Consider the following 50541-nt stretch of genomic DNA (forward strand, 5'->3'; position numbering starts at 1 on the left):
TTTAACAGCAAACTGGTGTCTATAACTTCACTGACACACTGAAACAAAATTTTAATGGAGGCCAGAAATGGCAGAATTTTCAGCAAACTTATATGTGATCCGTGTGACGGACAAACCATAACTATTTTTAACAGCAAACTGGTGTCAATTTCTTCACTGACACACTGCAACAAAATTTCAATGGAGGCCAGAAATGGCAGAATTTCCAGCAAAATTATATGTGATCCATGTGACGAACAAACCACAGTTTAAAATAGCTGGCCGGTAGGTAACTATTTTTAACAGCGACCTCGTGTCAAAAAGTTAGCTGACACACTGCAACAAAATTTCAATGGAGACCAGAAATTTCAGCGCTATTATATATGATCTGTGTGACGGACAAATCACAGTTTTAAATATCTGGCCTTTTAGCGCTGTAATATGGAAAGGACCTGGCTGTATTCTGCAGTGCCAACAAGCAAATGGCGCAGAAAAACGGTGTTCTCTGGATTGCTTTTTAAGCAAATAATCAGGATTAAGATAAAAAAAATTATTCCTGGCCCCTGATTCCTGGGGCTACTCCTACAAATATCTGTAAAAGCACCAGCAGACAGAACTGGAATGGACCCTCTTGCGATATGCACTGCAGTCAGCAATATAATAATATAATAATAATAATAATAGTTTATTTTTATAGCGCCAACATATTCCGCAGCACTTTACAAATTTTAGGGGGGACTTATACAGACAATACAGAATAAGCATATCTCATATCGAACGGAGTGAGGGCCCTGCTCGCGAGCTTACAGTCTATGAGGAAGTGGGGGAGACACAAAAGGTAAAAAGTACATATATTGTATAATGCAGCCTTGATATACTGAATAGGATAAATAATACATGGACTGGTCGCCAGCCAGTATGTGTGCAGTCCTGACAGAGGCTTTTATGTGCATGGTTGGTTTGAACCCGAAGTTGAAGAAGATTTTAATATGGGGGAAAGCTGGGATGGACAGAGTGTGTTTAGGTGATACGCCAGTCTAAAGAAATGTGTTTTTAGGGTTCGCTTGAAACTGTGGGTATTGGGAATTAATCGAACTGTCCTGGGTAGTGCATTCCAGAGAATTGGCGCAGCACGCGAGAAATCTTGGAGACGGGAGTGGGAAGTTCGGATTATGGAGGATTTTAGTTTCAAGTCATTTGCAGAACGGAGGGCACGTGTAGGGTGGTAGACTGAGACAAGGGAGGAGATGTAGGGGGGTACTGAAGCATGGAGCGCTTTGTGGGTAAGCGTGATAAGTTTAAAACGAACTCTATATTGGATGGGCAACCAATGCAATGACTGGCACAGGGAAGAGGCATCTGAGTAGCGGTTGGCGAGGAATATGATCCTGGCTGCTGCGTTCAGGACGGATTGGAGAGGGGAGAGTTTAGTAAGAGGGAGACCGATTAGTAGAGCGTTGCAATAGTCAAGACGAGAATGAATAAGAGCGACAGTAAGAGTTTTTGCCGAGTCAAAGGTGAGAAAAGTCCTGATTCTTGAGATGTTTTTGAGGTGTAGATGACATGAACGAGCGAGTGATTTGATGTGAGGAGTGAAGGAAAGATCTGAATCAAAAATGACCCCAAGACAGCGGGCTTGTAGCTGGGGAGTAATGGTTGAGCCACAAACGGAGATGGCAATATCGGGAACAGGTAGATTAATGGAGGGAGGAAAGACGAGTAGTTCAGTTTTTGACAGATTCAGTTTTAGGTAGAGGGAGGACATAATGTTAGACACAGCAGAAAGACAATCACTGGTCTTTTGTAGTAATGCAGGGGTGATGTCCGGAGCAGAGGTGTATAATTGGGTGTCATCAGCATAGAGATGATACTGAAAACCGAATCTACTGATTGTTTGTCCAATAGGAGCGGTGTATAAGGAGAAAAGAAGGGGGCCTAGGACTGATCCTTGAGGAACCCCGACAGTAAGGGGAAGGAGAGAGGAGGAGGAGGATCCGGCGAAAGACACAGAGAAGGAGCGGTCAGAGAGATAAGAGGAGAACCAGGAGAGAACCGTGTCCTTGAGGCCAATAGTGCGGAGCATAGTGAGGAGGAGCTGGTGATCCACAGTGTCAAATGCTGCAGAGAGATCCAGGAGAATCAGCAGGGAGTAGTGACCATTAGATTTAGCTGTTAGTAGATCATTAGAGACTTTAGTGAGGGCAGTTTCAGTAGAATGTAAAGAGCGGAAACCAGATTGTAAAGGGTCAAGAAGAGAGTTGTCTGAGAGATAGCGGATTAGACGGGAGTGGACCAGGCGTTCCAGGAGTTTAGAGATAAAGGGAAGATTGGAAACAGGTCTGTAGTTGGCCGTGCAGTTCTGGTCGAGGGATGGTTTTTTAAGTAATGGTTGTATGCTGGCGTGTTTAAAAGAAGAGGGAAAGATACCAGATGAGAGGGAAAGGTTGAAAATTTTAGTTAGGTGAGAGGTGACAGCTGGAGCAAGGGACTGAAGGAGATGTGAGGGAATAGGGTCGCTGGTGCAGGTGGTAGGGCGAGAAGATGCAAGGAGCCTGATCACTTCATCTTCCGTGACTGGTTCGAAGTCAGAAAATGAGCAAGATACAATGTGGCGGGGGGGAGCATGCATAACATTTGGGGATTGGGAGAAAATTTCCTGTCGGATATGGTCAATTTTTTCTTTGAAATAGTTAGCCAGATCGTCAGCGCTGAGGTCGGTGGTCGGGGCCTGTGCTGTTTGATTGAGGAGAGAATGAAACGTGTCAAAGAGTCGTTTAGGATTATTGGAAAGTGAGATGATGAGGTTGTTAAAGTAGGTTTGTTTGGAGAGGTGAAGGGCAGAGTTATATGTTTTCAGCATAAATTTATAGTGGAGGAAATCTTCGGGCAGATTTGATTTTCTCCACAGCCGTTCAGCGCACCTGGAGTACCTCTGGAGAAGACGTGTTTGAGGCGTGTGCCAGGGTTGTCGCCGTCTATGCCGAATTGTTCTTTGTGTAGGAGGTGCGGCTTCATCCAGGGCGCATAGCATTATTTTGTTATACTGCTTCAATGCAGATTCGGGACATGAGAGGGAGGAGATTGGGGCCAATGATGATTGCAACCTTTTTATAAATTTCTGGGTGTTAATGGCGCGTAAATTTCTATAAGTGTGGACGGTGGGAGTGTCTTAAGTAGAGTCACAGTTCTTGACAGAGAATGAAAGAAGATTATGGTCAGAGAGTGGAAGGGGAGAGTTAGTAAAGTCATGTACTGAGCAAAGCCGGGAGAAGATCAGGTCCAATGTGTTCCCGTCCTCATGTGTAGGAGAATTAGCAAGCTGTGAAAGGCCAAAGGAGAAGGTTAATGATAAAAGATGCGTGGCAGATGGGGAAAGAGGATCGCCAATTGGGATGTTAAAGTCTCCCATGATTATCGTGGGGATGTCGCAGGATAGAAAATTTGTAAGCCAGGCAGCAAAGTGATCCAGGAATTGACGGGGGGGACCTGGGGGGCGATAGACCACCGCCACTCGCAGGGAGAAGGACCGGTAGAGTCTGACTGTGTGGGCCTCAAAGGACGGGAAGATAAGGGAGGGTACAGGGGGGATAACCTGAAAAGTACATTTTGTTGAAAGAAGCAGACCAACACCTCCACCTGATCTGTTGTCAGGTCGCGGGGTATGAGAGAAATGTAGGCCACCATAGGAGAGAGCTGCAGCGGCGGTGGTGTCCGACTGCTGGATCCAGGTTTCAGTGAGAGCCAGAAGGTTGAGGGAATTAGAGAGGAAAAAGTCATGGATGTAAGAGAGTTTATTACAAGCTGAGCGTGCATTCCAAAGGGCACAGTTGAATGAGACAGAAGATATGCAGGGAATATTAATGAGATTAGCAGGGTTTCTGAATGTAACAGGGAAAGAGTTAGTGTTATTATTACTGGAGGGTCCTGGGTTGGGAGAAATATCACCTGCGACTAATAGAAGGAAGATACAGAGAGTGAGCAGATGATTGAGTGATTTGTGAGAGCGTTTCCTGCGTTGTATGGTGGGAATGAATGGATCTGCGTGGTATAACATTGTGAAGAGAGCATGACAACTGTACATAGGAGAAGAGAGGAGTGAGGGATTAATATGGATGAAGTGTGCCGCATTTGTGGGTGAACGGTGAATGTGGATGATTGTAGCAACCAGAGTATAAATGGCACAGATACAAATGGTGAATACTGTTTGCCAAAAAGATGACCTGGAAGCAAGTTTGTTTAATTGTCTTGCATGTCTTACCTGTCTCCTGCCCTGTCCAACTGCCATTTTCTAACTGCCAGGGCACTTTGCTAAATTATGGCACTTCGATAAAGTATGCATAAATGCTATATGCATAAATGCCCCCGCATAAATGCCTCCCCTTAACTAAGTCTCAATATATAGGGACGTATCTGCTTAGATCTGCACAGATTTAACTCATTAACAATCAATCACTAGCTTAAAAGACAACAGGAGACCATAAAGTGCAGGGAAAAAAAAAACAGACTAGTAAACTCGGCATGGATCATAAACTCTTAAAGTAAGTGTGATGACCTTTAAGTATCATGGAATAAAAAAGCTAGAGGAGTGAAAAAATATATACCAGAAATTGATAGGCTGCAGAGCATTGCATGGAGATATAATGCAGTTTTCAGGACAGATCACACAAGCAGTGAAAAATATATACCTGTAAGAAGAGAAGAAAGATGAATATTAGCAATGCCATTTTCTAACTGCCAATATACCCTGCCTGCCTGCCTAGTACTGATATCTCTGCAGCTGGATTAGTTCTCAGAAGGACTGTTAGTTGAGATGGATATGTGCGTAATACCTACACTAACTAATAAATAACCAATCTCTCCCTAGCTCAGCAGCACGTCTCCCTACACTGCCTGATTACGTCTAGACCTGATGACGCTGTGCGGCCAGCCAATCACTGTAATGCCACAACCAACATGGCTGCGGCATTACAGTGTGTGGCAGACAATCCCTGCATGTTGATTGGCGCCCTAAAGAGCGCCAAACATGCAGGGAGGGGACTCGAGCATTCGCCCGAGCATCTCAGAAGTACTCGGCGAGCTCCGAGCATCTTGAGTACTGAGATGCTCGGGAGAGTACCGAGTACTTGCGAGTGTGCTCGCTCATCACTAATTACCAGTGTACTAGCAGGATGGAGCAGGCCCCCATGATAAAGGTGGGGGCAGCACAGGTGCAAAATACTGATGCAAACAGACACTAGACACTCACAAATGCACCATTCATGGAGGGGGTGGCTGTGTAGTATTAGGCCATGGCCCCACTATCAGTATTTGGTCAGTATTTTTTCTAGGGAGTGGTAGACAAAACCAGGAGTGGATGATTAATGCAGAATTGGTGACTTGTTTCTATTATACCTTTTCTCTGATTGTTCCTCACTTGATTTTGGCTCCCACTCCTGAGAAAAAATACTGACCGAATACTGACCAAATACTGATAGTGGTGCTGTGGCCTTAAACATGCATACAGATGGGGCTTGCATAGGGCGCACGTCACACACGTACATGTGATGCACAGTGTCTGGTTTACAGCCTACTGATAAGGCCAATGCTATTAGATCAGGCTGTTAGTGTTGCTTGGGTGAATTGGGGTGTCTGTCTTGTTGGTGCACTTATATGGTGCTAGACAGCCCTCCTGATCTAGTAGTATGCTTGTGTCCATGTATAATACTACACATCCACCCCCTCCATGAATTGGTAGGTTTGTGAGTGGCTGTTTGCATCAGTATTTTGCACCTGTGCTGCACCTGCCTTTATCATGGCGGTCTGCTGCTTTCTTCTAGTGCATTGGTAATCTGACCTTGTGTTGGTAAGACTGTATCTTGTTCTGTGATGTTTTTAATAAATTTTCTTGATGCAAATCTAATAAATATATAATGTGTATTAAAAAAAACAGTTTTCATAGGGGTTAAGGCAAGATCCAGATTAAAGATTCATTGGCACTCCTGTCCTTTTACAATCACACATTTTCCCTGTAAACAAAGGCATGTCCTATTGTAAAAAAAAAAGTCTTTCTTAGTAAACTTTCTGCTCTAGTTAATATTTGAGGAACTGAGCTGGGGGATTCCCCTTTTCTTTCACATCCAACCTGGAGGGGTCAATATGGCTGAATTGCTGAATCCAGCCCTGCGTATGGGAGTGATCACTGTATTTATAAGGTCATTTACATAAGGTTATAATGTACCATACCTACACAGCAGGTGGAGTTTAAGTTCTTGATATAGCTTTTCCTTTCCCTTGGACTTTATTTCATCTTACAATTCTCCACAGTTAGACCTCGGTGAGTACATATCTTTATGCTCTTTAAGATACTTTAATTTTAATTACAATTCACAAGTTGAGGTCACTTCTGCAGTTTTTCTGCAAGCTAGCACACATCGAAATGACATTGTGTGACTCATTTTTCAATATGTATTCCTATGGGTTATTCATTATAATAAGTAGAATATGTTAAAAATCTCTTATTAAACTATAATTTGTACTTTTAATGGCTGAGATTTGTGCTTCTAAGGGCAGGTGCAGATGAGACTATTTTTAGTCCTAGTGCAACCCAACAAAATATCGGATTGCAGTCGGACCAATGTTATTCTATAGGGCCATCCACATGTCTGACTTTTTTGTCTGGGGCAGAGCCTGTCCGAAGAAAAAATGCTGTATGCCCAAGTTTGATCAGATATTTGGATCGCACTCGGCCATGCAAGTCATTGAGTCTGTGGAAACCATCAGACTGCATTTGGATGACATCCGAGTACAGTTCAGTTTTTGCGCACTCACAGAATGGAGAAGACATTTTTTTCTCCATCTTCTCCTCATCCAAGAGAATCAGATCACACTATGCTGAGGATCAGAGTTTGATCAGATTGCCATTTGCATATTCGACCCGATTTTCTCAGATGAGAGAATCGACAGCCGCGTTCACCTGCCCCAATGAGCGTTCATGTCTTTGTCTCCAATTACTGTCCCGATTGCCTAGAATTTGCCTTATAAAACATGTTGACATTATTTGCACCTACCCTATAAAACACACCTTCAGGTTATACAGTGATGTTGTTTCTGGCAATGTTGCCTTGAACTACTAAACTTCTGGCTTGGAATCTGACTACAGAAAAAATCTGCATTGAGTTTGTATGATTGTACCGATCTGTAATATGAGTTTTATTCTAATGGATTCACAATGGCCTCCTTTATTCTAATAGATTCATATTTAATATGTAAGAAACAAAAGTTTCATCACCTGCCATAATATTGAGGTATTCTTCTCTTATAGTATTGCTTGTCATGGAGTCACGCACATTACAACTGCACACAAAATGCCTTCAGTTCCATAATATGGACTCATAGAAAATCTTGTCTTTCTAAACAGAACCTGTGCACCCAGCTTCGCTGTGCGCGAGCCCATAAAATAATGATTCATGCATGTTAGCAGAGCAGTAGATAGGATTACCTTTACCCAAGTCAAAGATTCAGCTTTACAATCCCACACCCTGCATCAGCATTCATACACATCACCAGAACTTAAAGGGGTGGTCCGATACCTAAAATGTTACATAGTTACATAGTTTATAAGGCCGAAAAAAGACAAGCGTCCATCCAGTTCAGCCTATTTCTTGTGCACTGCAGCTATTCCGCAGCGTTGATCCAGGGGAAGGCAAAAAAAAAAACATGCGGTATAGGCCAATTTACATCATTGAGGAAAAATTCACTTCCCGACACCAATCTGGCAGTCAGATTAAATCCCTGGATTAATTAACTATCACTAAGCATAAGATGTAATTTTATTGTTCTCAAGAAAGGCTTCCAGGCCTCTCTTGAACTCATTAAGTGAGTTGGACATCACCACTTCCTCTCCCAGAGAGTTCCAGAGTCTCACGGCTCTGACCGTAAAGAATCCCCTTCTATGCTGGTGCAGGAACCTCCTTTCCTCCAGACGCATAGTGTGCCCCCTCGTCTTTGTCACCATCCTTGGTATAAACAGGTCATGGGAGAGATCTCTGTACTGCCCCCTGATGTATTTATACATGTTTATGAGGTCTCCCCTAAGCCTTCTCTTTTCCAACGTAAATAGGCCTAATTTTGACAACCTCTCTGGGTATTCTAGTCCCTCCATTCCCTTTATTACCTTAGTCGCCCTCCTTTGTACCCTCTCTAGCTCCAATATGTCTTTCCTGAGCCCCGGAGCCCAGAACTGTGCACAATATTCTAAGTGCGGCCTTACCAGCGCTTTATACAGAGGAAGAACAATGTTCTCATCATATGCCCCTATTCCTCTTCTGATGCATGCCATGACTCTATTTGCCTTCGCAGCTGCTGCCTGACACTGGGCACTCCAATTTAATTTGCTATTAACCAAGACGCCCAGGTCCTTCTCCATGTCAGATTTCCCTAACGGTTTCCCATTTAATATGTATGGGTGACTGCTGTTTTTCTTTCCCATGTGCATGACCTTACATTTATCGGCATTGAACCCCATTTGCCATTTTTTGGCCCAACTCCCCAATTTATCTAAATCCTCCTGTAGCTGTGCCCTATCCTCACCTGTATTAACTACTTTACAAAGTTTAGTATCATCTGCAAATATTGCTATGTTACTATGCAACCCTTCCACTAGATCATTAATAAATATATTAAATAATATAGGGCCCAAGACAGACCCTTGAGGCACCCCGCTAGTAACCCTGACACACCCTGAGCTTACTCCATTGATAACCACCCTCTGCTTTCTATCACTCAGCCAGCTATTTACCCACTTGCACACATTATCCCCCAGACCAAGCATTCTCATTTTATATACCAACCTTTTGTGTGGCACGGTATCAAATGCTTTGGAGAAGTCAAGGTATACAACATCCACTGACTCTCCCCGGTCCAGCTGTGAGCTCACCTCCTCGGAGAAGGCGATCCGGTTTGTTTGGCAGGAGCGATCCCTCATGAATCCATGTTGATATGGAGTTAGACAGTTATTATCATTAAGATATTCTACAATAGCATCTCTAAGAAATCCTTCAAACAATTTACCCACAACAGACGTTAAGCTTACTGGTCTATAGTTCCCAGGGTCACTTTTAGACCCCTTTTTGAATATTGGTACCACATTTGCTTGGCGCCAGTCTAGTGGGACAGTCCCTGTCCATAAAGAGTGCTTGAATATAAGATACAGCGGTCTGTCTATCACATTACTTAATTCTTTTAGTACCCTGGGGTGTATGTCATCTGGGCCTGGTGACTTGTCTATTTTGATATTATTTAGGCGTTTATGAACTTCCTCCTGGGTTAGGTGGGTGATATTTAGCGGAGGGTTTACTTTATCACTCTGCATTTCCTCCGATAAATTGTTTTCCTTTGTGAAAACAGTGGAGAAGAAGCTATTGAGTAGGTTTGCTTTACCCTCATCACCCTCTATGATTTTACCCAGGTTATTTTTCAATGGGCCAACTCCCATCAGTTTTAATCCTTTTACTGTTTATATAGTTAAAGAACAGTTTGGGATTCGTTTTACTTTTCTTGGCAATTAGTCTCTCTGTCTCCTCTTTTGCTATTCTTATTTGTTTCTTACAGATTTTGTTTTTTTCCCTATAAGATATTAGCGCTTCCTCGCTGCCTTCTTGTTTAAGTTTACCGAAAGCCCTTTTTTTGTTTTTCATTGCCCTCTTGACTTCCTTATTTAGCCACATTGGCTTCCTCCTATTCCTAGCCCTTTTATTCCCATAAGGTATGTACCTTCTACAGTGACTATGTAGGACTGTTTTGAAAATTTCCCATTTTCTATCCGTGCTCCTATTACTAAAGATACTATCCCAGTCTATAAGGTGAAGGGCATCTCTTAGCTGATCAAACTTTGCCCTCCTGAAGTTCAGTGTTTTTGTGACTCCCTTGCTGGGCACCCTACTGAAGCACATGTGGAATTGTATAATGTTGTGGTCACTATTTCCCAGGTGCCCCCCGACCTGCACCTCAGTTATTCTGTCTGACCTGTTAGTTAATATTAAGTCTAAAAGGGCCATCCCTCTAGTTGGTTCCTGCACAAGTTGTGACAAATAATTGTCTTTGATAATTGACAGAAACCTGTTTCCTTTCTGAGATCTACAGCTTTCGGTTTCCCAGTCTATATCGGGGTAGTTGAAGTCCCCCATAATAATCACCTCGTTATTTTTTCCTACTTCGTCTATTTGTCTCATTAATAGACTTTCCGTGGCTTCTGCTATATTTGGTAGTTTATAACAGACTCCTATAAATATAAATATAAATATCATTATAAATATCTATCTTTAACCCCTAAGCACTTTTGTCATCTGCTTTATAACAATATATCCTACATGTGATTTTTTAGTTCATTTATTGTGAGGTTTAAATTGAGGGGAGTCCCAAATTGGATGTCGCAGGAGGCTGGGGCTATACTCACTTCCCCGTGGCTTCTGTCACCCCTCATCAGGGGGTCACCCCTTATCAGAACATCATCAGGGGGTGGCGCCGCTGTCACTTACCACATTTTCTTTCATCGCCGCCCTCTGAACATGTCCTAAATACAGGGCGCTGATGACAGCTGTGGGAGAGGTGACGGCAGCTCTGGCATTCTCCTTCTGTCCTTGCTGGCTACAGCATCTTACTGTGAAAAGAGATATAATCAGGGGTGGCGATAGAAGCAGGAAAAGTGACAATTCATTTGAGTGTGGTGATAGAAGCTGTGGGTAGCACTGGTGTCACTTACCCTGCTTCTATTGCCACTCCCTGGTAAAGTCTCACTTCACAGTACCCCTTTAATTAAATTTTTCTTTTCTTAAATCATAAAATGCAATTTAATTTGGATTGACAGAAACACATAAATTGAATTGCTACAATGTACACAATTATTCCACTATACTGTACACATAAATAGTACTGCAATGCTGTACACGTAAATAACACAGTTGACTATGCTGCATTGCATCCTTCAAAAGCATCGTTTGGATGCATCATTTGTGGTAAACACATTAAGCATATGCCTGAATATTATGTAAATATACCCTTATTATGTCTCTAAGGCAACAGTATATGCACATGGCATTTCTTGGACGCCGGCACACCTCGCTGAGTTTTCCAAGACGAAGCCACTCTAGGAAAATGAACGCCTGCAGTTTTGTTATTGCTCTTCCTGCCTCTTTTAATTTATACTTTCAAGTATAGAGATTAGGCACCTTCCAAACCCTGAAATGGTTAAAAGATGTAATGCAAAACTGAACGTGTGCACAGCTATATCGATTTGACATTGAACATTATAATCATTTTTTTGCATGCTTCTGCTGTGGTTTTTCAGGCAGATTCCAGGCTTAATCCTTGTGAAAAAAGGTGCTTTGTGCACATAGCCGCAGTACAGAAAAGAGAGAGCTGCAACCTGTTTTCATCCACATTTCTTTACCAAACTTATTGCAAGATACCACCAGTCCCATGCCCCCATTTAATGCAAATCTCAGTATTGTGTTAGTAATATTCTCAAAGTTCTGATAGTATTATGTTGATATTACTAAATACCAAAGTCAACAGTTAAAGAGTAACCGCCATTTTAATTCTATATTTCACAAATCCATTGTACATATGGAAATAAGAAACCTAGTAATATATATTATCAGAGAAACCTGCTTCTCCGCCAGGACTGATAGTTCATTTTAAAAATTCTGAATTCCCAGATAAAATCTGCATTTAGTGAAGACAGATTGTTCCATTACAGAGATAGGAGATGGCAGTTGCTGCCGATAAGACTCTACGTAGAAGCAAATTGTCTCTTCAGAGAGGAAGAGGTCAGAACTCTAGCGCCACCTACAGGAAGCAGCAATCCTAAAAGTCAATAGTGACCCTTTATCGAGCCTTATCAAATGACTTAGGATATAAGCCAGAACCAGAAACTCAATTTTCAGACACTGTGTTTCGGGGTACTGCCCCTCATCAGTGCAAAGTGTGAGTTCTGGTTTGGCTGGGTGAGAGGCGTCAGACTGGTATCTAAGAGGTAACATTTCTCCTTGCGGAGAGCGACATGTTAAGCATGTCAAGGTGAGAAGACTTTTAAAGCCGCAATGCTCCTCTGGGAAATAAATAAATTGTCTCTTCAGAGAGGAAGAGGACTAGAACTCTAGTGCCACCTACAAGAAGTAGCAATCCTAAATCTATGTAGAAGGGCACAGGACGAGGGAGATACATAGAATTTTATCAGCAGTCATCTCCTATCTCAGTTATTTCTTCACTAAACAGTAGAGATGAGCAGATCGATCTGTTTGAGTTCTAGTTGAATTTCCTGAAATGTGCAGTTCCGTGCGTATTTGAACAATTTGATTTTTGATTTTATAAAGTTCACATAAAAAGAAAAAAAAAAAGCTTGCTGGCCACCATTTTCCACACATTTCCTGCAGTAGCATCAGAGAGCTGGCTAATGATGCTTTGTGTGGGCTTCTACATAATGCCTTGCAACTACAACATCACCTCCTAGTTAATTAAATGGATTATTATACCTTGTACAGTGGTGGTCAGTACCTGAGTCATCAGGGATCAAGGGTTCCCATTAGAGCATGTTCGGGTTCAGGACTGGCAGCTTTTGTGGCATAGTTGGATTCCATCTCCAGATTCAGGTAATTGAATTAAACGGATCAGATTGAAACAAAGATTTCAGCATGACAAATGCGATCTGAAGATATGATGAGGAGCGAAGGGGTCAGAGAGGTGAGAAGTAAGGGGAGTATAAGGATTTTTTTTATATACCGTATATTCCGGCGTATAAGACGACTTTTGAAGACTGAAAAATCTTCTGTCTAGTCTGGGGTCGTCTTATACGCCGGTAATGTTTTTGAACTTTCAGAAATTGACATGCGGGGATACTCTGGGGATGTTAATAAGCTGCCGTGGCCGTATCCCTGCCATGTGGGAGTTAATATAAGGTGGAGGGAGTTAAAATACGGCGGCGGTAGGTCCAGACAGTCAGCGCTTCTGTGCTGAAACTGACACATCGCTGCGTATTCCCAGCAGCAGAGACAGACAGAACCTAGCGAACTTTTCTGACACATCGCAGTGTCTTCCCAGCTCCGGACACAGCGCAGGGCTTCTGTGCCGACAGCTTTCACTTGTCACAGAAGCGCTGCGCTGTGTCCGGAGCTGGGAAGTTCGCATCGCTTCTGTGACAATATATGAAAAGCCGGCAATTCAGCAGCGGCATAAGCCGGCACCCGACAATTTAGAATAGAAAGAATAGAGCATCACACATAGATTAGATAGATAGAAACATGTCAGCCACAAATATAATAAGTGCAGTGACAGTGTTGCTTACTGTACTTGTCATTTAGTGTTAAAGGATTTATTAAAACAAATAATAGTGTTTTCATGCACTGTGTCTTTAAAAAAGCCGTCCGGCAATTCAGCAGCGGTACCCGACAATTTAGAATAGAAAGAATAGAGCATCACACATAGATTAGATAGATAGAAACATGTCAGTCACAAATATAATAAGTGCAGTGATAGTGTTGCTTACTGTACTTGTCATCTAGTGTTAAAATAAAGGATTTATTAAAAAAAAAATTGGCGTGGGGTTCCCTGTAATTTTAGTCTCTAGCGGAGGTTAAGCAGACGGCTGGGGCAGATGTTTGAAGCCTGGGAAGGGGTTAATACCCACGGAGCTTCCCAGGCTACTAATATCAGCCCCCAGATGAATACCTAGGCTTTACTAGCTATTAAAATGGGGGATCCCAAAAAAATGACGTGGGGTCCCCCCTATTTTAATAGCTAGCAAAGGCTAGGCAAACAGCTGGGGGCTGATATTAATAGCCCAGGAAGGGTGCCATGAATATTGGCCCCCTCCCAGGCTAGAAATGTGGCACCCCAGGGGTCTGGTTTCCACAGTAATAGCAGTATTACGTCTGTGAGCAGGTGGGAGGTCTCCTGGGCAGGAATCCTAAGCATGCCACACCTCCTGCCCATTCCTGGGAGGGGAAGAACTTCCCCTATATAAAACTGGGGCTGAAGCAGGGTTAGAGAGAGGAGTTCCAGACAGAGACGGAGTCTGGTCTGGACACGCAGAAACAGGGACAGATAAACATCAGGAGCTCTGTAGGAGCCAAGGAGAAGCGCCAGGGGCTGGAGCTGAGCAGAGTTCGCCCTGGGAGAAGGTACAAAAAACGGACACAGGAGTCCGAGGCTGTGGGGACTAAGATATACCCAGCAGCAGAATCCATCCGGCAGGGGATTCCAGGTCCTCTGGCCATAAAAGCCCGGAGGCTCAGTCACAACGAAGGGACCAGCACCGCCATCCCGGAGCGGAGGCTAACAGGAGGCCCCAGGTCACCAGCCATACGGGTGAGCACCACACGGTATACCCAGGGACGTGGGCTACTTGTAACCGCTGAAAGCAGGGTAGCCAGGAAGGGTACAGACTAACGGGAAGGCCTACAACTCCACCTGGCCAGGGGGACTCCGGCTTACTCGCAGACTAACCAGGCCCCAACTACTAGCCAGTACTCCCGGGGGAATTTGCCTTGTACCATCAGTAAAGACCCTGAACTGTACCCTCGCGTTTCCGTGCTTCCTTGTCGCACCGTTAGTGCTGGGACATCCACACCATCACTCCCAACATCATCCACATCCGCTGCCCTGAGGCCATACCTCTCCCGTTGGGGGTTATATCAACATTGCTGCACACCTATACCACCGGCCTCAGCGGTCTGCCCTGCAGCGGCGGTTTCATAACCGCATTCAACGGGTGGCGTAGTCGGACACTAATACCATCATACCAATAACCGCCACTTAGTTTGACCACCCTGGGCGCGGACCGGGTCACTGCCACACGAAGACTACTACCCCCATCGGATCCGGCTCCGGGTATCCCCCGCGCGCACGCGCGCCGCACTACAGCACTGGCCCAGGGGGTGAGTCAACTTTGGCGTAGTCGGCAGGATTTCGTGCCCGCAACCACCGGGTACTGCGTGCCTGAAAAAGAGACTTTTATACTTACCTGTGGTGAAGTTTCCCGCCGTCCGGAGTCGTTTCCCGCCATCTGGACCGATTCCCGCCATCTGACGCCATCTTCTGCCTTCTTCCCGCCATCCGTGGAGTTTTCCCGCCATTGGACGCCATCTTGAGGGCGCCGCGCGGGAAGAAGAGGGGCGTGGACTCCGAAAGCCCGCGAGAACTGAAGCCCCGCCTCACGTCCGGACGTTGCGTAAGGTCCTGGAAGGAGCCCAGCAGACGCCGACGTCACAGGAGCGCGACGGAAGGTCCTCAACCCTGACGATCCACTGCGGAGCCGCGGCCTACGGAAGAGGATCATCGCAAGGTAGGCCACGGTCCACTAGGGGGGAGGAGAATGTCGGATACGGAGGAGAGCTTCACCGCCACAGCCGCCGCCAGCGCCACCGCTGCTGCGGTCATGCCTTTCACCATGCCCTATATCCCGGGGGCAGCCTGGCTACCCCAGTACTCAGGGGAGTCACATACCCTAAATGACTTCAGAGAAAGGCTGGATAGCCTCTTCCAGGTGTACCCCCTCACAGAAGAGCAAAAAGTGAGCATCCTGGTGGCTCAATTAACAGGGGCAGCCCAAAGGGAGGTAAAGTCCTGGCCACTTGGGACGAGGAGGACTGTCAGAGACATACTAACCCGGCTGAAAGACACATTTGACACCCGCACCTCAGCCGAAATAAAACTAAGATTTTATGGGTGCAAACAACGGGCACATGAGAGTATAAGAGACTATGCTCTAAACCTACAAGAGGCCCTGAGAGCCATTAAGCAGGCAGACCCTGACAGCGTGGGAAATGAAGATAAGCTGTTGACTGAACAATTTATTGAGGGTCTACTGTGCAATGCCCACCGGACCCAGTTGCGGGCAATGGCCTTACAGGACCCTGACCTGGACTTTGCACAATTCAAGGACAGAGCCATCCGGGTGCTCCAAGAACCGGCACCAGGTGGCGCTGTGACCCACAGGCACCCTGCTATCACTTACCACCAGGGGACGGCGCCCTTGTCTGCAGAGCCTGTGGGAGCTGATGCGCAGGCTTTAAACAGTGACCCGGCTACAGACCTGCACCATCAGGTCCAAGAGCTGACTAAGAGCGTTGCCGCGCTAACCAGAACTGTGCAGTCTTTACAGGTCTCTTCTCCAGGAAAGATCCAGCTGGCATCCGGACCGGAGGACGTCCCGTGGCGCCGACTGAGGAGGACCCCACCGGCCAGAGGAAGACCCAGCGGCAGATACAACGAGGATGGACGACCCATCTGCCGCCGCTGCAATCAACCCGGACATGTGGCAAGGTACTGTCATTTAAACGGGCACAACCTGGGGTAGAGGGCCAACCCCCAGGCATAAGACCATCAGGCCCATCAAACTGGCGTGATAAATATGTAGGGGGACGTCCAATCTTGCCTGTGGTACTGGATGGCATTCCTATGAGTGCCCTACTAGACACCGGGTCACAGGTCACCACCATCCCGTACGTGCTCTTCAAGCAATACTGGAATGATTCGGACATAACCCGCTACCCAGACGACGACCTGAGTATCATCGCCAGCAATGGTCAGCCCGTGCCGCAGGTGGGATTCAAGGAGGTGACCATTAAAATCGGTAAAGTCGAACTGGCGGCACAAGGACTGATTATAGTGGACATAGACCGTCATGAGAGTCACCCTAGAATCACCCTGGGAACCAATGTAATTAAAAATTGTCTTGCAGAGGTGATTCTCATTTTACAGCAGGTTGCCAAGAACGCCAGTTCCGGCCAGCAGCGTGTGCTCCAAAAAGAGATCCGGGCACTGATGAAGCGGCAACAGGTGGAACTATCTGGTGGTGAGATAGGTAGCGTGAGAATGTGTGACCCGTTCCCTATTGCCATGCCCCCAAAAAGTGAGATGATGATTTGGTGCCGGGCAGCTATTGGTCTAAGAGGTAGAGACTACCAAGCAATGGTAGAACCCGTCTACTCAGACAGTAGGCCCACCATTTTGACAGCACGGGGGGTGGTCGATGTACGCCATGGGAGGGTGCCCGTTCGCATCATAAATATCGGTGAGAGAGAAGTACACCTGCCCCGGTATGCCACGCTAGCTAAATTGTTCACCATAAACCAGAATTCTGTACAGGCCGTGGAACCCTTGCCTCCATCTCAACCAGAGGAAGGTAACGGCTCTAAGAAACCAGTGGGGGACTGGTGTCAGCAACTACATCTGGGTACCGACTCCACTCCCTCACACCAGAAACAAGGAGTCTATCGGGTGGTTCAAGAGTACGAGAGAGTGTTTAATAAACACCCGTTAGACTTCGGGCGAGTAAAGGGGGTAGAACACCACATCCCCACGGGAGACCATCCTCCCATAAAGGAGAGATACCGACCCGTACCCCCTGCACACTACCAACACGCCAAGGGGATGCTTAGAGACATGAAGGAGGCTGGGGTAATCAGAGACATCTGTAGCCCCTGGGCAGCTCCACTAGTCTTAGTGAAAAAGAAGGACAACACTATGAGAATGTGTGTAGACTACAGGAAGGTCAGCCGTATCACACACAAAGATGCGTACCCGTTACCAAGGATAGAAGAGTCCTTAGCTGCATTAAAATCTGCTAACTTCTTCTCTACTTTGGATCTCACTAGCGGGTACTGGCAGGTTCCTGTAGCAGAGGCAGACCGGGAGAAGACCGCATTCACCACCCCGATGGGTCTCAGCGAATTTAACTGCATGCCGTTCGGGCTCTGCAACGCACCAGGAACCTTCCAACGGTTGATGGAATGCTGTCTGGGACACCGGAACTTCGAGACGGTCCTGTTATACCTGGAAGATGTCATCGTCTATTCCAAGACCTACGAGGACCACCTGAAACACCTGGCAGAAGTGTTCGAAGCCCTGGCAAACTACGGCCTAAAGGTGAAACCCTCCAAGTGTCACCTCCTGAAACCAAAGGTGCAATACCTGGGACACGTGGTGAGTGCTGACGGAGTGGCTCCTGACCCTGATAAGATCACCGTGATTAAGGACTGGCCAAGACCCTCCAGCATAAAGGAAGTGCAGCAGTTCCTCGGGTTGGTAGGCTACTACCGAAGATTCATTCCCGGTTTCACCAAAATGGCAGCCCCTATGCAGGACCTCCTGATAGGTCAATCTCGAAAAGCCAAAAACCAGAAGCCGCCCTTCAGGTGGGAAAAGCTGGAAGAGGAGTCCTTTTGCCAGCTGAAGATGGCCCTCACTGGGGAAGAAATCCTGGCATATCCAGACTACAGCCAGCCCTTTATCCTCCACACGGACGCAAGTAACATCGGGCTAGGAGCCGTGCTGTCCCAGATCCAGCAAGGAAAAGAACGGGTAATCGCTTACGCTAGCCGAAAGCTACGACCCACCGAGAGGAACCCTGAGAATTATAGCTCATTCAAGCTGGAGTTCCTGGCAGTAGTGTGGGCAGTGACCGAACGTTTCAAGCATTACCTTGCCTCCTCCAAATTCATCGTGTACACGGATAACAACCCGTTGACACACCTGGACACTGCAAGGCTCGGTGCTCTGGAACAGAGATGGATGGCTCGCCTGTCCAACTTTGAATTCACCATCAAATACCGGGCAGGACACTCAAATGCCAACGCGGATGCCCTGTCTAGAATGCCGAACTTACCGGACGTAGGGGAAGATCCAGAAGATCTGGAAGAAGTTGAGCTCCCTGCGTTCCACCGTCATGGGATTACCCTGTATTCCCACCGTGTGAAGGACAGGCGCTCCGCGACGTTCAATCCCTTGCCCCACTACAACTGGGCGGAGACGCAAGACAGTGATCCTGCAGTCCGTCTGGTGAAGGAAATGCTGACCCAAGCCGATGCCAGTCTGGACCCAGACGCCCCAGAGGAGACTAAGCAACTGTGGAAGGAGAAAAGTAGGCTGTTCCTCTACAGGGAGAAGTTGTGCCGGAGAATGGTTAACTCTCGAACGCATGAGTTGACCTGGCAGGTAGTGGTCCCCAGATGAGACGCGGCTATGATTCTGGAGGCGTACCACAACGGAGCAGGACATTTCGGGTGGAAGAAGCTGGAGTTCTTGTTGCGTGAACGGTTCTACTGGGTAGGCATGAGAGGAGCCATCGAGAGGTGGTGCAGAGACTGTGGACCGTGCCACCTAAGAAGGAAGGACCGTGCCAGCCAGAAGACTCCCTTGCAGCCCATCATCACCCGACAGCCACTGGAACTGGTAGCCCTGGACCATGTGAAACTGGCTCCAAGCAGATCTGGGTATGTCTACGCCCTCACAATCGTAGATCATTACTCCCGGTTCCTGGTGGTGGTCCCGGTCAAGGACTTAACGGCTCAAACAGCAGCTAGAGCCTTCCAGCAGCACTTCTGCCGTCCACACGGGTACCCGGACCAAGTGCTGACAGACCAAGGGCCAGCCTTCGAAGCGGAAGTCTTCCAGGAGTTCTGCAACCTGTATGGCTGCACGAAGATAAGAACAACGCCCTATCACCCACAAACTAATGGACTCTGCGAGAAGATGAACCAGGTGGTGATAGACCTCCTGAAAACATTGCCCCTGGAAGAACGCAGTATGTGGCCTGAGAAGCTGCCTGATCTGGTGGACCTATACAACCACATCCCTGTAGGTTCTACCAACTGTACCCCGGCTTACCTAATGAGAGCGAGACCTGGTAAGCTGCCTATCGACCTGGATATGGGAGTCCTGACGCCCGAGGACACCTCGCCAGAGGCAGACTGGGATACAGGGCGGCAGCAGCAGTATCGGAAAGTGCAGGAGAGCGTGGAGCGAAGTCTGTCTCAAGCTAGAGAAAGGCAAGAGAGGGCTTATAATCAGTATGCTCCCGCTGTTCCCCTGGTACCTGGAGAGCAGGTCTTGAAGAGGAAAAGACGGCTCCACAAGTTGGACGACCAGTGGGAGAAGGACCCGTACACCGTACTGCCATCAAGCCATGAGAGCCCAAAGATTTGCGTGATCAGTAAGGATGGAGGAGAAACCACAGCCGTTGTCTCCAGAGACCACCTGAAGAAGTGTCCCGAGCAGCTGCAAAGCCCTGAAGAAGAAGATCAAGAAAACCCTCGACCCGCAGAGGAAAGGGAAGAAATGATCAGGACTGTACTCGGAGACTTCCCCCGGTCTTGGACACAAGTAAACGGTGCTGTCGTGGTACCCGTCCTCACCTTTCTCCAGCCAGCCCCGCAAGTGCCTACAGAAGAACCAGTAGAGCTGGAAGAGCAGCCGGCCCAAGAGGCAGAAGAGTCCACACCAACAGTACAGGAGGATCAACCCTCTGCTAGTAGTGAGCCTGCCGTGCCCCTAGTGAGCCAAAGAGTGCGCAGAAAGCTGCCCAGCCTGCCCATAACACCTCCTACACCCTGTAGTGCAGGACCAGTTAGTGAGCTCCGTAGGTCCACTAGGGTTACCAGAGGCCAGATGCCCGTACGTTGGAGAATCTAAGTTGGCTAGTTGCTTTAACTATTTTATGTTTACCTGTTTTGTTGTAGCCGTTGCTAATTATGTTTTTCAGTTACAGGTTTCTTTATATGGACTGACAGGTTATGGACAGTGAGTAACCGGAACTCTGTTGTAAATATGTTTGGAGCGTAACCCAGGAATGGACCACAGACTGTTAAAGACTCGGGGCAGGACAGACCCCTACCTGGTTACGGCTCCCTGTTCTTTGGTGAAATGGACACCCTTATTGCTTCCCGGTTACGGACACGCCGTGACCATCTCATGTATTTAATTGTTATTGTTTATACCCTGTTATGTTTAGTCCGGGATTACTAAATTTCACTAGGGGGGAATGTGGCACCCCAGGGGTCTGGTTTCCACAGTAATAGCAGTATTACGTCTGTGAGCAGGTGGGAGGTCTCCTGGGCAGGAATCCTAAGCATGCCACACCTCCTGCCCAGTCCTGGGAGGGGAAGAACTTCCCCTATATAAAACTGGGGCTGAAGCAGGGTTAGAGAGAGGAGTTCCAGACAGAGACGGAGTCTGGTCTGGACACGCAGAAACAGGGACAGATAAACATCAGGAGCTCTGTAGGAGCCAAGGAGAAGCGCCAGGGGCTGGAGCTGAGCAGAGTTCGCCCTGGGAGAAGGTACAAAAACCGGACACAGGAGTCCGAGGCTGTGGGGACTAAGATATACCCAGCAGCAGAATCCATCCGGCAGGGGATTCCAGGTCCTCTGGCCATAAAAGCCCGGAGGCTCAGTCACAACGAAGGGACCAGCACCGCCAACAGGAGGCCTCAGGTCACCAGCCATACGGGTGAGCACCACACGGTATACCCAGGGACGTGGGCTACTTGTAACCGCTGAAAGCAGGGTAGCCAGGAAGGGTACAGACTAACGGGAAGGCCTACAACTCCACCTGGCCAGGGGGACTCTGGCTTACTCGCAGACTAACCAGGCCCCAACTACTAGCCAGTACTCCCGGGGGAATTTGCCTTGTACCATCAGTAAAGACCCTGAACTGTACCCTCGCGTTTCCGTGCTTCCTTGTCGCACCGTTAGTGCTGGGACATCCACACCATCACTCCCAACATCATCCACATCCGCTGCCCTGAGGCCATACCTCTCCCGTTGGGGGTTATATCAACATTGCTGCACACCTATACCACCGGCCTCAGCGGTCTGCCCTGCAGCGGCGGTTTCATAACCGCATTCAACGGGTGGCGTAGTCGGACACTAATACCATCATACCAATAACCGCCACTTAGTTTGACCACCCTGGGCGCGGACCGGGTCACCGCCACACGAAGACTACTACCCCTATCGGATCCGGCTCCGGGTATCCCCCGCGCGCACGCGCGCCGCACTACAGCACTGGCCCAGGGGGTGAGTCAGAAACACCAGCCGTCAGCCGCCCCAGAAATGGCGCATCTGTAGGATGCGCCAATTCTGGCACTTAGCCTCGCTCTTCCCACTGCCCTGTAGCGGTGGTAGTGGGGTAATAGGGCTGGGGTTGATGTCAGCTTATAATGCCAGCTGACATCAAGCCCAGGTTAGTAATGGAGAGGCGTCTATAAGACACCCCCATTACTAACCCCATAGTCAAAGTTAAAAAAAAACACAAACACCCAGAATAAAGTCCTTTAATTGAAATAAACACACATTTTTTTAATGTTCTAAATTAAACCATACTTACGGTACCATCACGCCCATTCCAGCTGAAGCCAACGATCTCCTGCAATAAAAGTAAAATAATAAAGCAACCTCATCCTTACCTCTCCATGGCTCCCAGGACGGGTCCAGCTCTGCTACATCGAGATGACAAGCTGCAGACACGCTGCCCTGGTGTGGTGGCAGGGGGTAATAGTGGTGGGGTTCATGTCAGCACCAGCTGCCATGAAGCCCAGGTTAGTAATGATGGGCGTCTATAAGACACCCCCATTACTAACCTACAAAGAGTTAAAAATAAAAAACACACACTACACCCAGAAAAAAATAATTTATTTGAAATAAAACACACAATTTTATTTACCGTAATTCTTAGTTTACAAAAAAAAAATAGTTACCTGTCCAGGTTCCTGCGCTGATCTCCCATGCACAGCTGTCACATCTGGAGATGGATGTGACAGCTGTCAGGCCGCTGTAAGCTCAGACTGCCGGGAACACGTCCATTCCTGGCAGCGTGAGCCCTGACTGAGGTCACCGGAGTGCATTCAGTCAGCGCAGCTCCGGGGACCTCGTTTACGCCACTGCTGTATCGTGGGAATTTCTCACGGTACAGCAGTCTAACCGTAAAGCAGCTAACCGGAGCAGCGTCATTGAGCGGCGGCAGCGGTTTAGAGCGGTCACATTTTATGGACTACTACGGAGGGGTAAGGATAAGATTGTGGTTTATTATTTTATCTTTTATTACAGGAGATCGATGGCTTCGGGGATTAGGTGTCTAGGTGAGTATAGGTGTATTTTTTTATTTTTTACTTTATTTTAGGTGGCGTCGGCGGGGACAGGTAATATATAAACTACCGTACTTGTGGCAAGATGAAGATGAAGCTGAATCTGACACCACACCATCTGATACCGAATTCGATCCATATGATGACTGCTTTACAGATGTGTCACAAGATCTCATTGATGTACTTATGATATCAGATGACGAACAGGAGGATTTTGAAGGCTTTTAAAGAAAGGGAAACTTGTAAAATACTGTAGCTGACGGTTATGATAGATGTTGGTAGTTTGTTTGTTGCTTTACCATATCTTTCTCCTATCATTATCAGTTCTTGTTTGGTTGACAGCTTAAAAAAAAATTAAAGTACAGTATGGTAACATTTACAGTAAAATGGATGATAGTAATGTTGTTGTTGTATGCCTTATGTTTATGAGTGACAGTTTTCCTGCTATATACCTGCATGTCATAAGAATTTAAATTAAAAAAGGACCATGTTAAATTCAAATCTGTTTTTTTTTTATTTTTACCGGTGTTTGGTATGTGTTGGAAAAGGGGTAGTCTTATACGGTGAATATATCCTAAACTCTATATTTTAACAGGAAAGTAGGGGGGTCGTCTTATACACCAGGTCATCTTATACGCCGGAATATACGGTATATATTTTGATGGCCCTTTATGGTTCAGAAAAATGACAGTCGGCGCTCTCCAATGTTGCAAATGTGGATTTTATTTTTTTATTTGTGCAGAATTTAATTCCACTTGAATACATCGGCTCATTTCTAATGAAGTGTAATATTGATTTATAAAATAATTGAAATGATTATTACTCTTTAAGTTCACAAAACTCTGTTCATATCAAGTGGCTTATTGGCAGCCATCCCGTTACCCATCTATAAACAGCAACTTTGTCGTTAGTTGATTTTGCTCAGGCACAAAACAATTGAAACAAGTACCATACTTTCTGCTTTTGTCTTCAAGTGAAATATTGAAAAAAGATTCAAAATTTCCGTCCTAATTGAAATAAAACTGAAGTCCTGAAATGGTAAGTAAAACAAGACTCTCTTCTGTGCTACTCCTAGAGCACATTCATTTATTTTTTTATTTTAGCTGATTTAATTTATGTACATTTTTATTTTTCTTGTTATAGGCAGATGATCAGGATAACAATATGGATTTGGTAAGGACTCATTTTGTCACCCATATTCCATAATTTACTAAAACACCAACTTTCTAAGTTTCTACAAATTAAAGCCTCATTCATATGGCATGTGTTACCTGGATAATGTAAAGTGGGATACAACTCCCTGCTGAATAACTGAAGGTATTTCCCTGGGCTCAAATACAGAAGGACCTAATAATAATTAGACAAAAGTTAACCAAATCCACCGGTATAGGCGGGATCAGCCCATATTCTAACCTATACAAGGGCATCAGATGTTGTTTATGGATAAAATGATTTAACCATTGAAGTCTTAAGGGAATATCCTATTCAACCGAAAAATAAGACGTTTCTGGTAGCAGCTCTCTCATAGAGAGCATAGGGGTGATTGGGGGAGAAGGGAGGTATACCTGTCAGATGATTGTTTAGCCAACAGCTATTTAATGTGTATAGGGGCCTTATATTAGAACATGGAGCACAAGTCAGAGGCAACGCTAAAGGTTCAGCACAGATGGGGGGACACATATGAATGGGACCTGAATCTAGGTGACCATGTTTACAACTACATTGGTTTGGTTTGAGATCTTGGTTTGGCTTTTATCCTAATTCATATGACAGCAAGGCTCATTAAAGGGTTGATAATAACTTTTAGGATTGCTTCTTCCAATAGGAGGCACTTGAGTTCAAGTCCTCTTCCTTTCTGAAGAGGCAATTTGCATATATCTACAGTGGTACACCCAAATTATAGAGGGTAAGAGACAAATGACCATGCTGTTACTGCAAAAAAAATCTCTATACAAGACCGAGATCAATATTATTGCAAAACATTGACCATATACTAGTAGATACCAGTACTGCAGATCATATAATAGATTACAGTTATATATAGTGATTTACAGGTAACATTTTTTCTGCTAGCACAGTCAATGTCCCTGTGCAAGTGGAGCAACGCTGTGACATCATTTCACCACTTCTGTCAGTGACCAACGAACTACAGAGCAGAGACTCGTAGGGCGGGAAGACCATGGCTCCTGCTCTACCTGGGGGGTGGACAAAACTCAATAACGGGTCATGCAGAGGTACTATTGGCCCAGATGTCACCGTGAAATCCTAAAATATTGTAAGTCCTAACCCACTTGCCAGTTAACCGCTACCACCTCTCTATTCCAAAATCCTCTCATGCCGCTATCCGTCAAGGCTGGGCAACAGAGAAACCAAGTTGAAACTCGATGTGGGCTGGACAGACCAGTAGGTGACACTAAGAGTGTCCCTGTGTCCCAGCCCAGAATCAACGTTGCCGAGAACTTCTTCAGTGGAACCGGGACCTCTTTTCAAAGTTACCAATATGTACACAGGTTTAATGAACAAGGAATCCTGACTGAACCACATGTTCAGGTGAACCAAAATCCCCAAAGTCCGGTGATTTTGAAGCAAGGGGTAAAAATTAGGCGTATCCGATACTCCGCGACAAACTCATGTCAAAGCTAGGGTCAGCCAGATACATCATCTCCGTGGACCTAATGAAAGGATACTGGCAAATCCTCTTCTCTCAAAGTGTCAAGAAGAAGACAACCTCTTTTACTACTGATGGTTGCTTCCAGTATACCAGAAGTCCATTGGGCCTGCAAAGAAACACAGCTGCCTTCCAGAGGGCCATAGACCGGATCTTAGCCCCTCACAAAAAGTATGCCACAGCTTACCTCTATGATATTGTGATATTCAGCACGGATTGGGGAAGTCATCTGCTGAAGGTCCAGGCTCTAATGGATTCGCTGAGGAAAGGGGGGTTTACCATAAACCCAAAGAAGTTTGCCATCTGGAAAAAGAAGGGAAAATACCTGAGCTACATCGCTGGAAGAAGCAAAGTAAAGCCGCAAGTGGATAAGGTGAGGGCAGTCCAAAGTTGTCCAAAACCAGTCTCCAAGGAACAGCTTTAGGCATTTCTGGGAATGGTGGGATACTATCAGCGGTGTATCCCAGAGGTGTATCCCGAATTTCGTCATGATAGCCGCACCCCTGACCGACCTTCTTAAGGGCACGAAGACGTCAATGACCAAATGGTCTCTTGAAGCAGAGATGGCATTCCAAGAGTTGAAACTCAGGGCTTCAGAACTTCATCTTTTATGTGGACATAGGCCTGGGAAACTGTATAGTAACACAGATGCCAGTTTAGACTCCCCTGTTTGGTGACTGATAGTGCCAAAACTTATGGCTTTGGGCAGGGGGGGGGGGATATGTTACAAAGTCACTGACAAAGTACTGGAGTGGAGATATGTAGGTGTGAGATTAATAGCTGCAGTAATTATAGATAGGAAAAATGTTCCAGCACACGAGTGGGTTAATCAGCCACCTTAGTGATAGGGTGATTAAACACCTGTAGAAAGGGAGGAACTCAGAGGATAAAATCACAGCCTTCGGCTGCGTTCTCACATTGTGTATTTCCCTGCGTTTATTTACGCTGCGTATTTTCCTGCTTTTTTTACCTGCGTTTTTTTATGCAGGTAAAAAAAGCACCTCCATTCACACACTGCGTAAAAAAGCGCAGCAAAAAACGCAGTGTGAAATGAAGGGTGACATGTGTAATGTCACACTTCATTTCAGTGTGACATGTGTACTGTCTGTGTCTGTGTGTCGTGTGTGTACTGTCTGTGTCTATGTGTCGTGTGTGTGTCCCTAGCAGTGTATGTACAGACCATGGATACTCACCTACCCGATGGATGAGAGACACGTCTGCTCCGTCCCGCGCTTGCAGCATCTGCCGTGAAGCGATCAGCAGACTGTCACGTGACCGGCTTGTAATCAGCTGACTGGCCGGTTACAAGCCGGTTAGCTAACAGCTGATCGGCTCACCGACAGATGCTGGAAGCGCGGGATTGAAGCGGACCGGAGCGGACGCCTTTTCCCTGACATTGGGTAGGTGAGTATCCATCCTGCGCCTCCGTAAAAAAGCAATGGGATTACACAGTGTGTGAACACCGCTTCGTAATTCCATCGCTTATAATGGGCACAATAGAGAGAAAGCGCGGGACGCAGCTGTGTAAAGAATTGAGATGCCAATTCTTTACACAGCTGCGCTTTCCCGCTGCGTAAAACTACACAGTGTCTGAACGGCAAAGTGAATTTCCCATTCACTTTGCTGGCAGACACAAAGCACATTGCGTATTTTCAAAAAGCGCGCGCAAAAAAGCGTGCGAAAATACACAATGTGTGAACGCAGCCTTTCAGAGCATTTGGTGTGGGGAGGGCCTGGAGGCACAAGCTCTGGAGCTGTGGTGTGTATGTTAAGGAAAGCTAAACCTTGGGTTGTTTTTGTTCCTGAAGCAGGTGGTTACCCATAGCAACAAGGACTGTGCCATACGTTATGTTTTGTTTTCCAGTTAGGCCTGGAAGGCCATGTTTGTTTTGCTAACAATGCTGTGGCTTATGCAGTGCTCTTAATAAACCGCAGAAGATTTAAAGAGACAGTGTTCCTGTGTACCTCTGTGTGCAACCAAGTGAGCCGATCTACCACAGTGGGGATTAAAAATGGCATAATGTAGGCTAAAACTGACTGCAGTGATAATGTAATAAAGGGAACCTGTCACCAAGTTTAACCAATGTAAAGTACGGCCAGCACCTGTAAGCCCTTTCTTACAGCTTTCTAGTATGATGCATGTAAATCCCCAATTCCATCTGCATAGCAGAAAATATACCTTTTATTATACCCCTATAAGGCTCAGTCCGGTCCGTTGGGCGTCTCTGGTCTTGCGCCTCTCTTCTTATGATCACTGCCCTTTTTTCCTTGCTTCATGTGGATGACACGTTCTATGTCATCCACACAGTGTCCTCCAATCTCACTCCTTGCATACTTCTCTCCGCCGTGCTGAGGGTAGAGCACAGTACTGAAAGCTTCACTTTTGGGTCATCTGCGCTCTTTGGCCTTTTCTGGCACATGTGCACTACAGTACTCTGCTCTTACCTGAAGGGTGAAGAGAAGTACGCATGCACAGGAGCGCGATGGGGGCAACTGTGTGGATGGCGTAGGACATGTGATCCATGTATAGAAAAGAATGAGGACAGCGATCGTCCACGGGGCCGAACCGCGCCGTAGGGGGTATAATGAAGGGGTTCATTTGCGTTATGCAGAGGGAATAAGGGACTTACATACAGCATACTAGAATCCTGTAAAAGAAGCAGAAAAGATGGTGGCCATAGTTTATATTAGAAAAACCTGGCAACAGTTTCCTTTAAACTGAAAAACTAGGAAAATAATTCTTTCATTGTTTTATAATTGTCCATAGTGTATGCATGTGAAGAGTTTGTGGTCCAGTGTTCAAACATCCTCTACAAATTTCATTGTAAGCAGAAACAACATGTACAGAAGTTACAGACCTGATTCAATAAATAAGCTTAGATTTTCTCCTACTGCTGATTATACTGAACTTTATGATGTTATCTGCTCAAGCAGAGTCTTTGAAGCGTTTTCTAAAATAATATAATAAAGTGAGTAAGTCAACAGAGCAATATTCCACACCGTTTAGTGAAATGTAAATATTACATGCGGTTGTTAAAGGCGGAAGTAAACTCTGAGAATTAGAGCTCGTTCACACTGTGTCATGGGTGTTTCACAAGTGACAGTCGCTCTGCAGTTAGTTGCAGGAGATCTCTACGTTTGGCATTACAGACACCTTCTTAGAGGCTGTCCCTAGGACCCAGCGTCTGCCTTCTTCTGGCTAATTAACACCCTGGCCTGGGTGTATAAATGCCTGCTGTGTGTCAGAGGGAGGTGCCGGTGATATTCATTACTCCTTGTGCAGGCTTGAGCGAGAGCAGCACTTCTTTCTCTCTGGTGCTTGAGGACATGTGCGCATTTGTCTGGAGTCGTCTAAAGCTAAGCTATTTTCCCTTGTTTGTCCTCACTTGTTGTCTTTAGTGTTCAGTGGGGATCGACTAGTGCTCATTCCCTCCATTTCCTAGCCAGGGCCAAACGCTATGGAAAGACAGGGCGAGGAACTCGTGCGGCGATTGGTGAAGAGACAATATAGGGACTTTAGGTGAGACAGGGTGATATTCTATCAGCCAGGAGGTCTCCACTCCCCCCTTTCTCTAGAGTCTGGGCTCCCTTTCCCTCTTCCCTTTGTGTTGCACTAAGTCTTTCCCACACCTTGCGTGACACACTGGCGTATAACACGGCTAAGTGCTATGTGATGTTTTATCAGATAGCACTTGAGCCAATGTTGATTCGGTATGAGAAAACAATCACAGCATGCTGCGAGTGAATCCGATAATTGGTCCATGTGCACCCATACAAGTCTATGAGTGCGTGTGAAACATCGGACTGCACTCAGATGTCATCCCAGTGCAAAACGATGTACACTCACATAGACAATGGAGAAGATGCAGAAATTAAGTTTTCCGTCTTCTCCGCACCTGGGCTGCGATTCTCTTATGCGAGAGAATCGGATCACACTAGGGTGACATTCGGATCAATCTCTGACAGAATTTGGTATGGGAAGAGCCCACCATATAATGACAAGAAAAGGGAAGGGTTCCCTACAAGTGGGGAAAGGGGGAGTGGAGACCCCTAAACAGCTCAAATGACAAACCATGACTCCCCTATGGACCCTATATAGGTCCTGCACCTATCGCCGAGCAGGAAACCTGGCCCTTGCTGACCCTAAAGCTAGGCCTTAAGTAGGGAGCGGGAGGGGTGAGCACTAGTCAGCCCCACTGCAAACTAAAGTACACACAAGGGAAACTAACAACGGAATACACTTAACTTAAAGAGATGACTGGGGAAAACAAGGCAACAATCCATGAAGGCACTCCCAAGAAAATTCTAGCCGACTACTAGAATTCAAAGCCTGAATAGATAAGAACAATCTATCGCCAGGCACTCTCTGGAGAAACTGAGTGTATTTAAGGATACAGCAAGGGTGTGGTAATTAGCAGCAGAAGGTGAGTATCACCGCTGGGTCCTAAAGGTATAATCCCCAAGCAAGGTGAGGATCACCGCTGGGTCCTAAATAGAGAGGGATCATGTAAGGAAGATGTTTGCAAGGCCAAACGCAGCAACCTTCTACAGCCAGACCCTGTATGAGTTTCTGTCAAACCTGACACACCCGAGACACCGAGTGTCATTGGCATAAGTGGCCCGATTCTCTCACAGTGTAAGAGAGCCCTTAGAGATTTCCTGCTTTGGTTCACCATGGGAGGACGGACCTTACTTCATCAGTGGTTGGGGTTGTAGTACTAGAGATCATAGAATTGCTTTGTATAAAGTTTTTTTTTTTTTTTAAACATTCAGTATAAGTTCATGAGTCAAAATTCAAAATCTATTACATGCTTTCACCCCCCAACTATGCAACTTGAATCACATATAGTTGTGTGCCAATAGTTAGATTTAGGCCACGTGCACATGTTGAGTCACCACTTCTGTATTTATCACACACTACGGGTTTTGACTAACGAATACTGTGGTAAAAAACTCATGTGCGCATGTCAGTCAACGTATTTACCATTACTACACCAATATAAGTTCACTGGGGTTCCAGTTACGCTAAGGGTATGCAGTGACTTGTGGGAAAAATTATCCCCAGAAATATGGTCTAAGGATTAACGTTTCTCCTTGTGGAGAGTGACATACCAGCTCTGGCATGTCAAGGTAAGGAGGCTTATTCGCCGTGCAATGCTCCTCTGGGAAATTTAATATGTAAATTGCCTCTTCAGAGAAAAAGAGGACTCAAACTCTATAGCGCCACCTATTGGAAGCAGCAATCCTACAAGTCACAATCAACACTTTAACAAATCGTGCAATATGACTTAGGATAAAAGCCAAATCAGAATCTCAATTTGCAGACACGAATGAATGAATGTGGTTGCCCAGAAATCCAATAAGATTGGCCTTAACTTTCAGTTTGCGGCTAGAAATAAGCGAATCTCCATAAATTCGATTTGGGCAGGTTCTCTTGAATTTAGTTGTCATATTTGATTCATTCCCATTAAATTCAGTCCAAATCTAAACAGCCTTAGTTGATGTGAGGGGAGGGAACCAAGCTAATATTTACCTTAATGACCAGGCCAAATTTTTGAAATCTGACCACTGTCACTTTATGGCTACGGCCCCACTATCAGTATTGGGTCAGTGTTTTTTCTCAGGGGTAGAAGCCAAAACCAGGAGTGGGTGAGAAATGCAGAATTGGTAACTTGTTTCTATTATACCTTTTCTCTGATTGTTCCTCATCTGGTTTTGGCTCCCACTCCTGAGAAAAAATACTGACTGAAAACTGAACAAATACTGATAGTGAGACCGTGGCCTATGAGATAATAACTCTGGAACGCTTCTAGTGGCTCCAACGATTCTGAGACTGTTTTTTTGTGACATTGTAATTCATGCTAGTGGAAAAATTTGTTTGATATATTTTGCATTTATTTGTGAAAATATCACAATGTTGCTTTAGCCCCAATTTTTTTCATTTTTGCAAGAGGTAACACCAAATAGTGGACCCCACAGTATGTTACCCACTTTCTTTCGAACTCAGTGATGCCCTTCATGTAGTCAAAAAGTTCTGTCTGGAGAAACAGCAGGGCTTGGAACGGAAGGAGCACCATTTGAATTTTGGAACACAAATGGCTGAAATAGATTGCAGGCACCATGTCATATTTGCAGGGCCCCTAAGGTGCCTAAACAGCAGAAACCCCCTACAAATTACCCCATTTTGGAAACTACACCCCTCAAGGATTTTATCCAGGGGTATAGTGAGGATTTTGAACCCAAAGGTCCTACACAGAATTTGATAACATTAGGTTGTCATATTAAATATGTGTTGAGCGCAAGTGCTTAAGTGCTTGCTACTAGAGATGAGCGGTGTTCGACTAGAACTGTTCGCCAATCTCAAATTCGAGCTGTTTTGGGCGGTGTTCGAGTTGTTCGACGAACCCGAACGATTTGCAAAAAATTCGGCTGTTCGAGGTTATGTTCGATAACTGTTCGTGCACCAAAAGCGTGTCCTGCATGTCTGGCGCTATTTAGAGCACCAATCATGCAGGGATTGTCTGCCACTCACTGTAATGCCACAGCCATGGTGGTTGTGGCATTACAGTGGTTGCCCAAATCGATGGGAACAGTGCTCACAGTGAAACATGAAAAGCCGTCAATTCAGCAGCGGCATACACGGGTACCCGACAATTTAGAACAGAAAGAATAGAGCTTCACACATAGATTAGATAGATAGAAACATGTCAGTCACATATATATGAAGTACAGTGACAGTGTTGCTTACTGTACTTGTCATTTAGGGTAAAGGATTTATCAAAAAAAATAATAGTGTTTTCATGCACCGTCTCTTTAAAAAAGCCGGCCGGCAATTCAGCAGCGGTACCCGACAATTTATAACAGACAGAATAGAGCTTCACACATAGATTAGATAGATAGAAACATGTCAGTCACATATATATGAAGTACAGTGACAGTGTTGATTACTGTACTTGTCATTTAGTGTAAAGGATTTATTAAAAAAAATAATAGTGTTTTCATGCACCGTCTCTTTAAAAAAGCCGACCGGCAATTCAGCATCTGTACCCAACAATTTAGAATAGAAGAAATAGAGAATCACACATAGATTAGGTAGATAGAAACATGTCAGTCACATATATATGAAGTACAGTGACAGTGTTGCTTACTGTACTTGTCATTTAGTATAAAGGATTTATTAAAAAAAATAATAGTGTTTTCATGCACTGTCTCTTTAAAAAAGCCGGCCGGCAATTCAGCATCTGTACCCGACAATTTAGAATAGAAGGAATAGAGAATCACACATAGATTAGATAGATAGAAACAGGTCAGTCACATATATATGAAGTACAGTGACAGTGTTGCTTACTGTACTTGTCATTTAGTGTAAAGGATTTATTAAAAAAAAATAATAGTGTTTTCATGCACTGTCTCTTTAAAAAAGCCGGCCGGCAATTCAGCATCTGTACCCGACAATTTAGAATAGAAGGAATAGAGAATCACACATAGATTAGATAGATAGAAACATGTCAGTCACATATATATGAAGTACAGTGACAGTGTTGATTACTGTACTTGTCATTTAGTGTTAAAATAAAGGATTTATTTAAAAAAAAATTGGCGTGGGGTTCCCCTTAATTTTAGTCTCTAGCGGAGGTTAAGCAGACTGCTGGGGCAGATGTTTGAAGCCTGGGAAGGGGGTAATACCCACGGAGCTTCCCAGGCTACTAATATCAGCCCCCAGCGGAATACCTAGCCTTTACTAGCTATTAAAATGGGGGACCCCCCAAAAAAATGACGTGGGGTCCCCCCTATTTTAATAGCTAGCAAAGGCTAGGCAGACAGCTGGGGGCTGATATTAATAGCCCAGGAAGGGTGCCATGAATATTGGCCCCCTCCCAGGCTAGAAACACCAGCCGTCAGCCGCCCCAGAAATGGCGCATCCTTAGAATGCGCCAATTCTGGCACTTAGCCTCGCTCTTCCCACTGCCCTGTAGCGGTGGCAGTGGGGTAATAGGGTTGGGGTTGATGTCAGCTTATAATGCCAGCTGACATCAAGCCCAGGTTAGTAATGGAGAGGCGTCTATAAGACACCCCCATTACTAACCCCATAGTCAAAGTTAAAAAAAACACAAACACCCAGAATAAAGTCCTTTAATTGAAATAAAGACACATTCCTTTATTGTTCTAAATTAAACCATACTTACCGTCACGCCCATTCCAGCTGAAGCCAACGATCTCCTGCAATAAAAGAAAAATAATAAAGCAACCTCATCCTTACCTTTCCATGGTTCCCACGACAGCTCCAGCTCTGCTACATCGAGATGACAGGCTGGACCGCAGCAGAACGCCGCCATCCAGCCTGTCATCCCGCAGACACTGAGAAGCGCAGGCATTCTTGCGCTCTGCAGTGTCTGGCTGTGACGGCATCCAGATGAGCCGAGGTCATGTCCAATGAACTCGGCGCACCTCATGCACGTCACTGACAGCGTGGGAGAATTCTCCTGCACTCAGCACTTCAGCGTGAGAATTCTCCCACGCTGTCAGTGACGTACATGAGGTCAGCTGAGTTCATTGGACATGAATGAGCTCACCTCATGCACGTCACTGACAGCGTGGGAGAATTCTCACGCTGTAGCGCTGAGTGCAGGAGAATTTTCCCACGCTGTCAGTGACGTGCATGAGGTGAGCTGAGATCATTGGACATGAACTTGTCTCATCTTTATGCCGTCACAGCCAGACACTGCAGAGCGCAAGCAAGCCTGCGCTTCTCAGTGTCCGCGGGATGACAGGCTGGATGGCAGCTTTCTGCTGCGGTCCAGCCTGTCATCTCGATGTAGCAGAGCTGAAGCTGTCCTGGGAACCATGGAAAGGTAAGGATGATGTTGGTTTATTATTTTACTTTTATTGCAGAAGACATTGGCTTCAGCTGGAATGGGCGTGATGGTAAGTATGGTTTAATTTAGAACAATAAAGAATTGTGTGTTTATTTCAATTAAAGGACTTTATTCTGGGTGTTTGTGTTTTTTTAAATACTTTACTAGAAATTCATGGTGGTCATGTCTAATATTGGCGTGACCCCATCAATTTCGGGCTTAGGGCCAGCTGATAATGCCAAGCTGGCCTTAACCCCTTTATTACCCAGTGAGCCACCGCACCAGGGCCCTGGATGAGTTGGGTACAGCGCCAGAAGATGGCGCTTCTATGAACGCGCCATTTTCTGGGGCGGCTGCGGACTGCAATTTGCAGCGGGTGGGGCCCAGAAAGCTTGGGCCTCCCTGCGCTGCGGATTCCAGCTCCCAGCTGCCTAGTTGTACCTGGCTGGGCACAAAAATAGGGCGAAGCCCCACGCATTTTTTTTTTAAATTATTTCATGAAATTCATGGAATAATTAAGAAAAAAAGGGCTTCCCTATATTGTTGTGTCCAACCAGGTACAAATAGGCAGCTGGTGGTTGGGGGCAGCCCGTCCCTGCCTGCTGTACCTGGCTGGACACAAATATAGTGCGAAGCCCCACGTCAATTTTTTTTTTATTATTTCATGAAATAATTTTTTTAAAAAAGGGCTTCCCTATATTGTTGTGTCTGGCCAGGTACAAATAGGCAGCTGGTGGTTGGGGGCAGCCCGTTCCTGCCTGCTGTACCTGACTGGACACAAATATAGGGCGAAGCCCCACGTCAATTTTTTTTAAATTATTTCAGGAAATTCATGAAATAATGAAAAAAAAATTGATGTGGGGCTTCGCCCTATATTTGTGTCCAGTCAGGTACAGCAGGCAGGAACGGGCTGCTCCCAACCACCAGCTGCCTATTTGTACCTAGCCGGACACAACAATATAGGGAAGCCCTTTTTTTCTTAATTATTCCATGAATTTCATGAATCTAAAAAAAAAATGCGTGGAGCTACGCCCTATTTTTGTGTCCAGCCAGGTACAACTAGGCAGCTGGGGGCTGGAATCTGCAGCGCAGGGAGGCCCAAGCTTTCTGGGCCCCACCCGCTGCAAATTGCAGTCCGCAGCCGCCCCGGAAAATGGCGCGTTCATAGAAGCGCCATCTTCTGGTGCTGTACCCAACTCATCCAGGGCCCTGGTGCGGTGGCTCACTGGGTAATAAAGGGGTTAAGGCCAGCTTGGCATTATCAGCTGGCCCTAAGCCCGAAATTCATGGGGTCACGCCAATATTAGACATGACCACCATGAATTTCTAGTAAAGTATTTAAAAAAAACACAACACCCAGAAAAAAGTCCTTTAATTGAAATAAACACACAATTCTTTATTGTTCTAAATTAAACCATACTTACCATCACGCCCATTCCAGCTGAAGCCAACGATCTCCTGCAATAAAAGAAAAATAATAAAGCAACATCATCCTTACCTTTCCATGGCTCCCACGACAGCTTCAGCTCTGCTACATCGAGATGACAGGCTGGACCGCAGCAGAACGCTGCCATCCAGCCTGTCATCCCGCAGACACTGAGAAGCGCAGGCTTGCTTGCGCTACTCAGTGTCTGGCTGTGACGGCATCCAGATGAGCCGAGGTCATGTCCAATGAACTCGGCGCACCTCATGCACGTCACTGACAGCGTGGGAAAATTCTCACGCTGAAGCGCTGAGTGCAGGAGAATTTTCCCACGCTGTCAGTGACGTACATGAGGTGAGCCGAGTTCATTGTCGGCTCATCTGGATGCCGTCACAGTCAGACACTGAGGAGCGCAAGCATGCCTGCGCTTCTCAGTGTCCGCGGGATGACAGGCTGGATGGCAGCGTTCTGCTGCGGTCCAGCCTGTCATCTCGATGTAGCAGAGCTGGAGCTGTCCTGGGAACCATGGAAAGGTAAGGATGAGGTTGCTTTATTATTTTTCTTTTATTGCAGGAGATCGTTGGCTTCAGCTGGAATGGGCGTGATGGTAAGTATGGTTTAATTTAGAACAATAAAGAATTGTGTCTTTATTTCAATAAAAGGACTTTATTCTGGGTGTTTGTGTTTTTTTTTTAACTTTGACTATGGGGTTAGTAATGGGGGTGTCTTATAGACGCCTCTCCATTACTAACCTGGGCTTGATGTCAGCTGGCATTATAAGCTGACATCAACCCCAACCCTATTACCCCCTGCCACCGCACCAGGGCAGCGTGGAAGAGCGAGGCTAAGTGCCAGAATTGGCGCATCCTATGGATGCGCCATTTCTGGGGCGGCTGACGGCTGGTGTTTCTAGCCTGGGAGGGGGCCAATATTCATGGCTCCCTTCCTGGGCTATTAATATCAGCCCCCAGCTGTCTGCCTAGCCTTTGCTAGCTATTAAATTAGGGGGGACCCCACGTCATTTTTTGGGGGGGGGTCCTCCATTTTAATAGCTAGTAAAGGCTAGGTATTCAGCTGGGGGCTGATATTAGTAGCCTGGGAAGCTCCGTGGGTATTACCCCCTTCCCAGGCTTCAAACATCTGCCCCAGCCGTCTGCTTAACCTCCGCTAGAGACTAAAATTACGGGGAATCCCACGCCAATTTTTTTTAATAATAAATCCTTTATTTTAATACTAAATGACAAGTACAGTAACCAACACTATCACTGTACTTATTATATATGTGACTGACATGTTTCTATCTATCTAATCTATGTGTGAAGCTCTATTCTGTCTGTTATAAATTGTCGGGTACAGATGCTGAATTGCCGGCCGGCTTTCTTAAAGAGACGGTGCATGAAAACACTATTATTTTTTTTGATAAATCCTTTACACTAAATGACAATTACAGTAAGCAACACTGTCACTGTACTTCATATATATGTGACTGACATGTTTCTATCTATCTAATCTATGTGTGAAGCTCTATTCCTTCTATTCTAAATTGTCGGGTACAGATGCTGAATTGCCGGCCGGCTTTTTTAAAGAGACGGTGCATGAAAACACTATTATTTTTTTTAATAAATCCTTTGCAGTAAATGACAAGTACAGTAAGCAACACTGTCACTGTACTTCATATATATGTGACTGACATGTTTCTATCTATCTAATCTATGTGTGAAGCTCTATTCTGTCTGTTATAAATTGTCGGGTACAGATGCTGAATTGCCGGCCGGCTTTTTTAAAGAGACGGTGCACGAAAACACTATTATATTTTTTAATAAATCCTTTACACTAAATGACAAGTACAGTAAGCAACACTGTCACTGTACTTCATATATATGTGACTGACATGTTTCTATCTATCTAATCTATGTGTGATGCTCTATTCCTTCATGTCTAAATTGTCGGGTACCGGTGTATGCCGCTGCTGAATTGCCGGCCGGCTTTTTTAAAGAAAGCGTCTTCTGAGCAGTTTGTCAGCTTTTGGACACCTTTGAAGGTGTTTTCTATGTGTTCCTATGTGTTTTTGTTTGCCTGCCATTGGTTTTAACGGTGTTCGACGGTGTTCTAAGGTGTTCGACGAACAGTTCGACGAACAGTTCCTCGAACATCCCGGTGTTCGACGAACCGAACCGAACCCGAACACTACGGGGGTGGCTCAACACTACTTGCTACTCAAGTTTACCTTGGGTGCTCGGTTTTGCACGAAGTATCTCAGGTGCTCGAGTGACATGATTAAGTCCCCATCCCCTCATGTTTTGCGGCTCTTAGACACCCAAGCAAAAACATGCAGGGATTGCCCGTGAATGGCAGGCAATCCCCACATGTTCTTTGGGTGTCTAACAGCCGCAAAGCATACGGAGCAGGGACTCAAGCATGTCACTTGAGCACCAGTGATACTCGGTGCATACCCGAGCACCCGATGCAAACTCAAGTAGCGAGCACTAGTTCTCAACACTAGTCGTCATATCATCATCTTTTTTTTACAAACTTTTCAAAAAAATCTATGTTCAACCCAAATCCTAAGCCCAATCCTAAGAGTAACCCTTAGCCCAACACTATCCCTAAGCCCAAAGGATTTACTAATTATTGGGCTTTTGATCACTATGACAGGGTCTATCACAGTGATCAAAAGCCTAGAACCAATAGGAAAATTCCCTGCTGTTGCCAGGTGCCGGCCGGCAGATCTCGGCGGGCTCACTGCTCATGCGCATGCCATTTTTTTCATGACGAGGAGGTGGAGGGCTGGGTGACGGAGCAGGAGGGCCTGGGGGGGTGGCGGAGGTACAGAGAAGGGCTTGGGGACATCATCTCTCTGTCCTGTGACATGTTATATCATGTCAGAAGAGAGAGAAATTATTTTTCATTTTTTTGCGTGATCGCCGTTATTCATTGAATGATCAGGAACTGGATGAAAAACGGCCCTGATAGTGTTCTCCAGGGTCTTCGCTACCCCCAGTAGCTGAGAAACCGGAGATTTTCAGACTCTGGGGACGCTATAAACTTATTCCCTATTGTCGTTTTAAATCGGCGATGAGGGAATAAAGCCCCTTAATACAACTTTATAAACACCTTTCCAGTACCTGTTATTCCACAGCCGCAGAACAGAAGACTTACACGAAGGACCGGGGAGCTGCAGCAGGTGTGGAGGCAAAATAAAAAGCAGACGAAGAAAGGTGAGTATAACTGGGTTTTTTTGTTTGTTTTTTAAGCTTTTAACTCGACTGATCCTGCATAGCATATTCAATAAATGTCACACCCCATAGGATAGAAGCTAGGATACGAAAATATCACTATCATCTTTGTAAGTAGGTCGTAGACTGTTTTCTGGAAAAGATCTTCCCAAAATACAAGAAAATGAGGCTGCTGTAATATTACAATTTCCTCCAGCATTGCTCATAAATGGTCTTCATTATAAATCTATTGCTGTTTAGTAATGTGAGTGAAAACTAAATAAAATGATACCATTTTTGTTATCTCTTCATTTTTTTTACTAGCTGGATGTTTCTATTGAAGAACTTAGAGGAATCTTGACCTGTTTGCTGAATGGTATAGCAGATTGCTCTACAGAACTTCTAACCATCGCAGATGATTTGGATGATTTTCACAGAACGGCCACCATTGCCAGTGTAGCGGGAAGTTCAGTTGGAATTGCTGGAGGCATCACCACCCTCGCAGGCCTCGTTTTAGCCCCTTTTACAGCAGGGGCATCACTTATTTTCAGTGGTATCGGGGCCGGTGTTGCTGCAGTTGGAGGAATTACAGGGGCATCGGCTTCTATTGCTGATTCTGTAAATATGAAAAATAAATGCAGCCAAGTAGAAGAGATTGTAAAGAGAGTAAATGCAGAGATGAATGAACTGGAAAAGGCTTCAAAAAAGTTGGATTCATTAGTTACTAACATAATGTCTAAGCAAAAAATGGTAGACAGTTCTGATGCAGCCAGGGCTGGGGGGAGAGGTGTATATGCTGCATTAGAGGTTGGCAGGATGATTCAGCTGGGCAAGGTGTCAGCCGCTGCGACTCATGGGATGCAGATAGCAGCTCGGGGGTTCCAGGTATTTAGAGTCATTTCAGGGGTTTTTGCAGCTTTGTTTATAGTCGTTGATGCTACTTTTATTTTTAAAGGAGCAAAGGAAATACAGGATGGATGTAAGACAGAGGAGGCTGCACAAATCAGAGAATGTGCTGAGGAGATTAAAAAGTTACATCAAGATTTACAAAAGTTAGATGAGGATTTGGTGGCCGACTATTAAAGTAATTTAAGAGTTGCATCTGGGTGTAAATAGTGCTCGCTCCAAGACACAAAAAAACATGTTGGATGCAGACTTGAGTATCAGTTATGGGATACAAGGGATGAAGATCTTCATTTCAATCAGTAATCCACTGGCTTCATGTGGATCACGTCACTGCATTACAGATTGCTATTGAAGACACGAACACTATATTTGTCTCTGTCACCAGAAATTCCTATAATAGAAAACGGAGGACAAATAAACATGAACTAAGCCCCATGAACCACCTGCTGCTCATCTGCACGTGTATTGTCCTTCCAAGTTACAACAGTATGTGACATATCAAACACCAGATCAAATTTATGCAACTTGATGAGTGCAGCCTAAGTCAAGTTCAAAACATCAGTGATTGCTAGGTCTAAACAAGTGTAACATCTGCAATCTGAATAGGGCTGTCACTTACAAACATTAAAGGGGTTATCCACGACTTTAATATTGATAGCATATACTCAGGATAGGTCATCAATGTCTGCTTAGTGGGGGTGTCGGCCTGAACTGCTCAGTTAGGGAGTTGCACAGCACAGCTCCATCAATGGGATAGTGGTCGCGACCAAGTACTGCACATCCGCACCATACTGATTAGGGGCAGATGTGCAGTAACCAGCCACGGCCACTATACAGTCGACAGAGTAGTGTTGTGCAGCTCATAACTGAGCAGTTAAGGCCGACGCTGGGTGTAACACCCCCACTCATCAGATGTTAGTGACCTATCCTAAGGACAGGCCATGAATGTTAAAGTCTTGGAAAACCCCTTTAAAGAATAGTCATTGACCGCCATGTGCATTAGACTCTTTGAACCCCACTGGTGTTTAATATTTGATGTGTTGTTTTAAGTTTGATATCCTTTGTGAGCAACAGGTTGTTGAAAATGCTTCACCACTGAATATCTCACAGGAATATTTTTGGTATTTCTGATATCCTGTGAACTACAATCTGATCTTTAAAACCATATTTTTTAATGGTTGGAATGAAAATCGTCATCCTTTGAATACCTGAGCTGGAATTTCATCTTAAATACTCAAGGCTACATTCATTAGTTTTATATTAGTTTTATTACATGGAGTTTAAAATGAACCTGACAGATGATACATGCTGCAAGAACCTCGGGCAGCATGTATCATACACTGGCGCTATCATTTCTGCCAGGAATTTTTTACTCTGAATCGGTGCAAAGTTTCACAAAAAACACATATTTAGAAACCATCCGGGGAACTAGCCTCTTGAGGGACTCGTCAAAAAAAAACAGTCTCCAGTGGCTTCTCCATGCCTTTCAGTGACATGTCTCTTCTTACTGTATGTGTGTATATAAAGAGAGACCTGTCACTCATGGTGAACGGGCAGGAAGAAGCTGCCACGACCAACCTCCTGGACCAGTCACCCATTCGGCATTGTACCCAACCGACTTTTAAATGCATGTTTTCTCTGAAATGCCATAGCATTTCAGAGTAAACCATACCTGGTTGGAATACACAGCTACAGCACTGTCTGATACATGCTGCCTGGGGTTCAAGAAGCAGATATCAGCTGTCAGGTTCCTTTTAAGAAAATTATCTTTTTCCTAAAAACCATTAAAAAAAATCTAACATCCTTTTATCCTGCAATATAACTCAATGATGATTATTTTTTTAGTTTCCACACTGTATTTTTTTAACAAATACTTTACGGTATAAGAAAACAAAAATCTATGTTTTTCTACAATTCATATAATTAAGATTATTTAAATGCTTTCTGAAGACAAAGGCAAAGAATAACTAGATTTAAAGATCCTACCAATGACTATGAGAAGCACACATCAAGCAATAAGCTGGTGTGGTGTGTCAAGTTTAAAAGCTGCCATGGGACTCAAATGACTATTACACTTTGTGTACTACACTGTTCCCCAAAAAATTTCAAAATACCGAAGTATACATCCTGTCAGGCTGAAAGGATATTCATTTGGCCATTTTAGGCTATTGCAGCTCTATAAGCATGCTTAACGTGGACTATTAGGGCATTTTTGGGCATACTTATTAAGCAAACACAGAAAATTAGACATTACCATGATCTAATGTCTATTTCTTACACATTCCTCACATGTATTAAAGTTGGCAAACAGTCGCAAATCATGCACACGGGAGTGATTCAAACATAACACCGAGCAGCTGTAACTACTCGGTGCTCGGCGCGAGCATACTCGCCGAAAGGGTTAACAGAACATACTCGCTCATCACTAATAATTAGAGATGAGCGGATCAATCCGTGGTAGATCAAATTTGAGTCGAATTTCCTGAAGTCTATAGTTCCAATTCAACAATCTGCAATTTGATTTGCGAGGATCAGCACACATGCAGCACACCCTGTGAGAAAGCTATTGGCGCCTGGCGTGACTTAATGTGATTGTAGCGTACTACTTCAGTGCTGATGTACAAGATTGAAAATGGGAGTGATGGCCTCAGTCTGTGAATAGAAATACAAGATTCAAGTGATACACAGTGAACTGCTCTAGTGTCTCATCATCACCACTAAGTGTGACTGTGACTGTGATATACAGCAGCTTAATAGCTGTTTTTTCCCAATCAGGGGTAGTATTAAAATATTCATTGCAAATTTTGCAACTAAATCCAAATTCTGAATTCAAGGCTTGTTTCTGTTTTGTGCCATCCCTATGTTTTGAGATGCATCATTTTTTCATTTAAAAACTGTCAGTAGGTTTTGGAGTTGATTTTGAGTCCATCTTCAATCCCTTCTGTCATGTACAGCACCATGGAATCAATGGTGCTCTAAAAATAAATAATAATATTCATTTTATTATTTAAGAGAAAGCTCCCTAATTCAGAAACTTAAACACAAGTGTTTACCTACCAAGTGTGCACAGTGTTTAAAATATATTTTTGAGCCTGCTTCATTTCTCCAATTATCTAATATTAGATGGTTACACATGCCACCTGAATACAGCGGCCAGCAACACTTGCTTGCTATTGGGACATGATTCTACCTATACTGTGTGCATAATTATGATGCAATTTGTATTTTTGGTGATTAATTTTATTATTGAAGAACTATATTGCTGTCAGTTAATACAAATAGTTAATAAACCTGAATATTTAAGAAAGTAAAAGTGAGATTTTGTCTTTCTTAGAATATCTATGTGTACAGAATTATTGGACAATTATTATGCAACTAAATTAAAAATGTACATTTTCCCATCTTAGCTGTCTATTTTTCATCTGTTACAGTGATGAAAATAATAACCAAACAACTCAAAATATTTTTTTTAAAAATCAGTGACTAATGTAGTCACTCTTCTTTTCAATAAAAAGAAGTTTGTCTTTTGTCAATGTTTGTCAATGTTTGTCTTTGTTTTCACTCTCACCCCCTTAATCCTTCATTTTTTCCAACCACCCCTAATCCCTACACCTAGTAATGAACTCTTCATCTCTCCCTCCATTCTCCCCACCCATCTCACCTCCTCCTCAGAGCTATTCCTCAACATACAATCCTTTGTCTCCAAACACAGATAGCCACCTCATGCCCTCTCCTGCTCCCACCTACTAACGCTTTCTCTGCTCCTCCTCACTGCCGGCGACATCTCTCCACATCCCGGCCCTCCTCACCACATCCCTACAATCACTTCCACCTCCTACCCATGATCTATCTCAAACTCTCGTAACCCTTCTAATCTTATACTCATCTGCCCAGCCCCCACTGGCAAGCATGGTGGAGGAATAGATTTCCTCCTCTCAGAAAGCTGCTCCTTCACCCATATCCCACTGCCACCCTCCATTACTCTCCCCTCTTTTGAAGTGCACTGCATACACATCTACTCCCCCTCCAACCTCCAACTGGCTGTCATTTACCGCCCCCCAGGATCACCCACCACTTTGTTTGACCACTTCACCACTTGGCTACTTCATTTCGTCTTAGTTGACATCCCCACTATCCTCATGGGCGACTTTAACATCCCCATTGACACTTCCCTCTCAGCTGCCTCTAAGCTTCTATCCCTCATTTCCCCCTTTGGTCTTACTCAGTGGTCTTCCACACCCACCCACAAAGATGGCCACACACTGGACCTCATCTTCATCCGCCTCTGTTCCCTATCTAACCTATCTAACTCACCTCTCCCTCTCTCTGACCACAACCTACTGACATTCTCTACCTCCTACTCTCCAGAGCAACAATCCCCACTCCACAAACTTGCATACCCTCCCAGAAATTCAAACACCTTGACCTACACTCACTCTCTGAATCCCTTCTCCCTCTTACAGACATTAGCTCCTTACATGATGCATATTTTGCTGCCTCTTTATACAACACCACAACAGCTGCAGCTCTCGATTCGGGCCCCCCTCACACATACCAACTCTCGCACAATCAACAGACAACCCTGGCACACCAGCCTAACTAAAGAACTGTGACGGGCCTCCAGGGTTGCTGAGTGTAGATGGAAAAGGTCCCACTCCAATGAGCACTTCATCACATTCAAACAGTCCCTCACTATCTTCAAGTCCACACTCACTGCAGCAAAACAAACATACTTTGCATCTCTCATATCCTCCCTGTCTCACAACCTCAAACAACTATTCAACACCTTCAATTCTCTCCTCCGTCCCCCAGTGCCTCCTCCCTCTCCTCTTATTTCAGCTGAAGACTTTGCCTCATTCTTCAAGCAGAAGATTGACACCATCAGACAAAGCTTTTGCCTAAAGCCCCCACAGCCCCTCCCCACACCTACTCAACCCTCCTCCTCCAAAACCACCTTCTCCACCATTACGGAAAATAAATTTTCCTCTTTACGCTCCAAATCACACCTCACCACCTGTAAACTTGACCCAATCCCGTCCCGCCTCATCCAAAATCTTACCACTATCTTCATCCCACCCCTAGCCCACCTCTTCAACCTGTCACTAACAACTGGTGTCTTCCCCTCATGCTTCAAACATGCCTCAATCACACCCATCCTCAAAAAGCCCTCCCTTGACCCATCCTCTCTGACTAGCTATCACCCCATATCACTTCTCCCCTATGCCTCAATACTACTGGAACAACACGTCCATTCTGAGCTGTCCTCCCACCTCTCCTCCTGCTCCCACTTTGACCGCCTACAATCTGGTTTCCGACCGCACCATTCTACTGAAACTGCACTGACTAAAGTCACCAACGACCTACTAACCGCCAAATCTAAGCAACACTACTCTGTCCTCCTCCTCCTAGACCTGTTATCTGCCTTTGACACAGTGGACCATTCCCTCTTACTCCAGACTCTCTCATCTCTCGGCATCACAGACTTGGCCCTATCCTGGATCTCCTCATACCTAACAGACCGGACATTCAGTGTCTACCACTCACATACCACCTCCTCATCTCACCCCCTATCTGTCGGTGTCCCCCAAGGTTCAGTTCTAGGACCCCTACTCTTCTCCATCTACACCTTAGGCCTGGGACAGCTTATAGAGTCTCATGGCTTTCATTATAACCTCTATGCTGATGACACACAGATCTACCTCTCTGGACCCGATATCACCTCCTTACTAACCAAAATCCCACAATGTTTGTCTGCTATTTCATCCTTCTTCTCTGCTAGATTTCTAAAACTTGACATGGGCAAAACAGAATTCATCATCTTTCCGCCATCTTATTTAACCCCCCCAACTGACCTATCTATCAACGTCAATGGCTGCCCACTCTCCCCAGTCCCTCAAGCTCGCTGTCTTGGGGTAACCCTGGACTCTGAACTCTCCTTCAAACCACATATCCAAGCGCTTTCCATTTCCTGCCGATTCCAACTCAAAAATATCTCCCGGATCCGCACATTCCTCAACCATGAATCTGCAAAAACACTAGTGCACGCCCTCATCATCTCCCGCCTTGACTACTGCAACCTCCTGCTCTGTGGCTTCCCTTCCAACACTCTCGCACCCCTCCAATCTATCCTAAGCTCTGCCGCCCGACTAATCCACCTGTCCCCCCGCTATTCCCTGGCCTCTCCTCTCTATCAATCTCTTCACTGGCTCCCCATTGCTCAGAGACTCCAGTTCAAAACCCTAACCATGGCATACAAAGCCATTCACAACCTGTCTCCTCCATATCTCTGACCTAGTCTCCCGTTAAATACCTGCACGCAACCTCCGATCCTAACAAGATCTCCTTCTCTACTCCCCTCTTATCTCCTCCTCCCACAATCGCATACAAGATTTCTCGCGTGCTTCCCACCTACTCTGGAACTCTCTACCACAACACATCAGACTTTCGTCGACCGTGGAAACCTTCAAGAAGAGCCTGAAGACCCACCTCTTCTGAAAAGTCTACTACCTGCAGTAACCACCGCTCCACCATACCGCTGCATGACCAGCTCTACCCTCAGCCTCTGTATCCTCACCCATCCCTTGTAGATTGTGAGACCTTGCGGGCAGGGTCCTCACTCCTCCTGTACCTACGCTGTCACATTGTGTTCAAGATATTTTAATTGTTTTTGCTATGTATACCCCTTTTTCACATGTAAAGCGCCATGGAAGAAATGGCGCTATAATAATAATAAATAATAATAATAATAATAACAGTTATAAATCTTTCATCCATGGAGTTTGTGAGTTTCCTAATTTGTTGACAATCGACTTTTTGGGCAGAACCAACCACAGCCTCCCAGACACTGATCAGAGAGGTGACTGTTTTCCTTCACCTTCTCCCGTTAAAGAAAAGCCCACAACTTCTCAATAGGGTTTAGGTCAAGTGAGGAAGGAACCATGCCATTATTCTTTCATCTTTAAGGCCTTTTCTGGCAGCCGAACAGTGGAGACTTCAATACTGCGATGGAGCTTTGTCCCACATAAAAATCATGGTTTTCTTAAAAGACTTTTTCCGTCTTCAGATATTTCTTGGCCCAGTCTTCACATTCCTGTTTAGTAGTGGTCAATTTTGGCCTTCCTTACCTCGGCCATGTCTCAGAGCACCTTATACTTCTGGGCCCTACAGGGAGGTTGCAGTTCTGAAATATGACAGCACTGGAGGCAAATGGCTTCCTGGTGGCTTCACGTTTTGATTTTTCTAAATCTTTGACAGATAATGTGTGTCTTTTTTTCTTAACACGTTTTTTGCAACCCTGGTGACTATTTGCAACAAAACTTTTGATGGATCTGTGATCATACCCCAATATCTTAGCAATTTCAAGAGTGCTGCCACCCACAATAAGAGTTAACAATTTTTTACATTTTAGAGTCAAAATAATCTCTTTTGCCCATTTTGCCTGAGGAGAACAAGCTACCTAATAATTTTGCGCACCTCGATTATAATATCATTAGATTTCACCCTCCTAATTACACAGATACACATCACCTGATCTGCTTCATCCTACAAGCATTCATGTTTCCCCTGAGTACGTCAATACCCCATATGTGGTCAGAAACTACTTTTCAGTCACAGTGTAAATCTCAGAAGGGAAGGAGAGCCATTTTGGAGTTCAGATTTTGCTGGAATTGTTTGCGGGTGCCATGTCACACAGCCCCTGAGATGCTAGAAGAGCAGACCCTCCCACAAGTGACCCAATTTTACTAACTACACCGTTCAATGAATTCATCTAGAGGTGCAGTCACCATATTAATACCACAGGTCTGTCATAGAATTTTAGTCTTGGGCGGTGAAGAAAAAATAATGACATTTTTACCACTAAAATGTTGTTTTAGCCCAAGATTTTACATTTCCACAAAGGTAATTAAATAAAAATGACCCCATAATTGTTACAAAATTTCTCCTGAACATGTCAATACACCACATGTGGCTGCACAGTACTGTCTGGCCACACAGGAGGGCCATTTGCAGGGCCCTAAAGTGCGAGGACAGCAGAAACCCTCCTCAAGTGAATCCAATTTGGAAATTAGGTCCTTTTGGAAATTAATCTACAGGTGTAGTGACGATTTTGACTCCATTAGTGTTTTCTAGAAATAAACACAGTGAATGTTGCAGAGTGAATATTGAAAATATGATATTGTAGTGCCCAGTACATTATAATGCCCAGTACATTGTGCCCAGCTTGTTTTTCTGGAGACACACCCATACATTAAATGAGCTCTCCTCACTACAGTAATGCCACACATGTGGATGCTAACTGGTTTAGGCACACTGTGGGGCTCAAAAGTGTGGGGGGGAGGGGGGATATGGATTTTTAGAGAAGATATTGCTGGATTTCTTTTGGGGGAGCCATGGCACTTTTTGGGAGGCAACCTGAATAAAAAACAGCAATTTCAGAATTGTCTTTTTTTTTTTTATTTCGTTCACTGTTTAGTAAAAGTGATAACAGACCTTTATTCCTCGGGTTCATCCTCAGGTCACCGGATTGCCACTGCAATCATCGGCAATCGAATTGCAGAGAGAAAATAAGAGTGTTAATTAGTGTTGAGCATTCCTCACATGTAATAAAACTGTCAAACAGTTGCAAATCATGCACACGGAAGCGATTTAACCATATCACCGAGCAGCTATAAATACTCGGAGCTCAGCCCAAGCATACTCGGCGAAAGGGTTAATAGAACATACTCGCTCATCACTAGTGTTAACATGAAGTGCTCTCTCTCTGTCACACTCTATACCTGCTGCGGTCGCTTTGACTACAGCACGTAAAGAGTTAATAGTGCAAACCCTGGCAGCACTCAATTCTCTCTGTTACCCCCCTAGCAGGGGAAATTGAAAGCAGAATTCACCCGGTATCCTTGTGTGATTAATAATTGCCCTTTCACTTCCTAAGGGCTCAGATGAGTGATGATTCTTCTCATGCAAGAGAATCGGGACCATTATTTAAATGACACTTGGATCCGAGAATTGGATCACACTGTTTACTGTGATCCAGTTCTGCTGGATGAGAGAATTGTAGCACAGGTAAGGATAAGACAGAGAACTTAATTTCTCCATCTTCTCCATTTTCTCTGTCCACAGAAATTAGACTGCAATTCCGAGTCCAGTTCCGATGTTTTACACGCAGCCATAGACTTGAATGGGTGCGTGTGATCCGATTAGTGGAGCCACTCACAGCATGCTGTGATTCTTTCCACAGATGGATTCGGTCTGTAGAAGAACAACACAGATCTGAACTGGCCTATAGTATAATATTGGTCTGAGTGTCTGAGTGTTATGTGATAAAACATTGGATAGCACTCGTCCGAGTTATATGCTCTTGTGAGTATGCCCTAATGGAGAGTAGCATATTCATTAGGATGTGAAAGGGCAATGTAGTTATAGGAAGACGTTGATGATTGCCAGCAGTTCTGTGACAGCCCTCGGCACTGTAAAACATGATAACATGAAAAAAATTGTATTGATGTGTAGTGTCAATAAAATTATTGAAAAAAATTATTAACTTAAAGGGCTTATCCAAGACTTAGTTTTTAGGCCCATAGTAAAAGAAAGCAACAAAACAGGCACGTAGGTGCAACCTACCTGCTAGCTCTGCTCTCACAGAGTGATCACAGATCGCTCCTGCGGGCGAATCAGCGGCTTCCGGTGATCAGCGGCTTCCGGTGACGTCACGTCGACAGAGCAGCGGCTTCTTTTCCCCTCTGTTGACAGGGCATGACTGCCAACATCATGCTGATTGACAGCCGGATCCTCGCTGCCTAACTGTGGAAAGCCAGCTGTCAATCAGCAATTGGCAGTCATGCCCCATTGACAGAGTAGCCCAGAAGAGGAAGAGCTGCTCTGATGATGTTATGCAGTTAAATAGCCGGCTGAATGACCGCTTTGTGCCAGCACCAAGAAGCACCACCTGCCTGTTAGTTTTCTGTTTTTTCTTTACTATGGGCTTAAAGGGCTTATCCAGGTCTTTTCTAAAAACTTAGAAAGAAACAATCTAAAAGTAAAAAATATTAGTAAATGAATATATACATGTGTGTATATATATATGCCAAGAGTGTGCAAAACAATCATCAAAGCAAAAGGTGGCTACTTTGAAGAACCTAGAATATAAGACATATTTTCAGTTGTTTCACTCTTTTTTGTTAAGTATATAATTCCACATGTATTAATTCATAGTTTTAATGCCTTCAGTGTGAATGTACAATTTTCATAGTCAAGATAATACAGAAAAATATTTAAATGAGAAGGAGTATCCAAACTTTTGGTCTGTACTGTATATATACAGGGTTGTCCAAAAGTAGGTGGACAGAAAGTGTAAAAAGGTTATGAAGGAGGAGATTTATCAAACATGGTGTAAAGTGAAACTGGCTCAGTTGCCCTTAGCAACCAATCATATTCCACTTTTCATTCCTCACAGACTCTTTGTAAAATGAAAGGTGGAATCTGATTGGTTGCTAAGGGCAATTGAGCCAGTTTCACAGATCTAGTTTTCACAGATAGATCTCCCCCAAATCTGTTTTCTTTTCAGATAATTCAGATAACACATAATGGCAAATAATTTA

General features: G+C 45.0%; 1 protein-coding gene across 1 annotated transcript; it reads left to right on the plus strand.

Moving 5' to 3' along the window:
- The first annotated feature begins 6155 nt into the window (after positions 1 to 6155).
- On the plus strand, positions 6156 to 46695 carry LOC141258992 (uncharacterized). Its single transcript, XM_073674354.1, has 4 exons — positions 6156 to 6292; positions 23851 to 23914; positions 24020 to 24049; positions 39362 to 46695. Exons 2-4 carry the CDS (start codon positions 23912 to 23914, stop codon positions 40118 to 40120), a joined length of 792 nt encoding a protein of 263 aa, XP_073530455.1. The 5' UTR covers positions 6156 to 6292; positions 23851 to 23911; the 3' UTR covers positions 40121 to 46695.
- The last annotated feature ends 3846 nt before the right edge of the window (positions 46696 to 50541 follow it).

Source organism: Phyllobates terribilis, unplaced genomic scaffold (genome assembly GCF_046119375.1).
Source record: "Phyllobates terribilis strain yellow unplaced genomic scaffold, ASM4611937v1 Scaffold_3__8_contigs__length_932513732, whole genome shotgun sequence".
Taxonomy (NCBI): Eukaryota; Metazoa; Chordata; class Amphibia; order Anura; family Dendrobatidae; genus Phyllobates; species Phyllobates terribilis.

Bases quoted from the DNA above. Each gene is read 5' to 3' on its own strand.
- LOC141258992 (XM_073674354.1), top strand. The intron at 24,050-39,361 runs GTAAGGACTCAT...TTTTTTTACTAG, and splicing joins AGGATAACAATATGGATTTG to CTGGATGTTTCTATTGAAGA.